At 51.6% G+C, this 60,948-nt stretch overlaps 23 protein-coding genes across 23 annotated transcripts; 13 read left to right on the forward strand and 10 right to left on the reverse strand.

The window, feature by feature from the left end:
- Window positions 1-1,792: 1,792 nt before the first annotated feature.
- CTRU02_202862 (ydg sra domain-containing protein) lies at window positions 1,793-2,932 on the forward strand (the record flags this gene model as incomplete). The annotated part of the gene is made up of 1 exon (XM_036731192.1): window positions 1,793-2,932. The coding sequence occupies one exon, from the start codon at window positions 1,793-1,795 to the stop codon at window positions 2,930-2,932; it is 1,140 nt and encodes a 379-aa protein (XP_036577061.1).
- A 394-nt stretch (window positions 2,933-3,326) lies between these two features.
- Window positions 3,327-4,697, reverse strand: CTRU02_202863 (uncharacterized protein; the record flags this gene model as incomplete). Its single annotated transcript, XM_036731193.1, has 2 exons — window positions 3,327-4,012; window positions 4,064-4,697. 2 exons carry the CDS (start codon window positions 4,695-4,697, stop codon window positions 3,327-3,329), a joined length of 1,320 nt encoding a protein of 439 aa, XP_036577062.1.
- Window positions 4,698-5,432: 735 nt separating this feature from the next.
- On the reverse strand, window positions 5,433-6,536 carry CTRU02_202864 (DUF636 domain protein; the record flags this gene model as incomplete). Its single annotated transcript, XM_036731194.1, has 1 exon — window positions 5,433-6,536. One exon carries the CDS (start codon window positions 6,534-6,536, stop codon window positions 5,433-5,435), a length of 1,104 nt encoding a protein of 367 aa, XP_036577063.1.
- Window positions 6,537-6,862: 326 nt separating this feature from the next.
- On the reverse strand, window positions 6,863-8,443 carry CTRU02_202865 (MFS multidrug transporter; the record flags this gene model as incomplete). Its single annotated transcript, XM_036731195.1, has 1 exon — window positions 6,863-8,443. The coding sequence occupies one exon, from the start codon at window positions 8,441-8,443 to the stop codon at window positions 6,863-6,865; it is 1,581 nt and encodes a 526-aa protein (XP_036577064.1).
- A 989-nt stretch (window positions 8,444-9,432) lies between these two features.
- CTRU02_202866 (vesicle transport V-SNARE protein) lies at window positions 9,433-10,231 on the forward strand (the record flags this gene model as incomplete). The annotated part of the gene is made up of 2 exons (XM_036731196.1): window positions 9,433-9,435; window positions 9,491-10,231. 2 exons carry the CDS (start codon window positions 9,433-9,435, stop codon window positions 10,229-10,231), a joined length of 744 nt encoding a protein of 247 aa, XP_036577065.1.
- Window positions 10,232-10,392: 161 nt separating this feature from the next.
- CTRU02_202867 (thiamine pyrophosphokinase) lies at window positions 10,393-11,297 on the reverse strand (the record flags this gene model as incomplete). Its single annotated transcript, XM_070204099.1, has 3 exons — window positions 10,393-10,971; window positions 11,015-11,094; window positions 11,150-11,297. 3 exons carry the CDS (start codon window positions 11,295-11,297, stop codon window positions 10,393-10,395), a joined length of 807 nt encoding a protein of 268 aa, XP_070062681.1.
- A 595-nt stretch (window positions 11,298-11,892) lies between these two features.
- Window positions 11,893-12,991, forward strand: CTRU02_202868 (mitochondrial intermembrane space import and assembly protein 40; the record flags this gene model as incomplete). Its single annotated transcript, XM_036731198.1, has 3 exons — window positions 11,893-12,097; window positions 12,166-12,580; window positions 12,634-12,991. 3 exons carry the CDS (start codon window positions 11,893-11,895, stop codon window positions 12,989-12,991), a joined length of 978 nt encoding a protein of 325 aa, XP_036577067.1.
- Window positions 12,992-14,060: 1,069 nt separating this feature from the next.
- Window positions 14,061-14,679, forward strand: CTRU02_202869 (uncharacterized protein; the record flags this gene model as incomplete). Its single annotated transcript, XM_070204100.1, has 3 exons — window positions 14,061-14,090; window positions 14,150-14,580; window positions 14,649-14,679. 3 exons carry the CDS (start codon window positions 14,061-14,063, stop codon window positions 14,677-14,679), a joined length of 492 nt encoding a protein of 163 aa, XP_070062682.1.
- A 1,070-nt stretch (window positions 14,680-15,749) lies between these two features.
- Window positions 15,750-16,478, forward strand: CTRU02_202871 (uncharacterized protein; the record flags this gene model as incomplete). The annotated part of the gene is made up of 1 exon (XM_070204101.1): window positions 15,750-16,478. The coding sequence occupies one exon, from the start codon at window positions 15,750-15,752 to the stop codon at window positions 16,476-16,478; it is 729 nt and encodes a 242-aa protein (XP_070062683.1).
- On the reverse strand, window positions 15,801-17,275 carry CTRU02_202870 (uncharacterized protein; the record flags this gene model as incomplete). Its single annotated transcript, XM_036731200.1, has 2 exons — window positions 15,801-16,742; window positions 16,901-17,275. 2 exons carry the CDS (start codon window positions 17,273-17,275, stop codon window positions 15,801-15,803), a joined length of 1,317 nt encoding a protein of 438 aa, XP_036577069.1.
- A 5,522-nt stretch (window positions 17,276-22,797) lies between these two features.
- Window positions 22,798-24,229, forward strand: CTRU02_202872 (aspartyl protease; the record flags this gene model as incomplete). Its single annotated transcript, XM_036731201.1, has 2 exons — window positions 22,798-23,983; window positions 24,051-24,229. The coding sequence occupies 2 exons, from the start codon at window positions 22,798-22,800 to the stop codon at window positions 24,227-24,229; spliced, it is 1,365 nt and encodes a 454-aa protein (XP_036577070.1).
- Window positions 24,230-24,659: 430 nt separating this feature from the next.
- On the reverse strand, window positions 24,660-26,201 carry CTRU02_202873 (aminotransferase family protein; the record flags this gene model as incomplete). The annotated part of the gene is made up of 2 exons (XM_036731202.1): window positions 24,660-25,954; window positions 26,048-26,201. 2 exons carry the CDS (start codon window positions 26,199-26,201, stop codon window positions 24,660-24,662), a joined length of 1,449 nt encoding a protein of 482 aa, XP_036577071.1.
- A 2,653-nt stretch (window positions 26,202-28,854) lies between these two features.
- Window positions 28,855-29,724, forward strand: CTRU02_202874 (uncharacterized protein; the record flags this gene model as incomplete). Its single annotated transcript, XM_036731203.1, has 3 exons — window positions 28,855-29,176; window positions 29,240-29,511; window positions 29,566-29,724. 3 exons carry the CDS (start codon window positions 28,855-28,857, stop codon window positions 29,722-29,724), a joined length of 753 nt encoding a protein of 250 aa, XP_036577072.1.
- Window positions 29,725-32,348: 2,624 nt separating this feature from the next.
- CTRU02_202875 (alpha beta hydrolase fold-3 domain-containing protein) lies at window positions 32,349-33,197 on the forward strand (the record flags this gene model as incomplete). The annotated part of the gene is made up of 1 exon (XM_036731204.1): window positions 32,349-33,197. One exon carries the CDS (start codon window positions 32,349-32,351, stop codon window positions 33,195-33,197), a length of 849 nt encoding a protein of 282 aa, XP_036577073.1.
- Window positions 33,198-34,834: 1,637 nt separating this feature from the next.
- Window positions 34,835-35,248, reverse strand: CTRU02_202876 (uncharacterized protein; the record flags this gene model as incomplete). The annotated part of the gene is made up of 1 exon (XM_036731205.1): window positions 34,835-35,248. The coding sequence occupies one exon, from the start codon at window positions 35,246-35,248 to the stop codon at window positions 34,835-34,837; it is 414 nt and encodes a 137-aa protein (XP_036577074.1).
- Window positions 35,249-37,837: 2,589 nt separating this feature from the next.
- Window positions 37,838-38,812, forward strand: CTRU02_202877 (uncharacterized protein; the record flags this gene model as incomplete). Its single annotated transcript, XM_036731206.1, has 1 exon — window positions 37,838-38,812. The coding sequence occupies one exon, from the start codon at window positions 37,838-37,840 to the stop codon at window positions 38,810-38,812; it is 975 nt and encodes a 324-aa protein (XP_036577075.1).
- A 1,657-nt stretch (window positions 38,813-40,469) lies between these two features.
- Window positions 40,470-42,870, forward strand: CTRU02_202878 (alkaline serine protease; the record flags this gene model as incomplete). Its single annotated transcript, XM_036731207.1, has 2 exons — window positions 40,470-42,627; window positions 42,716-42,870. 2 exons carry the CDS (start codon window positions 40,470-40,472, stop codon window positions 42,868-42,870), a joined length of 2,313 nt encoding a protein of 770 aa, XP_036577076.1.
- A 735-nt stretch (window positions 42,871-43,605) lies between these two features.
- Window positions 43,606-45,180, reverse strand: CTRU02_202879 (lignostilbene dioxygenase family protein; the record flags this gene model as incomplete). Its single annotated transcript, XM_036731208.1, has 1 exon — window positions 43,606-45,180. One exon carries the CDS (start codon window positions 45,178-45,180, stop codon window positions 43,606-43,608), a length of 1,575 nt encoding a protein of 524 aa, XP_036577077.1.
- Window positions 45,181-46,236: 1,056 nt separating this feature from the next.
- CTRU02_202880 (FAD linked oxidase domain protein) lies at window positions 46,237-47,986 on the forward strand (the record flags this gene model as incomplete). The annotated part of the gene is made up of 4 exons (XM_036731209.1): window positions 46,237-46,490; window positions 46,543-46,896; window positions 46,947-46,993; window positions 47,046-47,986. The coding sequence occupies 4 exons, from the start codon at window positions 46,237-46,239 to the stop codon at window positions 47,984-47,986; spliced, it is 1,596 nt and encodes a 531-aa protein (XP_036577078.1).
- A 1,281-nt stretch (window positions 47,987-49,267) lies between these two features.
- Window positions 49,268-51,505, forward strand: CTRU02_202881 (beta-glucosidase 1; the record flags this gene model as incomplete). Its single annotated transcript, XM_036731210.1, has 2 exons — window positions 49,268-51,047; window positions 51,096-51,505. 2 exons carry the CDS (start codon window positions 49,268-49,270, stop codon window positions 51,503-51,505), a joined length of 2,190 nt encoding a protein of 729 aa, XP_036577079.1.
- Window positions 51,506-53,360: 1,855 nt separating this feature from the next.
- Window positions 53,361-54,041, forward strand: CTRU02_202882 (uncharacterized protein; the record flags this gene model as incomplete). The annotated part of the gene is made up of 1 exon (XM_036731211.1): window positions 53,361-54,041. The coding sequence occupies one exon, from the start codon at window positions 53,361-53,363 to the stop codon at window positions 54,039-54,041; it is 681 nt and encodes a 226-aa protein (XP_036577080.1).
- A 771-nt stretch (window positions 54,042-54,812) lies between these two features.
- Window positions 54,813-56,596, reverse strand: CTRU02_202883 (uncharacterized protein; the record flags this gene model as incomplete). Its single annotated transcript, XM_036731212.2, has 2 exons — window positions 54,813-55,838; window positions 55,910-56,596. The coding sequence occupies 2 exons, from the start codon at window positions 56,594-56,596 to the stop codon at window positions 54,813-54,815; spliced, it is 1,713 nt and encodes a 570-aa protein (XP_036577081.2).
- Window positions 56,597-58,909: 2,313 nt separating this feature from the next.
- CTRU02_202884 (C2HC5 finger protein) lies at window positions 58,910-60,478 on the reverse strand (the record flags this gene model as incomplete). The annotated part of the gene is made up of 1 exon (XM_036731213.1): window positions 58,910-60,478. One exon carries the CDS (start codon window positions 60,476-60,478, stop codon window positions 58,910-58,912), a length of 1,569 nt encoding a protein of 522 aa, XP_036577082.1.
- Window positions 60,479-60,948: the final 470 nt, after the last annotated feature.

Consider the following 60,948-nt stretch of genomic DNA (forward strand, 5'->3'; position numbering starts at 1 on the left):
CAAGAGTGGGCTGTTCTCGGCGGTCAGGCTTCTTTTTCCAAGACTTTTAAGCCATGCTTCATTGGCGGCCCAGCCCGAGTGGCATATGCTAAGCCCGTGGGCTGGTGCGGCACAGCAATGATGGGGTGTGTCAGGTGACGTTATTGCGGGTGAAGCTCCCGTCTGCCGCATTGTCGGTCGGGTCGGGGGAGATGAGTTGAGCATCTGACTGGCTCGCCTATGCCAAATTTCTAGGCGCCTAGGTAAGGTCAACTGCACGGTTGACTTCAACATAATGAGTCTTGATGAGTCGATTACAAATGCGGTCATCACAGCAGATGCCTGCAGTCAATCGTGTTTCGGACGGGAGATTGTCTAGGTGTATGGCAACATTCTAAGCGCATGTTGAAGCTTTCCTTTTTTTTTTTTTTTTTTTTTTTTTTTTAAAAAACTCACAAACTGTTGTTCGAGCCGGTCATCTACTGAGTTACAATCGTTTCTTTGAATGTTTTTTGGCCTTTGAATTTCTATAGTTGACTGCGTTCCACCACTCACTACTCTGTTCTGACAGAATAGGAAATACCATGTCATCAAGTAAATGGCTTCTCACCCCTTTTCAGCTGCCACTCGTACACCATTAGCCAGCATCATCAACTCAGCTCAACTAAAATTTGTCAAAACTCATTGAAATGAAATGTAGAAAAACTTGATAACAGACTTTGTTCACTCAGAAATTACTGGTGATAAACTTTGCTAGTGCCTACTTGCTTTTACAAGTTGACAAAAAGTATAATTGACTAGATATTCGTCCTTGTCATGACACCATGACTCATAGTGTCCCACGATGATGTTATGTTCCTGCTCAACTCTAAGTAACTAACATGGTGAACAGCCCCCAAATAATGCCCTGCGTTGACTGCGCAACCGAAATGCCGAAGCATCCTATAACAGGGAAGCAAGCGTGCTGTGTCAGCAATTTTCCCGAGTCAAAACTTTTATCCTTGATTTTCAACTCTTTCTGCGAAAACAGATTGCAGTCCTTGTGGACTGGATGTTGCTGGACATAGTATTAGAGGAATCATGAGTGAAAGCTTAGTCAAACATAACTTGCAACATCTCGCAGTTAGTCGCACTTGCCATAAGAAAGTCATCATTCAGCCTCTCAATGATAATTTCCCTAATAAACAACAAATATTCTTAATCGCCTTCACCAAAGCTGAGACTCAGATCTCAGGCAATACTCGACCATCACCCATATCCAAGCACAAACCGGTCACTACTTACATAGGGCACGCAGGAAGCTAGGCTAGAATAGACTTCATGAATAATACAGTAAATTCCAGTAGCTAAACTGTCCTTTGCGCCTTCCTTTGATAATGTCAGACTATCCTTGAGGCTTTATGCTAGGCCGAGTTCTCCGGCCTCCGGACCCACACCTCCGTTCCGAGCCCGACGATTCACAACTTCACAGCCTCCGGCGCGCCGGGTCGACACAACTAGAGCCTTCTTAACCCTAATCAAGTCTCACAGATTAATCGTGTGTCTCGCCGACTAATCGTGTGCTTCACTGCCCCAAGCCCTCCCCCACTCCTTTTATTCTTCCTTTCTTCTTTTTCTCTTTTCCTTTTCTCCTTTTCTCAACAACCTCAAATCAGCGCCAAAACCGGCGCCAAAGTCACAGACAAAAACAACAAATGTGAGTTCCTTTCTTCAATTCCTATTCCCCTTGTTCGTCCTGTTTCTCGTATTCAATTGAATACCGAATAGTAGATTAACAAGCGAAGAGACGATAGACAACAGAAACAAAGACCAAATGGCAGCCCCAGCCCCTAAAGTCCCCGAAGGCGGCAGTCCCGGCTCCTATTTCAGCCTGACGAACTCCCGGGTAATCAGCTGGCTGGGAGCCCAGGCTTCCTTCCAGCAGAGGACCCTGGGAGACCCCTTCGTCTCCGCGAGGAGACAGATGCTGGAGAAGTACTTCGCCTACCTTGAAGAGTGCCGCGACCTCTACGGCAACAGTCTCCCCAAAGACCTCTACAACGGCAAGGAATCTCTCCTCAAAGGCCTTGTGCGCATCTTCGACGTCGAGTTCGTGGCAAAGCAACGCCTGTTCACCGACCAGGATAAGAACCGAGCTCAGATTCTCCACTACTGGGCCAGCACCGCGGAAGCCGCTCCCGAAATCCCTACGCCTGTCGGATTATCCATCGCGAACAGCAGAGCTACTTCCTCTCGCGGTTCTACTTCTACCACGAGCGGCGGAGGCCCGTCTGCTGGAGTCATCCGAAAGCCTCCTTCCGGCCACCCTATCTGGGGCGTAAACGGAATCATGCACGGAATCGCCACTACGGGTAAAAACAACACGATGTGCCTGAACCCCGACTACAAGGATAAGAAGCGCCGTGCGGACGTGTTTGGCCATAATGATATTGACGTCGGAAAATGGTTCCCTTGCCAGCTGTCTGCACTCTTCAACGGCGGCCATGGCTCCGCTCAAGGCGGCATCTACGGCTCCAAGGACAACGGCGCGTATTCCGTCATCGTCTCCGGCACGTACCGAGGTCTCGACAAGGATGAGGGCGATGTCATCTGGTACTCTGGCTCGAACGCGGCTGCAAACTACGATCCGGAGAACCTGCTTCCTGTCAACGACGCCACCAACGCGCTCATCACCAGCAGCAAGAAGGGAACGCTTGTTCGTGTTTTCCGAAAGGCAATCGACAGCAAGACGACCACCTCCGTCTGGGCTCCAACCGTTGGTATCCGCTACGACGGCCTTTACCACGTCGAGAAGTACTTCGAGGACATCAACGAGAACGGTGGTAAATACTTGAAGTTCAAGCTTGTCCGCGCTCTCGTCAACGGCAAGGAACAGACCTCTCTCGAGGAACTCAAGAGAGTACCCAGCCGGGCTCAGTGGAACAAGTACGAACGCATCAAGCGCTATTTCTGATCGGTTGGCACAACAGCAACACTTTTCTTTTCGCAGTGAGAGGACAGAGGACTACAAATGGGATTTCTTATTTTCTTCTGTTTGATGTTGGAGTATACGGTGGACGTTACAGATACCACTAGATGACTTTGGGCTTGGAACTTGGGGAGGGACACTTTTCGTGATCGATGGCGTATAGGAATACGGGTTGGGGGGAGTGGTTTTTCAGGTCGACAGGGTACGAACGATACTTGCTTACGAACGCCAAATAGTGGCATAGCTCTTTTATGGACATTCTCATCTCTGCATTCGTTTCTTGCTTCGAGCGTGATTGTGTATGCTGCCAAGAAGTGACATGAGTCAAGAAAACATGGCTAAATCCAACATAATGCTTATCTCCATCAAGACATCTTATTTACAGAGAACCGCCTTTATTGTAAAACCATAACCTTGTTTCGTCAATGCCCAAGGCCCCAACCATGAACATCCTCGCAAATACATCGACATCATCCGCAGCAGCCTCGCGCAAGACATCGGTGAAACAATGCTTGTTGGCTGTAAAGTGACGCTTCTCTCGCCATGCAATGGCAAAGTCAACCACGTTTTGTGAGTTCCAGAGATGAGCCGACATTGTCCAAGATTGACAAAAGATGTACCTCTCCCGACAACCTCCGGCTATCAATTGTCCCACGAGCGTCTGATAAAGGACGAGAAAGAAGCTGACGAAGAAGATGGTGCGGCGGGCGGATTCCTGAAAGATCCATTCCTGCCAGAAATCTTTCGTCGGGCATGGCTGCTGTTCTTCTGCTGGGCCTGTCTCGGGCTGGGTACGGTTCCATTTGACAAAGGGCAGTAGGGCGAGCACCGCGGGTTCGAAGGCGGAGAGTGTTTGTTGGGCAGAGGCTCTCGTGGTGATGTCTCCATCGAAAAGGCGGATGATTTGATAGAGAATGATGGCGTGGATGCGTGCTAGGATTTCTGTTCGACCCTTGGGAAGAGGCGAAGCAAGCAGCTCGTGAGCCCGAGCCTGAATCGTTCGTAGGACGATGGAGGAGTTGTGTGGGTTCTTGGCTATGTAGAGAGCGCAGCATGCTTGGGCATCTGGAGAACAGGTTAGCGAAGCATAACAAACATCACCCAGGGTAAACCAACCCTGCATGTCCCGTGGCATGTGAGCTCGATATAGGTACGGGTGGCACCATGGCGTCTGATTTTCCAACACCATCGACGATGGTGCTCCCTTCATTACATCGAGGGCGTACTGGACGCGACTAGCTATCACATCTTCGGACGAGTTCTCTGGAAGAGGACACTGTGATGACACCAGCATATGATCGGCTCTTGGAGTCAAGGTGGCAGGGACAGACAAAGCTCCGCCAAAGAAGGCGTCGGGGTTGATCAAGTTGTCAAAGTCCATATTCAATGCAATTTCATCCATGTCTTCCATCTCCAGTGGAAGAGGGTCAGGATCCTGTGACCATGGCACTAAAGCTGCGTCTGCACATACCCACTCCTCGGTCTCGTCGGTAGTAGCAGTCGGGGTCTCGGCTGGAACCACTGGCCCATCTTCCGGCAAAGGGGTCTCAGTATTCTTCCGAGGGCGCTGGGCAGCTAGTGTTTTCGACCTGGAAGCTGACTGGCTGGGATAGACGCAGTCGATATTCCGCCGCGAACACCGCAGGCATGCGGGATGACCGTGGTCACAGCGGCGCTTTGCCTTTGTGCAAGCGATACAGGTTTTCCGCCGTGGAGGCGGGTTGGCCCGCTCAAAGAAAGAGTTGGACATTGAGTAACAAGTGATCTGCGGTCCTTGACACCAAAGCTTATTGAATGCTCAAACGTTATTTGGGATTCCGTTTCGTGATACCCAAGTCCAATGACAGGAAATGTTTCTGGGGGGTCACTCAGCAGGTGTTCCAAGGGGTGACACTGCACTAAGCGAGGCGGAGGGCCGCCATAGATGCTGTCTTGGTGCTGTGCCGCTGGGCTTACTTAGTCATCTGGCGGGATTCCGCCACCATTTTCCACCAAAAGACATGTTCTCTTTTTGCTCTCGCGCAATCGACATCCGCATCGAAGCTTTGCATTTCATGTTTTCTGCGACTTCTGTAATCTGCCCGTTCTACTAAGTTGCAATCTTCCCCAACTTCAAAAGCGACGAGATAGTAGTGAGCGCCTTCAAACCGGAATGAAGTTGCTGGTGATGGATTTCTATAACAGTGGCACCTTGCGCTGGCGGCTTATCGTGATTCAGAGAGGTTCACCGGCCCGATGATCCTAATTCGGTTGAAGTCGTAACAACAGACGACAACGTAGTAGACATTGGGGAAGCTTTGGTACATCTTCAATCTGCTCATGTTGCTGGATGAGATGATGAATAGGCCAATGAAACAACTGCCATGAGACTGAGAAAAAGTCTCACTCATTCAATGCCAAGGACGAAAAAAAGACTTGAAGATGAACAGCTAAATTCACAACAACTTTTGATAACCTCGCCGCCAATAACACATATATCAAATACCTAGGGATAAAACTCCAAAATCTTCCCCTTATCACCATGCTTCTTCCCCCATTTCTCTGTGCCTTCAGTCAGCGCCTCAACCAACGCAGAATCATACTGCTTCCCGTTCTCCGCCCAGCCCACCTTAACAGTTCTCCACGTCAGCCAATTCTCCGCCAAAACACCCTCGGGTGCTCTTAACAGACCGACAGAGAGATTAAAAAGCCTGTCGCCGTTCACCAGAGCCCGCTCGGGACCGCTGTAGAAGGCCAGCGATGATGCGCCGCACGTCCCGCAGAAGGAGCGGAATACCTTCTCCGTCGATTGATACATTCTGGACGTGCCCAGCGTGAGGTCCTCCGGAATCTCAGGCGAGATGCATGACTGAGGCACAAAGGCCCAGCCGGTGATGTGAGCGCCTGTCTGCAACCGACAGTCTCCGCAGCTGTCTGCAGCAGCCATCCATTTAGTCGGTTCGGTGGGCGATATCCAGTCTTTGTACGACTCAACGCCGGGCGAGGGACGAGAGATGGTGAATGATATCCCGCCGCAGTGGCATTGGGCCCGGAGAACCTCCTTGCCGTCCTTGTCGAATTCTTGTTTTGGTGGTACGACGACATCCCCAGAGTCTGGCTTCGTCGGGTTCCACACCTTCAACTGCTTGCCTGCGATGCTCGGCAGCCAGTCGTATAGCCCACCTCCGGGGGCCGAGTCCGTGTTGACGTGCTGGTGAATATCCCAAATTGACGGTACATCGTCCTTATTGGCGTCAAAAATGGACGCTGAGATGACCCAGTCACTGTCATCGATCCCTTGGTCGCCAATATGGCAGCCGCAGGTGCTGCAAAAGTAGCGCGTGCTTTTGGCGGCGGCATGTCGGTAGGCGGTCAGGGTGGAGAGCGAGGATGGCGCGATGAAGGACGGGCCTACGCCGCTTGGGAGAGGTGCATGGAAGATGCAGAGAGTGCCGTGTGTGTAGCGGCAAATGCTGCAGTGGCAGAGGTGGACTTTGAGCGGAAGAGAGGAGGTCGGCACGGTGATGGTGAAGTGGACAGCTTTGCAGTAGCATTGAGCCGCGAGGGTTTTGCTCGCAGCTCCTGGCTGGAAATCTTGTTCCTTCACCATTGTATCTTGCTGAATTGAATTTGGCTTCAATGGTGGAGTAATGGAAGTTGAATTGGTGAAGGTCACTAGAAGATGAGGCCTGATGCGCTGGTCTTCACGCACCGTTTTTAACCCTGCGATCCTCTTGTCAACGGCAGGGCGTGAGGAGGTCAGAAGCATAGTAACAGGTGCAGATCCAATCACAAGCGAAGGATGAAATCAGGAATGGGTGGAGCAGATATGAAAATGGCACAAGACAAAATAGTCTTGAATTGGCCAAGTTTATTGGCAGAAACAACTGGGTATCATGATATGCGAACCGCTAATGCATCGGTAGTATGACAATATCAAGCCGCACTCTTTTTCTTCAGCTCCTTCTCTTTCGCCGCCTTGCGCCACTTGACGCCCCAATACATGACTGCCAACAACGAGGGGCTGCATACAATGTATAACAGGGCTAGCAGAGTAAAGGCCCATCCGACACCCATTCCATTGATCATTGGCAGAATGGCTGCTGTCGCAGCGGCGCCAAGAAGGCATCTAGTGAAGTTATTCGCAGCTGTCGCAGTACCGGCCCGCCCAGGATGAATATCGACGATTAGAGTGTTGGTCGTATTATTGAATCCAATCATTCCCACGCCAAATAGGAAGAGAAGCACGCAGGGCACGGCAACAGGAGGGCCGGCGTGAAGAACCCAACCCCAAACTAGCAGCAAAATCGAGCTGAGATACAGCAAAGGCAGGCCGATCTCGAGGCGAGCCTTTTCGATGGGAAAATCAGACAGGTCTTGTTGGCGGGATTTGTCATACGGAATACCTAGGCGCTTGCAGTGTCGACGGTAGTTCCAGTTGATTAGTGGTCCAACGACGAAACCAGCCACAACAGAGCCTCCGGCCAGTGGTAAATACATGAGACCGACTTTCAAACTGTCAAAGCCGTACAGCCTCTCGAACTGAGTCGGCATCGAGGCAGCTATAGCGTAAAACCCGGCAAAGACAACAGCGCTGAAGCCGAGAAGCAGGCCAAGTTCCTTCTCAAAAAGTAGGACGAGTGAGCCGAAAGGGTTGATTTTAAACTTGAGCGACGGCCTAGAAGTGATCGATGTTCCTCCAGTAGTTGATCTTCCCACCGGAGCACGTTCTCCCTTTCTCTTCTTGAAATAGTCCTTGAGTAACTGATAACCAGTTCGGTACAGTTTTGGTGGCCGAATGGAACCGTCGTCAACGATCTTCCGGCAAGTCTCTGGGAAGAAAAGCAACAGGGCAACGAAAAACACGCCGGACAGTATGGCGAGAAACCAGAAGATGGACCTCCAGCCGAGAAACTGGGTAAGAATACCGCCGAGAACTGGTCCTAGAGCTGGCGCGAGAACGATAGGAACCACCGTGATCCCAATGTACTGACCTCTCTCCGCAGAAGTGACGATGTCAGCCACAACAGCTGAAGCGAGCGCGACAGTGCTGCTGGATCCAGCGGATTGCAAACACCGAACTATTAGCAATGACGCGTAGTTTTTCGATAATGCGAGACCAATATTAGCAGCGATGTAAACGACGAAGCAGATGACATAAGCTGGCCGTCTGCCGCTGTTATCCGCTAATGACCCTATGAACATGGGCACAATGGCCTGAAATATCATGTAGGTGGTCAAGGTCAAGTTCATGTCAGAGTCAGAGACATTGAAGTCCTGGGCCAGGGCTGTTAGGGCGGGTAGATAGATCTGAGCCGTGAAGGGCGAGAAAAATGCAGCCAAGCAAGAGCCCAGGACGATGGACCGTTTCTCCCATGTCGTATATATGGAATACTGAGGCGGCTGTTCGGGTTCTGATGGTGCCGCAGATTCGACGTCCTCCGAGGCTGATTTGGTAGAGCCAGGTGGAGGAGGTACTGACTTTTCTGAAGGCGCAATACTCGGAGGCCTGGTCATTGTGATTTGGTTTCTGACGTCTCAAATTGCACTAGGAAAGGTACATGAGGGACTGTGGTTGACAGCGAATTCCTGGCGTGTGGCTAGATCTAGATATAGAAGCGACCATGTCCGGGAACAGGAGATTAGGATTATGTCGTTGGGGCCTAAGCTTGTCGCTTAACAGCGACGGCGAGAAGGGAACCGATCATCGCCTCGCCTGGCCTGTTTTGTTGGTCGGGGGAGTAGTATCATTGCCGTAAAAACTGCATGTCGGTGCCGAGTCGGCGACTGCTATGGATTTGCCAGCCATAATGGGGACTTTGGTCTCCACGACGGTATCAAGTTGGCGACGAATTCGGTTCCACAGTCAAGGTCTCAAGGAATTCGGCTCCGAGTTGTTTTGCGCCTGGCTGAGATCAGTGATATCGGCTAAGATGGAGCTCTCCCGAAAGACTGGTAAAATGTAGGATGACCTTGGCTCATAATGCAGCTTGCGTGCGGTCCGTAATCGGCAAAATTCTTCCAAGACTATGCTAAGGATTAGTCTGGGTGTGCGGCTTAAACATCAAAGCAGCAGTCGTTGTAATCGTAGCAGGCCACAAACATCCATTATCATCAGCAGCGAAGAGTGTCGATCCGAAAAGTGAATTCAATTATATGTACGGATAGAAGAAGAGACAAACTTTGGACGGGGAATCCCTGGTCTTGGCTACACACAGGGGGCAAGGGGTACGTACACAGATATTAAGCAGTTTAAGGACTGTATCGGGGTGCTTATCGACCACTCACCGATTCAGGAAGGCGGTGACGTGTTTTCTTGGGAGAAGCCACATGTTGTAACTCCAGGAAAGCAAGAGAGCTCCAGCTTGTCCTAAGCTCTAGACCTCGGGACCCTGCATTTGTGTGAGGCGCATCTTGATTCTGCTCTTCACAACTTCAAGTTATATCTAAGCTTTCTTCTAAATCGAACCTTGTTAACTTGACCACCTTATACAACTTGAAACAGCATGGTCAGTTGCAACCCGAACAATCTCACAAAAGTTGGGCCCGGCTAACCAGTCGCAGAACGTCCAATACAACTCGGCCCTGCGCCAAAGCAAGGCCATCCGTAACGACCTCGAGAAGCTATCCACATCCGCTGCCCAACCCGCCGCTCTTACTCCCGCCGAGATTGGCAACGTGTCCGCTTCTCTTGCCTCCTTCTCCAAGACTGTCGACGAATACCACAACCTCGCCCGTCAGGAACTTGTCCCCAAGAAACAAGAAGAAGCCTTCGAGCGGGTGAAGCGTTTCCGCGATGATCTGGCCGATTTCCGATCGCAAGTCGACTCCCTCAAGAAGGCCCGCGAGGATGCCATCCACAACAACAACCGAGGCGATCTTCTCGGCCGCAGAGCCTATGTCACCTCAACCCCTGAGAACCCCTACGCCAACGTCAACAAGTCGTCGTCCTTCCATAGCCGAGGTGCATCCACGAGCCAGGCCAGTGGCGGTCTGAGTATGGGTGGCAACGATGTCACCAGAGAACAGCACGCCTTGCGGGAGCAGAATTTCTTCGCTAGCACCAACTCGGCCCTCGATGAGTACATTGCGCGAGGGCAGGCGGTGCTGGGTGACCTAGGAACACAGCGCGAAATGCTCAAGAACACACAGAAGCGACTTTACTCGGTCGGCAACACGCTAGGTATCTCGGGCGACACCATCCGCATGATTGAGCGCCGGGCAAAGGAGGACAAGTGGATTTTCTGGGCCGGTGTCATCATTTTCTTCCTCTTCTGCTGGTTGGTCATCCACTTCTTGCGGTGATTTGGTAGTAGTTGGAGTTTGCGGGAGGGTAACAAAAGTATCATGAAATTGGGGATATCAAGGCTATGGCGTTTAGGGATCGGCGGCTGCGACATGCACCTTGCATTTCTCTCGAGCATTTTGGGACGCACCATGTACAGCAAGCGACAGTTGAGTTTGGTTTATTCAATGCCTGCAAGAGCAATGGTGAAAAGCACAGTGTTTGTCGTCTCGACTTCGACCACCTTCGTCTCGGGCAGCACGTGGTTGCTCGTGCTGATGTGGCCGCCAAACTTGGTCTCCCAGTTCTCCACATCCCATTCGAGACCCTTGGTGGTAATGAAGCTGGTCCCTCCGACAGGGATGATACCCACGTACTTTGCAAATACGTCCTCTCCGCCCTCGCGGACCCGGACGTGGTGACGGCCGGGTAGAAGCAAGAATGTCAAGCTCTGGCCGGAGACAAGATACATCTTGCCCAGAGAATAGTCGGGCCCCGGCTGGAAAAGATACAGATGATGTACCTGGCTAAGACCCTGGTCGACACGGCCCCCAAGTCCGCCAAGAGCGACTATATCGATATTTGGGCCATCTCTTGACCGGATCCAGGAAACTGCCTTGGAGAAATCGGTTGAGTCCTGGTCAGTGAGGTGAATGATTTGGGTGGGCTTCTCCTGCTTCGCGAAGAACTCCCTGGAGGCGGTGCTTAATGAATCCAAGTCACCAATGATGGCGTCAAGGTTGGTCTGCGGGGTATTAGTCAAGTCAGTCGCCATGATCGGGGTTGAAACCAACAAAAGGAGCATTCTGCGTCTGGGACTGCGCTGCCTTGTTCAGTTCAAGAAGTCGATTTGCGCCGCCATCGGCTGCGACTCGCAAAAGAGCTGCACCAGGCGTCAGTAGCGTATCACGGTCGAAATCCCAAATGCCGCATCATACCATTAGTCCACAGCGAGTCAAATACTTGCGACTGCTTCACCGGCTGGTTGAGGACGAGGAGCGCAAAGTCTGCAGGGCCTTCACTCTGAGGCTGCCTGCCCCGGAGGAGTGATACAGGGCGCCACTCGTAACTCGGCACCGATGACATCTCGAGACTGTTCTTGTGGTCACGTCAGATAGAAAGACAGGCTGCGCATCTATTTACAAATAAATCACTCTCAAGAGAAAAAAATCAAGCCCAACTTGTTCCTGGGGAAACTTAACCAAACGACGACTTAGATGCGATACAGAACCCTTCTAAAGTAAAAGCGAATGAACACATCAGCTGTACCACCAGTGTCTATCGGGGTATCTTGTCCATGTTACGTAGTTGTAGTCAGCCAGAAATGGAACCAGTTGCATTTATTGGTGCAACGGGATTGGCGACCGGATAACGCGCCCGACCTGACCCGGCTTTTTCTCATTTTTTTTTTTTTTTCTCTTTTAATCTTTCTTCCTTTAATTGGGCCGTCCGATCGGCCGGAGCCAGATGGCGCCACGGTTGAAGGTTGCGCCGGGTAAAGCTCGGCAGAACCCCGAAGTCGAAGCTTCATTTTTCTTTCCTGATCGTAGATTACCAACCCAGTTCCGTCCACTACTCTCGAACTCCGCGCCCTCTGCGAATCTAATTACTAGACCCCCCTTCTTTCCCCTTTGTCTTCTTATCCGTCTTTTGTATTTCCTTTTCCTGGTTCAGCTACACAATGTATCGCAGCGCCGTTCGCTCGACACCTCGCGCCCTGAGCGCCGCTCGTCAGTCCGCAATTCGCGCAGCCCCTCGACGATTCGCCTCGACAACACCGGCCGACAAGCCCCGGTCATGGAAGGGCTCGGCACTGAGATGGGGTCTGGCTATTGGCGCAATCTACTGGTACAACACCAGTCCCGTCTTTGCTGAGGAGCCAATTGGTATGTACTATCGAAGGGGAATTACTTGGAGATGACCGAGAGAGGTTGCTAAATTGATTGAATAACAGCCCGGACAATTCCCGCGCCTTCCCAGTTCTCCGAATCTGACCTGACCACCGTCGATGCTATTGTCGAAGAGAAGCGCAAGCGAGCCATCGTCAAGGCTGAGGAGCCCAAGCCCAAGCCCGCCGCCGCCGCCGCCGCTCCCGCTGCTGCTACCACCGCCGACTCTGCAGAGGCCGCCGACAAGACCCAAGCGACCGAGGCCGAAGGCGCACCGGCCCCTGGCTCCCCCCAAGCTCTCCAGGAGGAGGCTGACCAGCAGGGCGCTTTCAACCCCGAGACTGGCGAGATCAACTGGGACTGCCCGTGTCTTGGCGGCATGGCGGACGGCCCTTGTGGCGAGGAGTTCAAGGCTGCCTTCAGCTGCTTCGTTTACTCCACGGAGGAGCCCAAGGGCATGGACTGCATCGAGAAGTTCCAGTGCGTTAAGCGGATGTGGCGTGATTGATGAGAAACATGCTAACTTGCAGCAGGGGAATGCAGGAGTGCTTCCGTAAGTATCCCGAGATCTACGGTGCCGAGCTGGCCGACGATGAGGCCCCCGAGGACGCTCAGCCTATTCTCGACGCCAACGCCGATGCTTCTGTGACGCCCCCTACCCACGCCGTCGAGGACAAGAAGGAGGACCAGAAGGAGACCACGGCCGACTCCCCCGACCAAGCTCCCAGAGCCGAGATCAAGAGCGACACGGAGGTGAAGAAGATCGAGTTGAAGCCCGAGGCCGAGAAGAAGAAGGAGGAGGCCAAGCAGGCGGCTTCTGCGAACGAGACTGTCGACCTCACCAAGCCCAACAACAAGGCAACGGATGCCACCGCGGCGAACGAGAACTAAACACCAAAAGAAAACGAAAATATCTCTACACCTCTACCATTATAGAATCAGTGTATGTGGGTGGGCGGCAGAAAGAAGGGGCGCAGACGCACTGCGAAGGGCGGCTAATGACAAGCATGACGGGAAAATTCGGGCATATTCTATGTACAATAATAGTGTACAAAGTGTACCAGTACCAAAACAAACCAAAACAATAGACATACACTTCTCTGAGGTTTTTTGTTTCTTGTTTTTGTATTTTATCCTTTATTCTACAAAAAACACGAGCGTGGAGATTTTGTTGTTTGCGTATTTCTTGGCGTATGCCTTCTAGCGTGGGAATAGCTTCAAATTGCCCAGCAACGGAGCAGTATGACTCCCACTCAAAGTCGATGAGCATGAATAACATCATCTATTACAACCAGCATTGGCACAGGGCCCCGTCCAAGGATTGTCCGCTGCATGACACCGTTCCTGGCCCTTCCCGGCTTCTTCCCCGGGCCTAGGCCGAACGCCCCCACATATTGTGGATATATGACGTTGTGATTGGTTAGGAGCGCAGGTGTCCCAAGCTCCCGAGCCGCATACGTCATTGGTCTCCAGGCTTCGTCGCGCCAACCAAGATCAAGGAAAGCTCGAAGGGGGGGGGAAGGGAAGGTGGTCAAACCACCTGATGACCTGCTAGTGACCACCTTCCCGCCGCGTGCGCCATCCTTTTCGTGCCTTTTTTTTTCTTTAGTTTGCTGGTTTTTCCTCCCCCTTCCGGTTTGTTCCTTCACATGACAGCCACCTCTTAAATAGGAGAGCTCCCGCATCCTTCCCACGTCATTCGTCGATCTGCACACCTTCACGTATTCTCTTCCACACACACACACATTCTTCTCTTCAAGCTTCTCACCTCCCTTTCTAAACCAAACTAATACCTCACATCACAAGTGAGTCTCTCCCTAACTTGATTGTCATTTTCCCGCCTTTGTATGATGCTAACAGTCATATAGTGTCCTACGCTGATATCGCATCCAAGGGCCCTAAGCAGTCTCCTGAGGAGGTATGTTTATAGATCGCGTGATCTCATTTCTTATCCCCAAACATGTTCCCCCTCAATTCTTTTCAATCGCAGGTGCCGACGCAATGACGTATGCGAATTAAAAAAAAATTAACTGACTTGAACCTCCGTAGGCTGCGGCGCCCCCTGTTCCTGAGGTCTCTGTTGATTCCACCGCTTCTACCTCATCCCTTGTCGATGTCGACATGCCGAGTGTCCACACCGTCCCCAACGACTTCCTCGAGCAGGACATCAAGACAGAGACTCAGGCCGACCGCATCGACCGCGAGGAGAAGGCACGCGCCGAGGCCGATCTCGCCAAGAAGAAGGCCGCCAGCAAGGCCCGCAAGGCCGACAGCTGGCTGAAGCGCCAATTCTCCAGTCTCAGTGACGGCAGCGCCGGCGCCCTCGCCATCTCCAACCTTGTTGGCGTGGTTGGCCTCAGCGCGTTCCTTGGCTACAAGGCCTGGGGTCTGTTCGACCGCGGCCGCCTGACGTGGCAGAACGTTGCTGTCGGCGTGAGCATCCTTGGTGCTGTTGGTCTTGGTGAAGGTGTTATTGGAAAGTAAGTTGCACAGTTCTCAGTCACTGATCGCTGATACCACTGAGCTTGGAGACTGACATTTCTCGCAGCTACCTCTACAAGACCAAGGGCAAGAAATGAATCAAGCAAATCTGAAGATGATTAATACTTGGATTTTGCGGGTGGCTTAGAGACTTTTTCTCTCATGGGCATGATTGCAGCGCGGATTCGGGCGCGGGGCGAAATTGCGTCTTAACGAACACAGCGTGGAAAGGATCTCCACTATATGTATGTACTTGGCGTTCAGGGCGAATACGGACATGATACTCCTCCATCCACTCAAGCTACACCGTCCCATAAATACACATGCTTGAATGACTTGCTTCTAGGCTCACCCACAGGTTTCCTTCTCTCCGTCTTAACGAGCACACTCACGAACAGATAGGCATTACAAGCCTTCGACCTTAACGTTTTGGTATCGACAATAAGTATTGGAATATACTAAAGGAGACATGCCTCCCACGGCCACGATATATCGCCCCCGCGCTTGCCTCTCATCCAGTGGTGGTAGGTGGTAGTAGTAAGTAATAGTAGTAGTAGAATCGTAGAATCGTACAGAAAACGGGGTCGACGAAAGAAAAGGGGGAGGGAGGGAAAAAGCGAAAAGCGAAAAGAAAAAAAAAAAAAAAGAAGAAGAAAAAAAGGAGGTAGGTGTCACGAAAAAAGCTCCAACATATTTCCCCAATCGCTATGCCGTTTGGTTGCTAACTCCTCCGATCCCCGTTTGAACCATGGCCTTTCCCCCGTTCAGACCGGAAACCTAGAACGCCCTCGCACATTTGCCCACTTTGCGCTTTATCCCAGCCTTCTTCTTTCAGTTCCCTCGAAAAGAGTTGTCCCTCTTCCATCTCCCTCTCTCTCTCTACCTCTCTCTCTCACACACACACAAACACAAAACCACCCCCCAGAAAAAGCTGCCTTTGCCAGCTTAGCCCATGCCTAAGCCTTTAGACCCCTCTGCCGTTGGAAACAAAAATAGCCCTTGTGCCGACTCCCACGCTGACCCAACGCTTACGATTTAGGGTTTCAATCGTCTTGAACATCGAAAAACGCCGTTTGCCACGAATCCTACACTTTGGGGAAGGAAGGGGGCAGACACACAACCCCCCCGAGTCGAGACTTGAAAATCGTGTACGCGCCTCGACCGTAATATGTCTGTCCCCTGCCTTTTGCTGCATCGCCATACCAACGTCGTACCCCTCCTACGCGTTGCGGCTGTTGTTGTGCAGCTCTCTGAGCCGCTTCACCCAATGGCTTCGCAGCTCTGGGCGCATCTTGCAAAAGATCATGGCCTTGTTGTCATCCGTGAGAGCCTTCTCGGCGATCTTGAGCTGCAGGTCCAGGTCTTCGTCGGAAAAGTCGCGGAAGAAGATGTCAATGGCCTGCTCGGGCCACTTTTGCGGGCCGCGGCCGCGGATAGCGTCGGCGATCTTGAGGAACCCGTCTTCCATCAGCTGTCTGCCTGCGTTGACCATCGAAGCGGTCGATGCGTCCGTGTTGGTCGAAGAAGACGATGCGGCGGCCGCCGCCGCCTGAGCGGGATTTGCATAGCCAGATATCCGGCGGCGCTTCTCTGTCGGCTGGGCTGTCGAGTGACCCATTTGCGCGGTTGGTGCCTTGGCGGCGTCGGAAGTCGGGGCATGTTGGGGGAACCTCTTTCGTCCTGTTGCTGTCTCCTCGGGCGGCGTGAGTGCGCTTGTGCCAGCGATATGCGTTCTGGGGGGGATGGCGGTGGATGTGGGTCTTTGCTGTGGTTGTTGTTGTTGTTGTTGCTGCTGCTGCTGCTGCTGTTGCGCCTGCTGCGCCTGTTGCTGTTGCGCCTGCTGCTGCTGGGGTATCATGGGCTGATGAACGGGTGCTACGGGGGTTTGGCTGACTGAGCCACGCGCCTGCTGCTGCTGGGGTTGCTGGGTCGCGCCGGCTTGGGAGGGCGGGCGATATGGTGGGTCGACTTGGAGGTCCAGGACGGCGGTGCCCGGCATATCCGGGTCCTCGGAACCCTGGATCACATCGGGACCTTTGCGCTTCGGCTTCATGATGCGTTTCGGAGCACCGCCAGATCCCACGACATCCGGGTACAGAATTTCCATGTACTGCTCATGCTCGAATGGCCGCCCTCGCAATGCGCGTGAAAGCGGTTCTTTCTATAGCAAAGGTCAGCGACGATGGTCTCGGGGAAAGATTAGAGAAAGAAGAAGAAAAAAAAAACAAGTAAAAAAAAAAAAAAGAGGGGGGCACCAGAACGACTGAGAGTGGGAGGGGATGGGCAAATGTGACGACGCGCGTGGACGGGTCAACGAACCTCAATATGCGCTTTCCAGGCCTCTTCCGAGGCTGTAACGGTGCGGGTGTTTGGATTATAGAGGAACTCTGGATCCTCGCGCAGGCCACGCCAAAGACGAAACTTTTTGCGCGCGTTATCCGACTTGTTTACGAGATGGCTCTTGGTGGGATATGCGCCGTGCTTTTCGCGCAAAGCAGTGGCGGCGCGGTCCCAGGCATCGGCCTTGAAAGAGTGGTTCTCTCGAAGGCCCAGCTGAACCGAATCGCAGAGGGATCGGAAGAAGGTGGCCTCGTAGGCCGGCGTCCAGCTGAAGCGCGGTGCGCGCTTGTCACGATCGGCGCCGGCGGCGCTGCCGGGTGGGCCATCGGCGCCGGTAAACTCATCGTCCGACATTTGAGAGGGTCTCGTGGTGTCGAGAAAGGGTCGATGAGAGGAGGAAGAAGAGTCGGCTGGAAGGGACGGGAAGGAGACCAAGGGTAGCAACCCTCGAGGGTTCGACAGAGCAGATCACGATGGCTGGTGTCGGTGGCTGGAGGTGTGTATAATGTGGATAGAATCGGTGTCTTGGACCCTAGACGTAAATGGCGATATGGCCGCGAGTGTGTATGTATGTGTGCCGGGTTCGGAGATGGGAACGGCGGGAGAACAAACGGGAGCAACGGGGACAAGCGCCCGTGATGTTTGACGGTGGGCAAAGACACCGACGACACGACGAGACGGTCAAGCTTGTAGGTATGTGGATGGACGGAGGGATGGGGTGTGTGTGGGTGTGGGTGGGCGTGAGTGGGCGTATGACCCGACGGAGGCTTTCGTCGAGGTTTGCGCGGGAAGCGAGCGTTGCGCGTGGGGAAGGGAAACAAATGATGGGCGGGAATAGTGGTGGTACTAACAGCCTTTTTGCGGGTGCGGCTCTGTTTTCGCTACAGTTCAGTGCAGTTAAGTGCTCCCTAGCAGGGCACCCAGTTAGTGGTGTTTTAGTGCGGTAAATCAGCGAGGCTGGAGGCTTGGGAGGGGGCAGCTGAACCAGACGCGGGGCAGCAGTTAGTAGTGATTGGAACGACTCGCGGGGGGGAACCGCGGGAAAAGTCAATACTATGGCACTCCGTACAGGGCAGGCAGTCCTTCAGTAATGCTGTTCGTCAGGCTTCGGTTAAGGTAACGCTGGGCCAGTGGAGCGGCTTCCGGCATTGGGGTCTATCTCTCTCCAATTGGGTTAGGCTCGCTAGATTCGGTCCAGAGCTGTCCACTCATGTGGCCAGACTCTCGCTCGGGTGTTGAGTGGTCCCCGAATCCTGACGTGATTTCCCATTGGGCCGGTGACTGTTCCATCCCCGCTTTCCGCGAGAACCGATTTTCAGCCGTGGGGCAGGGGCCCAATCACGTGGAGTTTTGGGGTCCGCAGCTCTCTTCCATTCCCTTTTGGGACTGTCATGTTTGTCATTTGGGCGTCGATCACGTTTTTTCGAGTGGAGACTCGGCTCACTTAGGTTGATGCCTCAGGACCTTCACCAGTCTCTTGCTGATGTGTCAGCACCCGGAGCCCGAGACGTCGTTGACTCGTCAATCACTGTTCCTGCTAGGATCGTCAACCAACAGATCATCCGTCGCGCTTGCCTTTCTACACTACCTGTAGCTGCCGGCTTGGCAGAAACTCCCCCAAAGGGTTCCGAGGGCTCCAGAACAGGTAGTCGTTCAACCAAGCACATTGCACATCACTTACCGAATACACCTTCAATTGTGGGTGGCTTTCTTCTATAGACCCTTATTTCACCTTTCCTGATTTCTTCCACCTGGCCTTCCACCTTACTTGTCGGCCCTCTCTTCTCTCCTTTCTCTCTTCTTTTTCCGCCCCTTTTCACTCCATTCTGAAAGCAACTATGCATGGCTGCAAGTGCAAACAAGATGTTCCGCAAATACGGCATTCGGATTCCGACAATTGGTTGACATCATTGGACGCTTCCTTCATTTGACGAGTCGCGGCAACACCCTCATCGCCAAGCTCAATTCACATGCTAGTAGCCTTGAACTCTTGACCTTGAATTATATGTGGTGTACTCATCGTTGGGGTTATGTAAGCCAAGTCTGACTCCCGAAAACGAACACCACAAACCCGATTGTGGCCGACTCCAGACATCGTCTTCTCGACACCTTCCAGAGACACCCAAATACTCTTGGGCACCTCAAACGACATCGAGCTACTTACCTGCCAAGCCGCCAAGATTAATGCAGAAACTGCATAAGTCTCTCTTGTCAACGTTAAATCGCGACGACAAATTCGGTCCTCGAGAGCCTCTTTGGCAGCCACACCATCGACCTTTCAACACCATCATCGCTAGTAACGACATCATTACCCATTTTCATTTGAACTCAAGTCCCCAATGAGACCGGCTGCCCCTTGGTCAACCTCTGCATTCAGCCTTTGGCGGTGGCTTTTAGAGTTGCTTTCTCTGACAATGACAACCTAACCTTCAGCTACCCCGAGGCACGCGGGCTGTTCAGATGATGGCGGCCGGTGAGCCTTGTCTTGACTCACGAGGCAACTAACATATGGTTGATCTCATCTTCTTTTTTGCTTACGGTAGATTCCGATTTACTCGCAACATGACGGCCAAACCTTAGTTTTCTGCCTTGCTCTGCAGCATCGTAATGCCATTTGGCGTAACGAGGCGCGATGCATGATTTTGCCCACAGGTCAATCGCATCCCATATGCGCCGTTTTTGTTAACCGAAGAACAGAGACGGTATACAATATCGTATCCTCCCAGTTCCGATCAGAGAAGAATGAACCGTATCAGGTGGTCCTTATCGCCTTCTCGAACGTATTGCCAAAGTGTTTGTAGTAGCATCAAACCTTTCGAGGCGAAGTGCATCAACGTCAAGCGCCGCCACAGACACGACATGAAAAACAACAACAACGATATAGTGGTGTGGTGACTTGATCCAACCCATTCGCCAAGGAAAACAGAATTTGTAAATCACCCTACAACACTGCCATGTTTCTGACGCCTTAGCCAACGCAATTTAAGGGCATATTCGTTGCTGCTGAGTCGTCATGTTCTGAATATGTCTATGATTGGTCTTCATCTTGTCAGCTTGCTGTGCTTCTCCTGGAATGCAGACACTAATCAGCAAAAAAGCAGAGCGTGCCACTCGGGCCCATTATGCCGCTCGAAACTAAAAGCCAGCTCAAATGGGCGAACTGACCAGGATGCCGCCGCACAGCGCTGTCTCAGATTTTTAGGTGGACCGTTTCAGGGCCTGTTCTGACGAGGTGTTCCCCCACCATCGCTAGCTCGCTTTCAACAACATCCTTCACCAGTCGATTTGAAGAAGCCCAGATAATTCCGACCAAAAATCAATCGATTGGGCCTTGGAGTGTCGTGCCGTTCCCGACAACGACGAATGTAGCCCCCTTCCAGACGTTCCAAACGAATAATGGACGCGCCGTGTATCCGCGCATGCGTCAGCAGGCGCCTGTAAGTTGCCGAGTCACCTATCCTTTCATCTCGTTTCTCCACAAACCCCTTTGCCCTAGTGTTTTCTTTTCGAGAGACGGTGGTCGCAAGAAGATGGAGACACTAGTTGACGACCGCGGGTTGACAGAAGTCACGGTGCTCGGCGAGTGCTCGATAACATTGCCACCTGTCTGCCAGACGCGAAAACGACCCGTACCTGTCCATGAGAAATGACCGAGTTCCCGCAAACAATGGCAGTTTTAGCTTCACATTCAGCAGTGGTGCTCGTTTCCTTTTCGTCCGATTCTTGCACCTAATTATGTTCGGTATTCCTCTTCCGCAACACCCAAAGCTTAGCATGCTAAGCGTATGGGGGGCGTGGATAGATCGCCCTTGGCAGATGGATCTTACCCTCCCTCCCCCCTTCTTCGAGTGGCCACCATGAATCTTGCCTAGCGGCGGGAGAGCAATCATGGGGATCGCTGAAACGCCAAGCGGAAACAACTACGAGTACTGAGTAGTAGAGGGCTCCTAATGACGAGATCCATTCGGGATAGCCCCCTGGAAGGGAATATTCCGTCCAGCCTTCATCCCTCGCCGCTCTCCCGCGCTCGACCCCCTTTCCCTACTGCAACCAGAAACTGACGTACCATGGGGGCCTCGAATGGCGTTCCTTTCTGTCACAGAAACCTGCCTCTTTGCCTTTCGTTTCCAACCGACTGGGGGTGGACAGACCTGAGTTGCATGGGCAAATGGAAACAAGCCATTCTCGAGCTGCGGATCGTCCTTCGACATGTGTCGCCAAGAATAGCACCAATACTGGGGTTTTCAGTTTGCCAGTTTCTCATCGGATATTGGCCCTCTTGAAGTATTTTCTTTGTCAGTGTTTTATCTGAAGAAGAGGCATCCGCCCCAACTCGACTTGAGCAGCTAGGAGCCGGCATCTGGCATCCCGCAGTTTAGGGCGTCAGCCTAATTAATTGGAATAAGGCCTGTGGAGACGGACGTGGGTCACCTCTACCTGCTACGTCGTCTAAATGCTTAGCCACGCTTACTTGAACCAAGGCTTCTAGATCAACGGAGTCTCGCTTCGGCTCATCAGGCCGTTCCGTGGAGAACACGAATGACTGACCATATGCAAGGGGTCTGCAGAGAGAGAGAGAAGAATGCAACGGCCCGGCTAGCAGATCCCGATTGCTTGATTTTCTTAGCCCCCCGAGGCTTGTATTTCAGTAACACGCTAATAATCGCCTACTCAAGCAATCAAGGCTTAGTTTGGTTCTAACAACGGCGTTGACACCGAGAGAAGGATGTTGACAGGCGCCTTTGGCTTTGTTTTACCGTCGATTTTGCCCTCCCGGCACCGTCTAATCCGCGGCGTTATTTTGATTTCTACACCGTGACTGAGGGCCCGGATCATTTCGCCAAGCAAACAATGCCAAAGCGGCCACGCTTCATTGATTCGAACTGAGCTAAATGAGAACCCCAAGCCATAACCTCTCACCGATCCCCTACGACCTCACAGACTTTACATTCGAAGCGTCAAAATTGCTTGGCGATGTCAGACTCTCAACGACCCCCAAATACGACTAAGAGAAAGCGAGCAGAACCAGAGCCAAAGCCAAGAGGCGAATGTCTGTTCTCCTGTCTTCTTGCTTCCCCCCTTCACACATGTGCCTCCCAACCCACAGCCCCTGCGCTAGTCTCTCGGCACAGATCTACCGGTATCCCTGTTCCGAATCACAACTTGGGTGACGACTGTGGGTAAGGTGTTCCCCTGCTTGCGACCGATCTACTCCCTCGCCGGGTTTACAGAATTCTAAACATGCTCCCAGCTCCACGCCGTTGCCGCAACTGGTGTCTTGGATCCTGACTGGCAAGAGGACCCTCGACCTCTGGATTCCAAGCACACACACTTTTCGCCTCGTCCCTCGCCTCCCGTCAACGAGACCCTCACCACAATCGACCGGCCCTACTCTATATCCGTCCACTCAAGGGCTCTCCCCACCTGACATGGACGCGCACGCCCTTGCTGAGCGGGACAATCTGTGACCAGGGCATCACAACTTGAGACTTGGCTCGCCTGAGCCTCCAAGCAGTGAGCATACGACCTCTTCGTCCCATTTTTTGCAACATGTATAATCCTCGCAATCCATGCCGGTCGCTGACCATCTCTTGGGTTGCCTACTTCGAACAATAAACTTGCCCTATTTCCCTTCTCTTTTTCTTCTGTCTTCCGTCCTGGTCACTCTTCTCTTCTTGGCCATTCCGCATCTTCGCTCTCGTCACCACTTCCATTCATTCGTGAATCTCTTAATTTCTTTGAGGGCTCCTGGTGATAGCCCTCGTTCCTTTTAGACAACCGCGTGCCACCTGGTGTGGCTTCTTTTCTCTCCCGTTTTCCGCTTTTCTTTTACACAAAAGTTGTCCTGGTGACGGACGATAGACAACAGAATCATCATGGAGCCATCTGTTATGCGGTCGCTGGTCCTCTTCTTCGGCTTCTTAGCCCTGGCCGACGCCTCCCCCGTTGAGAAGCGCGGCAACATTCAGAAGCGGTCATTCGTCGTTCCCCGAGTACCAAACGAGAACTTCGTCGGTCACGATGGACCGAGGCAACTGATCAAGGCCTACCGGAAGTTCAGCATGCCCATTCCCCAGGGTCTGCTTGACGCAATGGAGGCCCAGGCCGCCAAGAACCCCCAGCCCCCGGTTGCTGATAAGGCTGAGGGCTTCAAGTCTCTCGCCGCCGGCGCGAGCAACCAGACCGCTGCCCCTGGCCAGCCCGGAACCGGCTTGGTGACAGCTACCCCGATCCGCAACGACGTCGAATACGTTTCGCCCATCAAGATCGGTGGCCAGGAGGTCAACGTCGACTTCGACAGTGGCTCTTCCGACCTTTGGGTCTTTACGTCCATGCTGGACCCTGCCTCCCAGCAGGGCCACCAGCTGTACGACCCAACCAAGAGTCAGACCGCGGCGATGCTTCAGGGTAACTCCTTCAGCATTCGTTACGGTGATGGTTCTGGCGCACAGGGCGTTGTCGGCACTGACCGTGTCGACATCGGCGGCGCCGTTGTAGAGAAGCAGGCTATCGAGATGGCCACCGCAGTCTCCCAGCAGTTCGTCCAGGACACCGCAAACAACGGCCTTCTCGGTCTTGCCTTCTCCAAGCTCAACACCGTTAAGCCCCAAGCCCAAAAGACCTTTTTCGACAACGTCATGCCCAGTCTGGCTGAGCCTGTTTTCACTGCTGACCTCCGCAAGAAGTCCGTCGGCGCCTACGAGTTCGGCCGCATCGACAACACCAAGTTCACCGGACAGATGGCGTGGATCCCCGTCAACACTACCAGTGGCTTCTGGCAGTTCGGTTCCGAGAAGTTCGCCGTTGGAAACGGTCAGGTCCAGCAGGGCACCCCTGGTGCTCAGGCCATCGCCGATACTGGCACCACCCTCATCTTGGCCAACCCTCCCATGGTTCAGGCTTACTACGAGCAAGTTCAGGGTGCCAAGAACGACCAGACCGTCGGTGGTGTCACTTTCCCTTGCAACGCTCAGCTGCCCGATCTCATGATGGATATCGGTGGTGTCTACATGGCCCGTGTCAAGGGCAGCGATATTAACTTTGCCCAAGTCGATGCTCAGAGTAAGTTCCCGCAGCCCACGCACCTCACCTCTCGCATTCATCAGAACGCTAACCCCTGCCGTCTTAGCTTGCTTTGGTGGCCTGCAGGCAACTACTTCCAGGCTCCAGATCTACGGAGACATCATGTTCAAGTCGCAATTCGTTGCCTTCAACGGCGGCAACATGTCCATTGGCATGGCAGAGCATATTGTGAACAGTCAGCAGGGTGCCGCACCCGCTGGCGGCGCACCTGGCGCACCGGCGTAAGCATTGACACCGAGCGCGCGAACCAATCTTCATTTCTTTCAAGGCATAAAGATTCACTTGTGGTTTCTCCAGGGACACCAATAACAACGCCGGCTCAACGACGTCGATGAAGTCCGGAAGTGAGCGGAGTTCTGTGTCTGCCCTGGGTGGCTTAATAGTCGGCCTTCAAGCCGTGTTAATCGCAGTGGTCATAAGCGTCTGAGACGGTGGCCGAATTCTTTTTATTCTAAAATGGGGAAACACAAACGTGGAGAATCTTCATTTTTTTCAGCTTAGATGTTCTGAGCTTATCTAGCCGGCATAGTAAATGAATGGCATTCTGATAAAACAAACAGCAAGTCTACATGATATTGTCCCGCTCTACCAAGATGACCGTTTCGCGCTCTTCCAGACGAACCAGGCCCTCCCTTTTGTTGAAATAACAGCCAGTCTACTTGGCCTCCTTGGCAACGCGTGCTAGTTCTTCTGCCTTGGCCTTGTACTCATGCTTCCCGACCCGCTGACAGATCTCCTTCATAGTATGTGCAATCCACTCGAAATCCTCCTGCTCGAGGTAAATCTGGGCGCTCAACCTAGTGTACCAGCGACCATTATGGCAGAAGACGGCAACGAAGGTCTGGTACTCCTGCACGAGGGTTTCTAGGATCCACTGACCGATGGGGACCGCTTCCTTCTGTGGCACCGTGATCGTGCCGTCGGGTCCGGTTGACGGGGTCTCGGCATCCTCACTCGCGACCATCGGCAGCGCCACGTTGACCATTCCGCATTTTGTCATCGTCTCGGCCTTGTTGTCCATGATGAACGTCCCCAAGATGTCAGCCGCCTTTTTGCCGCCCTCCTTGGCGAGCGTCCAGATGTACTCGATAATCTTGTCCTCGCCGCCGATGCTCTTCCGCCATTCAATCGCATCCTTGACGCAGAGGTACGGACTGTTGTCCAAAGTGCCGACGAAGCCGAAATTCATGACAAAAGCCGAGTCTTTCGACACGGGCAACGGGTTAAACCGCGGGCCGCCGGACCGCGGCACGTAACCGTGGGATGTGGGCACCGTGGACACCATGTGATGCTGGTTCCGTTCGGGGACGTAAAAGACGGCGCAGGAGCGCGGGACGTGCAGCCACTTGTGGCAGTTTGACACGAAGTAGTCCGGGTCGAGGGCCGAGAGGTCCAAGGGCAACATGCCGACGCCCTGGGCGCCGTCGACGAGACTCGTCACGCCCAGTTCGCGGCATGCGGCGACCATGGCCTCGAAGGGGAAGCGCACGCCGGGAAGACTGGAGACGGTGTCGAAGAGGCAGATGCGCGGGCGTTTGCCTTCCTTGTTGGATGTGGCGACGGACTCGCGGAAGAGGGCGACGATTTCCTCATCTTCGAGCGGGTACGTCAGGGTGATTGCGCGGGTGGATACGAGGCCCGGGTGGGTGTCGACGATGTAGTCGATTGTCTTGCCGCAGCTTCCGTAGACGGTGGTGAAGTAGAGGACCTCGTCGAGGCCGTCCGAGTTCCAGGTGAGGTTGCGGAGGACGGTGTTGATGCCCGTGGTGGCGTTGGGGACGAGGACTATGGTTGAGAGGGGAGCGTGGAGGAGGTCCGCGAGGGCTTGACGCGACTCCCGGAGGTGGTCGTGGTAGGTGTACCTGATGAACTGGTCCGGGCGGGCCTCGGCCTTGTCCTGATATGAACGGAGGGCATGTTGGATGGGACGGGGGTAGGTGCCGAATGATCCTGGAGGAGTTAGTTGTCATCGTTGGAGAGAGAGAGAGAGAGAGAGAGAGAGAGAGTGAGTGAGAGAGTGTGTGTGTGAGAGAGAGATCTCACCCTGGTTGAGGTTGTGATAAGCCGGGTCGATGAGGAACTCTTTTAGAAACGGCTTGCCAAAGGTTGTGGAGGCAGCCTGAGTTGTGCTGGTATTTTCGATCAAGTCACCCATGATGTTTTGTTGGTTGTTGCAATTGAGGGTGTGAGGGACCATGAATTGTATGTGGGAGGTTTCTGAATGCCAATGAGGGGTGTTTAAGCTCTAGGTTACAACCGACCAGAGTTGTATTCAGTGATGATGCACTTGGGACTGATTGACTTTGGTCTGGTGAAACTCAACCGCATATAAATACAATATTTCTCCTGCTTGTGACTCTTATTCTAATATTGCCAATTGAGTCACAGTTCAGCTTTCAGCTCTGTTCGTGTTTCTGAGGGGTCAAGGTCTATAATCCATGATGCGCTCCACTTGCCCATCCTAACTGGGACTATCGCATCTCAAACACCGACCTCCGGCCCTCGGCTGTAGTAGTCATGTCGCCTGAAGGGCGCGGCAGGGTTTTTTTCCTCTAGCTGTTTATGGTACAGAGCGACTTGGCTTCACGGGCCGGCCGAAGATAACCGCCTGAACTTACAGAGTCGTTTGGATAACAGGGACAGGAAGATTTCAAAGTGCACAACTAGCCATACAACCATCAAAATGTGGGTGTAAGTCTGTTCTGATTGCGATTTGCGGGCGTTAGGCTGTTGGGGAATGTCGCAACCGGTGGGGTTTCGGCAGGATGGTGGTACACTAGCCACAATATCCTCAAAATTTCCAACGAAGCATGTGGCGGACATAGCTCAGTTGGGAGAGCGTCAGACTGAAGTTAACTTCAATCACTTAATCTGAAGGTCGTGTGTTCAATCCACACTGGCCGCATCTTCATTATCTTTTGCCTTTGAATGAATTTGTTTTTTTGCCCATGAATCTTACTTGTCTGTATAAAATTTCTCTTCCATTGTTCTCGTTTTACTACTTGTGTGCTGTGCATATTCCTTGTATATCTGAAATCTCATCAAAGTAGGAATAGACTCATTTTCAGAAAACAAGAAATAACAGCGGAAGAGGGTGGATGCAATCATTATTGCTCATTAGTTTCATGGAATTGAAGATTCATTGTTCTTAAAGTGCATGCATAGATGGCTTTCAGATTAGTTTTTGGTGTTTTACTATGTGCAAGCCACTGTGAAGATCTGATTGAAAAGTTTTGTTCCTTCAATTCAACATCAAGGAAGTAACTCAAACTTTCTCAAGCTTCGCTGCAACAATATTGAAGCTTGAATCAACGCATCTCATTGCAAGCTATTAGTGTCACTCTCTTGGCCTGGCAACACTGAGATTGTTCCATTAGCCAATGCACAGGAGGACTGAGATCATGGATATTGAGCAAAAGCCTTGGGGCCATACCGGCGTCAAATATAAGCTCTTCAAAAGGTCATGATTGACTGACTGTTATTTGCCTCGGAGCCAGCGTTATGTGGTGAACAAGAGGCTTTTTGGATGCAGAATGAGATGAATACTCTATGGGAACTAACAACTGCTGATCGGCTTGACTGCTGCACGTAATGTGAGGCGGCCGTTCGTGATTTTTCTCAACTACGCCTCCGGCAAGTGGATGCCGTTTACTTGCGCCTCAGTGAGTGCATGCCATGGATGCAGCTGAGGTAAGTTATCAAGAAGTAAAACTTTAAACATAAGCTAGAACACAAGTTAATCGCTCTAAGCATCATACACTGGAACCCTGAGAGCGAGGTCGAACAGATAAATATCTTCCGTTTTGTCAAGCTTACGACTATTTCTGAGTAACATGAGGGAATAACTGCTGGAGTCTGAAGAGTTACTGGCTAAATGAAGTCATGTGACGATAGTGTCAACGTTCACCGAACACACCGAGTGAGGTGTGTTTATGTAAGTAACATGAAACGCACACCGTAGGCGTATAATTACGAGCTTTCTCACGCACATACCCTCTTTCTAAATCAAGTCACTCTTTTACACCTTTTCTAGCCTGATTGCTATGTGCCTAGTTCGTCACAAGTCACAAATTGAGAATCACTTGGTCAAAAGCTGCACTAAGTCGGGGGAAGGGGAATTGCTTGAATGGGAAATGCAACATACCATCGACATGGGGAGCCTGACTCGTTGGCATACGAAGGAATTCCTTGGTCGGTCAAAATAGAGTTTGCTTTAGAGTTAATCAAGCAGGATACGCTACCTCTCGGTGATTATTTCATATCATAGAGGAAAGGTGCTTTGATTTTGATGACCTTATTTTCATTCTACTTATCTCTCTCATAAGCCGTCTACAGTTTCGCCATCCAAACTTGACTGGTATCCTCCTACATGTTGAAGCCGCTGGAAGTTCGTTCCTCAGTAGTTCAAGCCTACACTTCTGTCTTGTCGGTATACTTTAGCTGACGGATTCTAAATTTCTTGTGTTCCGTATCCAGTCAATATATTCCGACGAAAAAGACCTAAGATCAAGGTGCTGATGAGGAACCAGAGGGAATGGAAGTTGGAATACAAAATCACGTTCTTCCTCCTGGCCAAAGCTTTTAGCTCAAGTCACCCATGAGGAGCGGGAAGACATCCAAATGCGGAAGGTGAAGGCGCCGGACTTGGAACAAGTCCGTTTCCGTTGAATGAGGCCGTGCTTGTGCGTGCTCGTCTCGATGTGGGAGGCTTTATCTACCTATTTAGTATAGTAAACCCGTCATTCCTTTCCCCTCCAACCAACTCAACCACAAATGTGATGACGAAATAATCCCTACCACACGCTGAGCGTTTCTATTTCCTTTTTCTTCTTCTTCTTTGCCGAACTAGAATGGTTCGTTCAACTAGTGGCTGCACAAACTGCAAGCGCCGCAAGCGAAAATGTGACGAAGTACGTCCGGAATGTGGGCTTTGCAGACGCCGCGGTATCAAATGCGACGGCTACGTGGCCACCGTTAGATGGGCAAACGGTGTTGCCTCGAGAGGCCAGTTTAGCGGTGCCACCATCCCAGACAAGGCAGCCTTGGAGAAACACACAAACCGCTCTAATGGGCTGGCCAACATCGAACCGCCATCACCAGATAACGATAACACAACAGAGGCTCCACCGCCTCCTGGTACATCGAACCAAGAGTGGCAGGAGTATAGAAAATGTAAGAACTAATGTTTGACCCTCCTAGCTTGATAATACCTGGAATTGGCTAAGTCATATTTAGTCTTGACCTCAGGGCTATGCCGTTTGTACAGTACCGAGGTCCAGTCATGGATGCAACCCTTCTTCGAGGAAGTAGCCATGGAAAGCCGGGCGTTGGTCCTCGTTGGCGGGGCCCTTCAACGATTTCTTGAAGACAACCACGGCTACCCGTTGGCCCAATCACTAGAGGCCATCGGTCTCGCCCTGCAGACTTTCCGTACTGAGCTTGAAAGTCGGCATAATGCTATTCAGGTTGGGACCATCTGTGCAGGCATATTGATTTGTACCATTCATGTAAGTAAGCATCTCGTCTGCCGCTCTCGTCTCTTTTTTGCTGCACATTTACAGCCTGTAATGCAGACTAACAGATATGATACACTAGTCCCTTCAGGCAAGCCCTTGCACAACACAGATTCAGCTTCTCGCCAGTCTTTGCAATATTCCAACATCAATTCCTACTCTCAGTCCCTCCCCGGAACATCATCTGCCGACACGGCGCGTGCTTGAGTTCTTAGGTGTCATAGACATGCCCTCCTTTGTATTGGGAAGACAGTCTCCTTCGATTCACATCTGGAAGCACCTCAGAGCGGCTCAAGATGGCTGGGCCGGGGGCAGAGTTCGGGAAATAGATGCCTTGACAGGTGTCCCAATGTCTCTTCTGGACATATTTGCTGATATTCCTCACTGTAGTAGAGAAACTCTCGAATGGCGTTTTTGGACCTGGCCCGGTGAGATAGGCAAGTTCATACAGTGCCAGTTCTGGGATTGTTGGCGCTTGTGTGGGATTCTAGAAGTCCGTAGACGAATACCGGGCGCAGGGGGGAAAGCAAAACCATCTACCCCCGACTCCCAAAGGTCACTGGCTGTCACTGTCCCCGAGACTGATATTGTCTTCTGTCGATTAATGGCGGCGATTGATGCTGTCTTCAGAGCCTGTCGGTTAGTTAAGTACCAGAATCTTCTTCTTAGCAATGGACTTGTGTATCCGTTTATCACGGCAAGCCTGGAGGTCCAAATATTGAAGTCCCATCCAGGCTGGAAAAAATCGCTAGACCGGATACGTTTACTCATCAAAGAGAGGTCCGCATACAAGTTGCGCGAAGTAGCATTCGGGCTTTTGGACGAGGCATGGCTTGCAGAGCCAAACACGTTTGACATTGACGAGGTAGCTCAACGGAAAGGGGTAGAAATTGTGATTATGTAGCGGTACCTGGTTAAATAGCGACAGTAAAAACATGTCTTCTTTGAAAAAGTGGGCAAGAAAAAAGAAAAAAAATAGAAAATGAATCGAAGGCTCAATCTCCTCAAAAATATAAGCAAAAATGGTAGTCCGGGAGCCTGTGCTGGATGATTTTGTAGGCAAAGACATATGTGGTGGGGAATAATCCTGCAGTACGTAATTTATGGGTCATATCTAGTTTTGAAGAGACATTGCTGCAAAGATCGCTTCTAAAACACATAATCAGACGGCTTTTGGCCCAACTCCAGCTGTGTGGCCAGTACAACAATCTCATTAAGTCTATTCGGTGCACCAAGAGACCGGCATTGCCGGGCTAATTACGGCTTCAGAGGAATGTCGAAGAGTAAAAGTGGGAATTAGCAGAGTCAAAGGCAGTGCCATAAAGACTTGAGAATATTAAGTGGCAATGGAGTGGGAGCAATATTGTCTAATGCCGGTCATGCCGAGACGTGCCCTCCAGATGCTCCAGATGAAGGGTTGAAAGGAGTGTCGAGAGGGGAGATGTGTTCCCTACTTGGCGCCCAGCCTGATGAGCCCACCGCTTACACGACTAACTGGCGAAGCATTAAGGTACTGTAATGAATGACCTCCCCAACTAGAACGTTACTAACGCCCCCGTAGGAATCCTGCTGTACCAATCATATCTTCCCCACATGACATATTTGGTGTCTTAGCAACAGCGTACCGATTACGATATTAAAACCGTAGTCATAGTTCGGTTCAATAAAGTGGATTGAGCTGCCCTGTTGGGGACACAGAAGCGCCTTCACCTAAGTCGTTTTTTTTTTATTTCCGGCATAAACCATTTCAGATTGCTCAGGCTTTTCTTTCCCCCGTGAACCCTTGGCAAGAAATTGCCAAGTCTACTTTTTTCCGTCCCAAGATGCCTTTTCAGATCAAGCTGGGTACTTGCCCAAATCCATGAAACTGTCATGCTATTTAACCTGATAAATGATGTTTCTGGTATGAGGACGTATGATTGGACATTATTAAATTCACATGGTTAGAAGGCTGGTTATGCCCTCCCCCCCCCCCCCCCCCCCACCACCACCTGTCATCATATAACGCCTTAACAGTTAGCTGTCCGGGCCGAACCAACATGTTACCGGGCAATAGGTGTAATTTCACTTCTAGTTGAGGCACAGATCCAGGCTGACTAGCCAGCTACAGCTGAACTGGAGGCACGAAAAGGATAGCACCGCCGAAGGATGTGCTACTTTTTTGAACGGACTCGCACGGACTTCAAATCGTACCTAAAGCTTGTTGTCGCCTCGTTAAGCCTCGAGAAGAATTCTTCGCAGGGGTCGAAGAATGATGCCAGTCAAACGTACAAATAGATGAGGGGAACCGCTGCGAAGAGGCGTATTGAAGACCCTGGTCCCTCGTGTATCCGATAGAGATTGCCGCCTGTGAAACGACGCGGGCAGTTAAAGGCCCCGAGAGTCCAATTAGAAGTAGCCTGTGGGGCTTCCCATCCATATACAACGTCCGGCTTAAAGTCAATTCTGTGTCTGTAAAGACAGTCGATTGTATAAAGCCAACACCTTGTTTTAACTCTGGGTTTGTATCTACTATCCCCGGTAAAAACACATTGACAATGGGCGAATATGCGAAAATTGAAGTGGTGAGGCAGCTTGGCGAGACACAGTAAGTCATCATAAATCCAAAAGTTACTTTCAGTGCCTTTGTTAAGCGTCTTGCAGTCAAGAACTGGAACAGGTACAATCCAATCTCGAATATGAAACCAAAAACTAACTACGAAAAGCATTTAAAAAATGCCCCTCCGGATCCGCTCGCAACGCTTCCGTTCTCTAAGATAGCCAATCTGTTCCGAACGAACCCCGTACAGGTTCCTGCTTCGACAGAGCATGAATATAGCCTGAGCGTTTCCATGAGGGACGGCCACCCGAATGAAGTGCGGGTCTATAAACCACAGTCAGAAGGAAGCATCCCTCTCGTTGTTTTGATCCACGGGGGTGGTTTTTGCCTTGGTCATTACACGCACATCAGCACATACTCCCGGGCCGTGGTGTCCCTCACCGGCGCAACCGTGGTAGCTATATCTTACCGACTCGCCCCGGAATTCAAGTTTCCTACTGCACCACACGATGTATGGGATACTATCAATTGGCTTGTTGAGCCCGAGATGGCCCAGAAGCTGGGTGTAAATCCTCACGCCGGCCTCTACATTGGCAGCATCTCAGCTGGCGCAAACCTAGCCGCTGTTACTGCTCAGCGGTGGGTAGCGCAAAACAAGTCACCTCAGATGTCTGGAGTATGGCTGCAGATACCGTGGTTGCTGGAAAAGCCGATTGTTCCCGAGCGATATCAATATTCTTGGTTTTCTAGGGAGCAGAACGCTCAAGCACTCATCATCAATGAACACGCAATGGAGTTTGTGAAGGAGGCTTACAAACCTGATTTACTGTCCCCGGACTTTTCGCCCTTTAATGCCACCAATCCACACCGAGGCATGCCCCCAGTATACCTTCAGATTTGCGGACAGGACCCTCTTCGGGATGACGGATTAATATACGAAAGAGCCTTACGTGATCATGGCGTCTCAACTAGGCTAGACGTGTACCCTGGCGTTCCGCATGGGTTTGCAGACGTTTACCATCAACTAGAAGTCTCTAAGAAGTGCCGCGTAGATGCCCTGCGAGGAGTTGGTTGGTTGTTTGGAAACGAGCCATCAGACGACGAGTGTCATGCCGCATTGCTTGGGGTTCAGGCCTCATGACACAGAATAGCATATCAAGTTCACTTCTTCCTTAATACTCTGTCTGTGTTACGGGCTATGCCCGGTTGATAGCTGTGCCATTATTCCCACTTAAGTGCAGCCAAGCAACAAGTGGACGACTTGTTGTTGCGTATCCTTTTGGGCGTTTAGCTCATCGGGGTATCACCTCTATTATTAATATGCACCGGAGGCTGGTGTGCGGCTGCCACTGCAACCGTGTAGGCGGGGTCTGACCCTTCACAGTCTGTTTGGTTTCAAAATGAACTGGTCATTTATGGAAATAGCAGAATGTGTTTTCTATTGGTGACAGATTTTCGAACACAAGATTTCTCATTTGTAAGACCTCAATCACGTACTAAAAGGTGTGATTGTCTCTTACAATTTTCGAGGCAGACATCATTTGTGCGGTGGCAAATGAATCACGACAGGCTTCAGTGCTCTGAAGCTGGGCAGACCGAGTGTGCGATAAGGAGTTTAGCGTCCGAAATTAAAATATAGTGGAAGATAAACATCAAATGGAATTGGCGTAGATCTAAGCATTGGTGACGAAGTCGTGGTTCACATTATATTTTCGCCTCAGTTGAAGGTTGCATAATGCGAAAGTTTCATCCATGGTCAAATATATAAATCAGATTCTTTCCTGTATTCTCTGCGAGCTATATCCTCTATGTGATACTGCGTTTGAATACGATTCTTACTATGTATCTACTGCTACGGACCCGCATCTCTATTTCTATCTTCGGATATAGCCTGTAACACTACTGGAACTAAACCACTAAATCTCTTCTGTCTTGCATGCCAGCAGTTGGACGACTATCGTCCTTCTCGACTTTATGAATGCTTTTTGCGTTCTAGAGTTCATCCCAAACCGTACATATTCTTAAAGAGTTTCTAGAGATATTCTAGCCAATGGATTATGCTGCGTAGTTGATGTATGAGTGGATTAAATGAGTAAACATTATCGCTACGCAGAAGTAGCGCTTTGGTAGCCAGACTTGGCAAACCACATAGCCTCAGGTGAAGACACGCTAGTGGAGTGATATTACAGAAAATCTTGACTAACCGGCACCTCCAGAGTTGATTTCCGGTGGTGCGTTTGATGGACAGCCTCTTGGTAATTATTCCTGCCGTCAAGGTGAACATCATCTGCAATTGACGGTGACAATGTTTGCGGTGTTGGAATCATCATTGCTGCTAACCATCAAAACTACGAGCAAGGTGTTCCGCCTGCGGCAGCCTTTGTGGCTGGACTTGTTCAGTAAGAAGACTGACACATAATATGTGAGTAATGAAAGCACAACAATAATCGGTAAGACACATGCTACTGCGATTATCTAAGCGAAACCTATATGTACATCATACTTCCATTCTTTCTACAAATGCTCTATAAACTTTGGGGGCAGCTCGGTATCCACTTCATTCAAATGAATCTACCAATGGGCTAATATTTCCTTATTTCCTGTTCAACAAAACTCAATTTGCGCCTGTCGTTCATCCAATTTCAGACGAACATGTCATGTGTTTAACTAAAACTCTTCACTTCGTAAGCCACGAGTCAAGACGGCAGAAAATCGAAAGGGCTACCTTCTGCGGCAGATGGTGCGTCTAGACCAACTATACAAGTCGTGATCTGCTGCCTAAGCTTCGAAGACCTCAAATCCGTCCACGTTCCTGTACTTTAGCCTTGAAGTGCACTGGCTATCGGGATTGAGCCAGAAACACGTCTTGGCGCTTCCAGACTTGGGACAGATAACTAAGCGGTTTCCCGTAGTAATGTTTTGAAGTCTTAGGGTTCCAGATGACGTGCCAGTAGACGGGGGGGAATAGAATAGAGAGAAAGTATTGGATGAGATGGATTGTACTTTGTAAGCAGGACTGTACAACACCTTGCCACTGTCAAAATAGGCTTTTGGACCTGGCCTCGCGTTGGATACCACACAGTCAACAGCTGCTGCGACTTGGGCGCCGACGGCGATGGTGACGAGGGATGAGAATTTCATGATGGATAGACAGTTGGACTTTGACCCAAGAATTGGACTCGAAAAGAGCATAAGAAAAGTCCATCGATTTTCTTTCTCTGCGTATTTATACCTCTTTAGTCAAGGCATTTCTGTGAAATGAAAAACTTCCCAATCTTTAATGGTATTTAATTAGGTTTAATGATCTGTCTAAACTCTTAGCTCTTCTTTCTTTTTACAGTATAGCGGTTTTGAGGCATTGCTAAACAAATTTATAGTTTGTTTCACTTCACGGCGAGTATTTCCCAAGTTTTTCTGGTTGTGGTAAAATGGTTGACTCGTGGGCCCTGCCTACGGAGTATCCGGCGTACAAGCCACAATCGCAGCAATCTTTTAAACATTGACTAGTTGAAAGTAAAAACCATCTCCAATCACGCTGCCGCATCGTATCCGCAGCTCATTGACTACTTAAGGTTATTTGGAGGGCGCAGGGAAGTAGTAAGTACTGCCAAGGGAAGGAAATGGATAAATTTGCGACTAAAACTTCGCCAACGCTGGCCACAGCCTATGACAACGCAGAGCGCAAATCTAGGCTATAGAGAGTCGCATGCTACTCGTAGCATTAGACTCTGAGTCCCAGGTAAACTTACATATAAGGACAAACCGTCCGGGGTTTGACAGCTCAAAAGCAAGATCTGCTTCACTCAGGACTTCCCTGAACACTGGCGGGTTGCAGGCTCCGCAGCGTTACACGCCCCACCCGCGCGGACCCTTCCCAGCCACGAGACGTGAGGGAGGGCAATGCGGTGGTAGCGCGGGTTGCGTCTCACGGCTATTTCATCAAGTGCGAATCGGCAACAGGTACAAACGCACCCGTCCATCTTGGATCCATATTTTCCTAAACACTGGCTTGCGTGATACTCCTTATTCGGGGAGAAGTCACATTACTCGAGTCTGTTTAGCTTGTGTACTGAATGTAATGTACATGTATCCTACTGGCACTCAAAGAGATCAACGAAGGAATATAGCACCGCACGTAGATGTTACTGTAAATGATGGCTGAATATCCAGCTACAAAAACGTAGTTGTTACGGCTAGCCTAGTGATGGTTTATGGCACTCCCATCTCCGGCTGAGTCCGTGGCTGCTCACGAACACAAACACACCAAATAAAACTGGAACATAAAGCACCTGACACTTGAGTGGTCTGAGTAGGAAGCGAAATACTGATGTCCAGAAACAAAGGGGATAATGCCTTTCGACAACTACCAGTATTCGCAGACCTAAACAAAAGAAACGAACGAAAAGGCTCAAGAATGAATCATTCAATTGGAAACCTACTAAAGCGATCGCCAAGATGCAATATTAATGCTGGTGCTTACTATATTCTGCTGCCAGTTGTGTGCCTCTTTTGCCTGCTTCATGCTGCCAAATTAGTGTGCCACATCAACTCCTCCTCCCGCTTTTGACTAAGACTTAGATGCGCAAGTTGATAGTTCACTGCAAGTTGAAGCAACCACTATCTTATCAATGTAACTATTCACACTTCATTGAACCCGCTCTTCAAAACGGTTAATTTTAACCGATTAGAAACCGATTAGAAGTTGCATCGAAGACCCATTTACAGAACACTTACGCTCTGCACCTCTGCCTTGGCAACTTATTCTAAGGGCATGCCCCATCAACTGGGTGTTGCCGCTGTTATCGCTGGAGCTTTTCTTTTGCGCTAGAGCTACTTGCCCTGCCTGTTGCGATGTTAAATAGAAAAGACTTATGGTCACCTCAACTCACCAAGGATTAGGCAACAGACGTTAGCCCACTTTAGTTGCCCGAGCTGTGTACAAGCTTCTAAATCAGGTAGGTTTGCACGCGTAGGCATCTCAGCCAAGCCCAAAGGCCTGCTTAACCAACCCCTCCCTCAACAGCGGCGTGTTCTCTTCTCCACCTTTCTGTTAAAAGGAGGCTTGTGATTGTTCCAAACCCTGGTCATTGCGCTTACGCAGTGCAGGTAAATCCTTTTCATTCTACGTGGTACGGCTAAGAGGAAGGATGAATGCCCCTGTCGACACATCCGGGAGGAATCTGTAAGCCAGTAACGTCGAAAACTGAAAGATTGTCTTGTCAAGATCAACCTAGCAAACTATTTTAATCAAGGGCACTAGGAATAATTGGGGGCTAATTTCTTAATAGAGAGCGGATGAGCTTAAACCGCTACTAAGTTGACATGACATTCACACAGAAAGCGGGCGTCGCATTCTGGGCTTTAGATATCCCATCGCGACTGTGACATGCCCCAATTTTAGCCAAGGGCGGGGTAAAGCCAATCAAGGCTTAAATGCCCAGGTACTATTCCGTATTGAAGCATGTTCAAAAATTCATAGCATGTATATTTCCCTAAAGTTTATAGGTACTTCAGTCGTACTAGCAAGGCTATTGATGCAGAGCGCTCCGACATAGAAATAAGAGAAACATACGAGGAATCGGTACTACCTAGGCACCAGCTAAAAACTTGGAGTAAGGGGCTATGCAAATTTGATTTCAAGCCTTGGCGAAGACAGTATATTAATAAATAGCTCCCAGCCGCCCAAGCAGCTAGAAGCAGATGTGATGTGTACCACAACTCACCCAAGATTCCATTCTTCAATAAACGAAAGGTTTCAATTATCTGCTTTATATCGAAATCATGAAACCACTCCGTCTCTTCGTCAGCGCGCTGCTCGCCATATTCGCCAGCGCCCAGACGCAAGCCCCCCCACCTGGGTGGCCCGTCTTCTGGTATAAGGGCATTATCACCAACAAGGACACCTCCATCTACAACCCAACGAATGAGTTTATATTCCCTAGCGTTTTTCACGCCGGGCGCTGGTTGAAAAACGCCCGGGCTGAGTGGTACATCTACTATGCGCCCCATGACGACCCCGGCGGTATCTCGCTCCGATACTCCAACAGCCTTGAGGGACCCTGGACCGAATACCCTAATAACCCGGTTATTTCGCGATCATGGGGTTCAAACTATAACGTCCCACATGTATCCAGTCCGGACGCTATCTGGAACCTGGAAGCGAACAATGGAGCTGGTCGTATGATTATGTATTTCCACGGTAGCAATTCAGTTACCCGCTGGGCATACTCAGACGATGGCATCAAGTTCGGGTATGGCGGCATCGCAGTCACTAACGCGATGGGTGGTCCAGCTGTTACGGAGACGAGCTATGCACGCGTTTTTAGGCACCCAAACCCGGACTCAGGATACAACTACGGAATGTTCTATATGGGTAACGAGCGTGATAACATCCGCCGCATTCGACTTGCAGAGTCGGTGGATGGTAAGACCTGGACTGTGAGTCCTGGCTATGTTGTCGCACCTGGCCCTGAGGAGGGTAAAAATGTCTCGGGTGGCGAGCTATGGAACTGGCGGGGGCAAAACTACATTATTTACCATGCCTCTAGCGGTAAGATATATGCTCGTACGATCGATCGTACGCTACGACGAGTTGGTGAAAAGCCCATTGTATTGTTTAGCGGAAGAGGCGATAGTAGCGGAGACCGTGTCGCATCGCCAGTTGTCGTTACGCGTAATGGCTTGACATACCTATTTTACGAGAAAGGCGGCCGTCTCGGCGGAACGATTGCTTGGGCAAAGATGGCTGCGCAATAGAGTATTTATCCTATAAAGAAAAGTCTGGGGAAATAAAATAAGGGCGAAAATCACTTTGCTCTCATAATGTTACTGGATAAATAGTACGCGAGAATAGGGTTTGCTGGTTAATGGAAAACCACCTATCTTCGTTAAGGTGGTGAATCATGGCGGTAATGCGGACAAAATCGTCAACTCGACTACCAAGCCTTCCGAGCCGTGAGCTAGAGAATGTTTGTCCTCTTAGCCTGAGTCAATAGGACCAAAAATAACAAAAAAGCTGTGTAATAGCCTGCACTCTTTTTTCCTTAATTCTAAGTGAAAACAAAGCACGAGCTGCCACCTGTTCCTGCTAATGTATCGACTTGGTGAGGTTCTTGGTGAGCTCTCCAGCCGAGCTGACCAGCCTGTTGTGGATCGCTTATAGCCCTTTCACTTAGTATGAGGTATGAGGAATATGAGCTGAATAACAAGACAATATAGCGACTCGACTATTGGCCGAATAGTCTTTGAGAGTTGGTCGAAGATTCGGTGCCGTATCTTTCCAATTTCCGCAGCGAATAGTGGCGACTTTGCCCAGAACCCCTACGTTATCGATGCTCTTTGCCAAATGAGCACATTTCGAGAGCTAGGCTAAATAAAATAAATCCCAACTCATTATTTTCATATGTTGTTTGAATATCATTCAACTTGGTGAGCCTTTCTTTCTGTAAAATTCCCTCAAATTGTTATAGGTGTAAATGTTGCAATTGGGGGTAAAGCATCGGGTTTGGTAGGATACACTCTTTTTGGTCACACAAAAACACGAGGACCTTCTAAATATCAGTGTCTTGATAGTAATGTCTGAACGAAAGAGCATCCTGGCGTGACGGAGTTCATGTGTCATGGCTTAATCCAGTGTATGGGGTCTGTTTGGTACACTTCCAACATTGTCTTTACATGACGTAACGCATAGTTTTTTGCATCGTAAATAGTAAGAGCGGATGGTAATTCACCTCAAACCTGTTATATGCCTTTTCATATGTTATCATATCGCTTCGAGCTGTTCTTCTTCTCCTGATTTTCCTATGTCATGTGTGGTAGCAAGCTAGTTTATTCTCTGAAACCATGACAATTGATACTCATTGCAGGCATTGCCAACTGTTCGCGTTAGACAAAAGATCATCCTTATTATATTGCCCCAAGCCTTAACACGAACTTCGTCCTGTCAAGTTTAATATGATTTACTCTGTCTAAAATTAGCATGTTAGATAGAGACGCAGCCTTGGCACGTTAATAGAAAACGGGGAGGCTTAATGTCTGAGGTAGATGGGGTAACATGTGTCATCCAGTAATAATCCATAAGTTCATCGCATAATACCTCCAGTACGCCAGTCTGAAAGTTAGACTTCCAGAATGTGGGGTTTTAGGAGCAGCTGAGGTGCCACCGGACCGGACGGCAAATCACAAAATAGCTCGCGAACGATATAGTGAAGGTGTGGTGGGCCATGACTCGAACATAGACAGGAGCATGGTATCACCATCTAGCAGCTTGTTGCTAGTTTTTAGATATCAAACCAACATGCATCCCGCCTTTTCAACATGGCTTCGGTACCTTATTTTTTTCATTCTTTTCGAACCGGCACTTATTTTCTAGGTTCACATTTTTTGGTGTTCCTATCCTTCGTTATTGCCAAAAATGAAATTCACTCACTTTGTCACTCTTGTGTTCACGCTTGTTTCGGTATGCTTCGCCCAACAGTCCCAACGCAGAAGCGCCTCAAGCATTCCAGTTTCTAGCTGGGGCAATTCCACATTCTCTCGACCTCCATTAGTAAAACCAAGTTCGGCCCGTTCATCGTTTCATTCGCGTGCCTTAGCAACACCTTCAGCGTCTTCAGCTCCGGTAACCCCAGCGCCGGTGTCTACAACAACCGCTTCGAGGACATCGTCCGCACCCCCAACTACAGTCACAGTAAGCAATGGTGAGAACATCGTTGTTGCCGCCGGGGTCGTTGTCGTTGGTGGAGCACTAGGAGGTTCTTTCACACTCAACGGCGTCACGACCGTCGTCCCGGCTGGGGCTAGCATTGTGGCAGGTTCCGGGCAGCAGAACCCAAGTGATCCTGAAAACCCGGATGAAAAGGCATCCCGCAATCCAGACCAGAAAACAACGCAACCAGAGCCTTCTCAAGCACCAAGCTCGAGCGCACAGGTCTCAGGGACGGAGACAACCAGCAATCCAGTTGCGACCCCAAGCGGCACGGCTGCTGAGTACATCATCTTCGCCAAAAAGGGCACCAACAAGGCAGATGCAGACGGTTTTGGTAACACTCTCAAGAGTCTTTTGGGAGAAACTAAGATTAGTTTAATTCTGAACACAGACGGGGTCCCTTTCATGTGGCGCACGGATCTCACTCCCAGCCAGCTCGATAAGGTCAAGGCGGATCGTGTTGTTGCTGGTGTGGTGCCGAACAAGAAGGAGACGTTTAAGGACCCCACTCCGGACCCTGCCGATACGGATCCGGAAGCTGACCCGGCGTACGGCTCGCATGCGTCCGGGTCGGCTACGGTACAGAAGAGGGCAGATGCCACACAGGTACCGACCTCGAAAAACAAATTGTTCGATCTTCGCACGCTTTCAACCCCACCAAAGACAGATGGTATTCTACCTAACTTTATGTATGAAGATCCCGCAGGCGAGGGCATTACCATCTACCACATCGACCTCGGGCCATTTGCACTGGACCATGACGAGTTCTCGTCTGACTCCGGTGCAACTCGCCGAACCATTGATGTGAATGAAGAAGATGTCGCCGACCCTGACCACGGGACGTGTGCAGCCTCGAAAGCCGTGGGCAAGACAACCGGGACGGCGAAGCGCTCCAATCTCGTTGCCGTACGGATAGATGAGGATGGTTGGGGCGTTATCGCAGGGCTTCAGGCGGCCGCTAACGACATTTACCAGAAGAAACTGCAAGGAAAGGCTGTTGTGTCAATATCGGTCACAGCAGAGGCCGACGAAAAGATTATAGTTGACTACGTGCGTGAGGTTGTTGGGGTGCTCGTTGGCATGGATGTGCCTGTGATCTGCCCAGCTGGCAACAACGGAACTCCGGAGAAGCCTGTTGAAGTAAACACACTACCGGGTACCTTGGCCAAAGAATTTCCCGTGATTGTGGTAGGCTCGGCCAGCAGACGACTCGAAAAGTCATGGTTCAGCCAGCAGGGAGATCTTCTAACCACCTGGGCGGTTGGTGAGAACATTAGGTGCGCAAACTTCAACAACCCATCTGGCTTGAAGTTCGACACTGGTACATCATTTGCTGGGCCACAGGTCGCCGGTATTGCGGCTTACTTCCTGTCACACCCCGATTTTAACACTGGCTTACGCCAGAAGAAGGTTGCTGCAGACATGCGCGACCTGATCGGCGCAACATCGTTCCCGCGCATCACGGAGCCTGGCTACCCTCCCATAGCATGGAACCTGTGGGGTTCACAGCAGGCTTGCTCTGCCAATACAGCAGCAACACGAAGGATGTCAAGGAGAAGTGCCGCCGAGAGGCGCGCCCTTCCTGCATGCTCGTTTGCCCCGTCATCTGCGCCAGCAACGGCTCGTCCTACGTCGGGCCCTTCAGCAGTCCCATCTGCACCAGTAAAACCCTCAGGCTCGGCATCTAAGGGTCCCACCACGACAACTACCTCGATAACGGAGACTGTCTCTGCAGGTCCGCAAAAGTGTGGCGTCTGTGGCGCGCAGGCTGCAAACGACTTTGCCGGGAAACTGGGCGGACAGGTTGGCTGCTCAGGGGCTGACTACGCGCGCCAGTCTTGCGAGAATGACCCAGACTGTAAATGTGAGTTTCGCAATATTACCTTGAGAATGTTTACTTCTGTTCAGCACTCAATAACGAGGGATTTACCCTTGCTAACTATGTAACACAGCCTGGGCGTTCGGCATGGAAGACCGACAGACGTACAGCATCGAAGTCTGCCTGCTTTTTTCGGAATCAGCTACGCAAGTTGTTAGCCAAGCACCACCTGATCCGGAAGGCAAATGCCCTTTCAAGTATCATGACAAAGGATGTCCAACGCAGTAGTCACATTTCCTCATTGAACAATCTTGGAGCTACCATTGTTAGTATCGTTATTGTTGGTCGTTAGCGTTGAACGTCTTTGGATAAGATTAGTATTATGAGGCTCAAGGCCGGATTTTTGCAGCTTGGCAAGGATGTGGTAGTTCCTCAACGATGAATATGCCGCGCGCCACATAGTCTCTCGAGATACATCTCACCCCGTATTAGACTGATCTGCCAACCTGAGTACCATTAACTCAAAGGAAACTTCTGCTTAGAAGGGCGAATTCCAGAAACTGAAGATTACCAAGGGACTTCTCAAGAGGAGTAGTGGGCCGCAAATTCACTTCATTGTCTATAAATCAGAATGTCTCTGTATCATAGTGACTCTATGGAGTATTGGAACTGTCGCAAGACTGATTGGTTTTGAACAAGTTAGTGTGAGCGAATGCGATTGCTGGCTATCTGGCATATGGTAATGAACCCCAGAGAAGATGCTGGAATTAGTGTTAATTACTCAACTATATGTGTTGTTTAGCAGTCTAACACGTACCAGGCGCCTTTTTCCAGTCAGTGTACTCTCACCATTTTAAGCAAGTAATACAGTCCGAAGAACGTTGGTTCAAATTATTTTCATACTTTCCATGGAATCCAAGGCAACTAATGTAGCACTTTGAGCGTCCGAAGCAGCTTTGGTTCGCCTCAACTACCAAACACTACGAAAACAAGCCAAGCCTACTGGCGTTGACGCACACTTCGTCAAAAATTCCTAACTAAGCTCTTCATCTCCAACCCGCCTTCCACCCAGTTCCCGTGAACCTGCCCTTTAGTCATGAACGGTAGCTGGACTGCGGCAACCGGGTTATCGAAATTGGCGGTGTCCAGGACGACCAGCTCACTTCGGTCGATGTCGACGCGCTGTACCATTCCCAGAACCCAACCATCACCTTCCGGCGCACCCAGCGACCGCGGTATAAAGATGGGCTCCTCAACTGTGCAGTTCGGCCCTGGGTCATAAAGGACATCTTTCCCCTTGCGGTTTCCTTTTTTATCGACAAGAATGTAACCGTTCAGCCCGAGGGGTACTAGAGGCGGTACATGAGAAGATTTACCTGGCACCACAACAGGCAAAAATATGTGGTTGTAAGGGTGTGTTAGAAACCGCTCGTCAATGCGTGCCATCTCGCCAGGCATGTTGACGATGATTTTAGGCTCATCAATCTTTGCCCCGCTGGGTTTGGTAAGATCCAAGGTCCAACGGACATAGTCAGCCTCCATGTTGCCGAAGGGAATTTCACTAGGCGTTGGGTCAAACATGGGAAAGGGATGGTACATCATTCGCGATGATTCCAGGGAAATTTCAACGTCGCCACTATCGTTCTCTACCCACTCTTCCCAGGCGCCAGCAGTGTGTAGGAGCATGGCGTGCTCCCAGTGGTACACGCGGTATTCACCAGGTGACCAGCCTTTGGGCAAGCGACTAGAATTTCGTCGTGGCACAACTATAAAAGTCGCCGGTCGATCTTTGTTGTATCTCCAGTGATGACCGCCAGCTTTCATCTGAGCTTCTTCAGCATCATACGGCCATAGAACCAAAATGATAAAGTTGGGGGTAATGGCGGAGTCATGAATGAAGGCTAGCCACGGAGACTTGATCCACTGCTCATCGTGAACTTGCCCTTCCTTGTCCAGGGCATAGATGACTATGTCATCGGTGCACAGGCCTTTGGCTTCGTATCCAAACACCACCAACTCGTTGCTGTATGGGTCGACTTTTGGATGTGCAGAGAAGGTTAAACCTGGTGATTTGAAAGGATCATAACCGATTGTTTCAAGAGTGTCTACGTCAATCTCGTAGGGCAAGGCAGATTCCTTCAAGGCCATCAATTTGCCCGCCCAGTAGACCAAATTTGTGTTGGCGGTAGAATCGATGGCTGCTCGAACGCATGGGTGGTGAGAAAAGGGGTTGCGGTAAAGGCCGAACAGGCGTTTCTTGGCTTGTCGCTCGAGACGTAACCGCTCCGTGTCAACATACCGCATTTTCATGTCAACACGGCCATCCTGAATTCGGAAGGCGCAAACGTTGCCGTCACCCTCAATCGGCGGGTTCTCCGCTGGTGGTTCGTAGAAAGGATCTACAAGGATACGGTAAAAAGTGCCTTGGAGTTGCTTGGGGATCTCCCCGACGACGGTAAGGTCTGCGGCCTCTGTCTCGAAGCGGCCCTTGGATTTTTGGTCTACTGACGGAAAGGTAGGCAATGGATTTTCTTCAAGACTGGCCGACACCTTGGCACCATATGATTCTCCAACTGGCTGTGGTCGAAGTAAATCCATCTTGGTGATATTCGTCAGGCTGGCTTTTAGCTAAACAGGGATGAGAATTAAACCACTCGCTCGTAGTAAGCACAGCAGTTATGAGGAAGTAATGTGTTTACAATGGAGAATATTGTGATTTAGACACCAGGTAAACACACTGGGATGAAAGCCACCATTTATCTTTGGCGGATCAAGATACCAACGCATTGTAGCCTCAATGTCCGATGTCGTAAGCGGCATACACTCACTCATTCGGCAAAAGTACTTAATGGTTGGATCGCACCTCCACATCTTCGAAACGGTGATCATGGGCGAAATGGCTTTGTGATGTCGATGAAGCGCCGGAGAAAGCCTATTTCGATCTTCCGCCCCAACCCAATTCTCGAAGATTTCGGTAACAGCTGAGTTGCTGAATCGGTAAAAAAACTTCCTAAAACGGCATGAAATAGGACTATCGTTATTCGACATCGTCTAAAGCTGGAACAGCATGTACTTGGCTGTAAAACTTCAGACGAACAATTCAGAGCGTTACTCGGATTATAAGGACGTCGGACCGCTGTTGAATTGCGAGACGGCCGCTTAGATAATAAGAAAACGAGTTCGGGATACGGTGATTCGGTAGATACCTTTTACAGCAATGCGGTAGCCCGAGACTGTTGATTCCCGAGGCATGGGTTTGGACAGTAAGAGCATGTAGCGCCCAATCACATACTTCGATGGCTTCAGGTACTACCTAGAGGTACTAGTATCTAATTTCCTGGCAGTTTCTATGTCGTCATATTATTTTGGTCAATGCAGTTCTTTTGACCAACATTATGGATCATAGTATCTCCCGCTCACCTACGTAATGTCCAATTGAAGAGCGTGAACTCAAGACGAGACGATGTCTTAGTCTTCAGTGCCATGTTAGACAGATAGACCTATAAAGGTAGTCCTTCTCAAGCCTGCACATTATGTGTTTGGTCAGCTAACATTCTCGTCATTAAACTCTTACCTCCTTTTCAAATCAAAACCCCTGGACTTGGCCTATAACCTTGAAGATCTCCTTCCCTGACAATCTCGAACTCCAAAACCATGGATATCTCAGAGTTTCTCCGCCTTGCAACCGCCATCGTGGGAGAAGACAATGTTTCAAAGGATCCATCGCACGGTGCCCCCGAAGGCCTCCATGGAGCTGACAACTACGGCGACCCCTTTCCCCTTAGCCAACCTCACCATGTCGCAGCCGCAGTGCGGCCCGTCACAGTCGATCAAATCCGTGAACTCGTACGCGCTGCGAACAAAACCCGAACACCACTCTGGACGGTGTCCCGAGGAAAGAATCTCGGGTATGTATCCTCTAGTCCGAAAGGTTCAGTACATTAACCACCGTCTGGTAAGGTACGGCGGCTCTGCGCCAGTCGTTTCCGGCACAGTTGTGCTCGATCTGCACAAAATGGACAACATAATCGAGATAAACGAAGAGTATGCATATGCGATAGTCGAGCCCGGCACCACGTTCATGGACCTCTATAACGAAATCAAGAGACGCAAGTTGAATCTCTGGATGTCTGTCCCGGCTCTGGGCTGGGGCTCCATTATTGGAAATACTCTGGAAAGAGGGATGGGATATACTCCAGAAGCAGTGCATTATAAACACCAGTGCGGCATGGAAGTCGTCCTCCCAAGCGGCGAGCTGCTACGGACCGGCATGGGTGCCATGACGAACAACAAGACTTGGCCATTATACTCTGGGTCAGTTGACACTCCAGGGCACCTTTGAATAACAGCTAACCCGATTCCAGTGGTTTGGGTCCAGGTCTAGATGGCCTCTTCTACCAATCCAACTACGGCAAGTCCAAAAGCCTCCACCTCGTCAACAACATCTAACCCCCATATCACAGGTATCGTCACCAAGATGGGCATTCACCTATCTCACGCTCCCGAGGCATACACCAGAATCGTAGTAGACTGCCAAGACGACCGGGATCTGGTACCTCTCACCGGTGCTCTAACAGAACTAATGCGCAGGCGTGTAATCACCAACCCCCCGCAGCTCTCCAACACCACGACCATCGTTACCGGCCTGATGTACACCATCAAAGACATCGCAGAAGCACTAGGGCCATACGCAACCCTAGAACACCACATCCCGGACACCGTCACAGCAGACATTGCCAAACGCTTCAACATCCCCGCCTGGCGCGCCGCCTTCGCGCTCTACGCACCGCGGGAGGCTCACGAAGGGCTGATAGCTGCCATCAGACGTCGCTTCTCGCGCGTAAAAGGCGCGGAAGTAACAACGGAGACTTTCACGGCGCCGCAAGGCGAGTACCTCCGCGGCGAGGACGTCACGCCAGATTTCCTCCCGCAGAACGGCGTCCCGAGCGTCGACGGCGTCAAAGTACTCGAAAACCACAACGGCGGCCGGGGCCTATGGCACAATTCCTACTCCCCCGTCATCCCGCCGTCCGGTCGCGAGCTGTACGAATGGTACGTCGGAGCGCGAAGTCTGACGGCCGATAATGATCTCAACTTCATTGCCGATTTCCACCTTTTTGATCGCTACGTCATCGGCATCAACCTCGTCCTGTTCCCGCCCTCGGTGAAGGAGCGATTGCATCCTCTGCAGATGGCGCTCATGGAGCATACTAGACGACTTGGGTATCTTGAGTATCGCGTTCATATAAGTTTCATGGAAGAGACTGCTGTTCATCAGGACTTCAACCACCGCGCGTTTGGACGGTTCACCTCGTTGCTGAAGGATGCAATCGATCCGAACGGCGTGTTATCGCCTGGAAAACAGGGGGTTTGGAACACCGGTAGGACCATTGCGAAATTGTAGTTACGAGTGTGGCGGTGTTATGATAGTTATGGTTATGTTATTTCAAACTTGGAAACGCAGACGGGTAAGGTTGCACAAACCCGTCGAAAAAGAAAAGCTAAATTGGCGTGTTAGACTTCAAACAGGAAATTTAGCAATGCAATGGTACAGTAAAAAGTCGCGCACACCAATGTAAGCCAAGTCGACACGCAAAGTTTATTAGAGGCCGCTTTTACAGTGTTTTGCCTGTAGATTTAATAATTGTTATCAAGGAATGCCAGATGGATTCTCAAACTTAGCAAAATAGGCTTTAGTTTATAGTCATGATTAAATTTCCTATTCTGGCATTTAGCAACCCTCTGACGGAACCGCGCGTCCGTTGCGAGGACATGTACCATAGAAGGTAGTTATTGCCGCCGTCCAGATCGGAGCAAACCAGACGGCATTCTCATGCGGGGGTGCGGCGGCCCGACACTAAAAAAAAAAAAAAAAAAAAAAAAAAAAAATCCAGGTTGACAACGTCATCCGACAGATCCAGGGGCACGCAATTCAACCGATGCGACGCGGATTGGGTGTTTTATTAAAGGGCCGAACTACGTTTTACCCACGACAAAAACAAATGACCGGCAAACGAGCACTCATTCGCGGAATATTGCCTGGAAGACCAAGGCGACGCTTCCCCTCAATCAAGCGTGCCGTTCGAGTCCCCATGTTCCCCATCTACCAAGAGATTTGGATGTAACCCAAGGGTCCAGACGCCACCGACAGAACCGAGCCGATCTCATACCCATTTCCGCTCCGGAAGGAGCTGCTGCCGCATGATATGGAGATGGCCTCTCAAGGCGGGGATAGACTTTTCAAACTAAACCAACAACAGCCGGTGATTGGAAGGTTGACCACGTACCAAGACACTGGATGCTACTACCGAGATGGCCGTCATTTGCCATGTACCGACGTGTCGCTTCGCGATAGAGGGCGCCAAGATCGACGCAACAAGAGGGTTTGACAGGTTGACATACTGCATATTGCACCAGAGGCAGTTCCCCGCCATGGATCATGAGATCATGAGGCAAGCTCACGCTGTCAGTGTCGGATAGACGGCTTACCTCCCCCTCCTCGGCAGCTTGGCTGGATGGTCAGCGGGGTTAGAGCAAATTGAGTGAGGCAGATCGCCAGAAAGGAGGGGTAGCTCTTCAAGGCGAAGGTCCTCAAGGTAGGGGCGCAAGTATAAGTATGTTGTTCTTGGGCCGGTTCCTAGGACCCTGAGATCTCCCAAGCCAAACACCGCGGAACCACCCCAAGATGCACATTCCAAAGCTGGCTGCACTAGCTGCGGCGGCGGCTCTCGCCAACGCGCAAGTGACCGGCCCTCGACGCTCCCCAGAGTGGGAAGCAGCCTACGCAAAAGCTGAAGCCGCTCTTGCGCGCCTCTCACAGAGCGAAAAGATCGGTATCGTCACCGGCGTGGGATGGGACAAGGGCCCCTGCGTTGGCAATACCAGTCCGGCTTCCTCCATCGGCTACCCACAGCTCTGTCTGCAGGACGGACCTCTGGGCGTACGCTTCGCCACCAGCGTCACGGCTTTCACGCCTGGCATCCACGCCGCGTCAACATGGGACATCGAGCTGATCCGACAGCGAGCGGCATACAAAGCTTCCGAGGCGAGGGGCATCGGCGTACACGTCATGCTCGGACCTGCGTCCGGTGCGCTGGGCAAGATTCCGGCAGCCGGACGGAACTGGGAGGGGTTCGGTCCCGACCCGTACCTCATGGGAATCGCGACGCAGGTCACCATCCAAGGAATGCAGTCTGCGGGCGTACAGGCGACAGCTAAGCACTTCATTGTCAACGAACAAGAGATCAATCGTGAGACGATGAGCAGCAACGTCGACGACAGGACGATGCACGAGTTATATCTCTGGCCGTTCGCCGATGCGGTTCGGGCCAACGTGGCATCGGTCATGTGCTCCTATAACAAGGTCAACGGAACGTGGGCATGTGAGAATGATGCAGTCATGAACAAGCTTCTCAAGCAAGAGCTTGGATTCCCCGGATACGTCATGACGGATTGGGCTGCCACGACGGGGACAGTGAGCGGCGCCAACAGCGGCCTGGACATGATGATGCCCGGCAGCGACTTCAACGGCGGCACGATCCTCTGGGGCCCCCAGCTGCAAAGAGCCATAGACAACGGCCAGGTCCCCCAATCGAGAGTGAACGACATGGTCCGTCGCATTCTTGCTGGATGGTACCTACTCGGCCAGGACAAGGGATACCCGGCCGTCAACTTTGGTGCCAACGTGCAGGCGAACCACAAGGAGAATGTACGTGCGGTCGCCAGAGACGGCACGGTACTGCTCAAGAATGACGGAAAGATCCTGCCCTTGAAGAAGCCGAAGAAGATTGCCGTCATCGGGTCGTCGTCGGTCAACAACCCGCAAGGCATCAACGCGTGTGTCGATCGTGGCTGCAACGTCGGCACTCTGGGCATGGGATGGGGTTCCGGAACGGTAAACTACCCGTACGTGGTGGCGCCGCTTGACGCGATCCGGGCGCGGGCCCAACAGGACGGCACACAAGTTACCGCCAGCAGCACGGATAACACTAGCCAGGGAGCATCGGCAGCCAACGGGGCGGACGTGGCGTTTGTCTTCATCACAGCCGACTCGGGAGAGGGATACATCACCGTCCAAGGCAACCAGGGCGACCGCAACAACCTGGATCCTTGGAATAACGGCAACGAGCTCGTGCGCGCCGTGGCGGCCGTCAACAAGAACGTCATCGTCGTCGTCCACAGCACGGGACCCATCATCCTCGAGACCATCCTCGCGCAGCCTGGCGTCAAGGCGGTTGTGTGGGCCGGTCTGCCGTCGCAGGAGAATGGCAACGCGCTCGTCGACGTCGTCTGGGGCGCCACCAACCCCAACGGAAAGCTCCCATACACTATCGGAAAGAGACCAGAAGACTACGGCACTGCCGTGACAAGAGGAAACGACAACTTTGCCGAGGGACTGTTTATCGACTATCGACACTTTGACCAGGCTAACATCCAGCCGCGGTACGAGTTCGGTTTCGGGCTGTGTAAGTCTTGTGACATCTCCACTTGAAAGAAGGTGACTAACGAAACAGCGTACACCAACTATACCTACTCGAACATCCGCGTCACCTCGACGGCATCATCTGGGCCGGCGGTGGGCCAGGTGGTTCCTGGCGGACGGGAGGACCTTTTCCAAGAAGTAGCCACAGTGACGGCAGTAGTGACCAACAGCGGAGGCGTCGCGGGTGCCGAGATCGCACAGCTATATATCACGCTCCCGCCCGGAGCGCCAGCGGCACCGCCGAAGCAGTTGCGTGGCTTCCAGAAGCTTAAGCTCGCGGCGGGTCAATCGGGCACGGCGACGTTCAACCTTCGGCGCAAGGATCTCAGCTACTGGGACGTCCGCAGCCAGAACTGGATCGTGCCGGCTGGGACGTTCAAGGTCAGGGTCGGCGCTTCGAGCAGAGACATTCGGCTGGAGCAGAACTTGGTAGTGTCGTAGAGAGAGGACATAGTGGTGGAAGTAAATATGGGCAGAAGAGATTGTGATGTTGCAATATTCCGTATTAAATGAATGAAACGAGGCATGATGAGGATTTTCTCGCCTGACGATTTTGTCTGTGATCAGCAATTCATCGTCCCCCACATCGGAGTGAATGACAAGGTTGTGGCTTGGCTGGTGGTAATGTTGCTGGAAGCGAGCAGTATTTGCGGCGTAGTAGTAGTCAGGGCGAGGCCGTGATATCGGAGGTGGAGCTCGTCATCGGGTATGTGGGCGATGTTCCGAAGTGCCGGGAGCAACCATGTACCTTGTCACCTACGCTCCCAGTAAGGCTTTCTTTCAGCTTTCATCTCCCTTATTCAAAAACCTAAAAACAATGATGGCATGTTTTCTAGAAGAAAGCGGGGAGCTCATTTGAGGCCAGACTAGCTTCATGCTTGTCATGACTTGTGATGCCGGTCTGCATATTGTAGCCGTGGAAAAGGTGTGCCGTCTTGGCGGTGGCGGTGGAGAAAGAAGTGTGTTGGCCAACGAGGAACGGACCGTTGTGGTATTAAGAGTTGAGATGGTGTTTCCAACCAGGATGTTGTTGTACTGGCTGTGGCTTTGGAAGCTAAAGAGCGGAGCAGAGTGTCTGATTTGAGGCCCGCGAAGCTGAGATGAATATTAAAACGCTTTGGTAACTCGTCAAAAGAAAGCCTGGGGCAATGCAATAACCTAGAATTTGCGAGAGGGGGGAAAAGATTATTTTCTAAGCCGCATTGATAATGTTTGTTTGATGGTGGTGATGTTTTGATGTTGGTTCTGGTGTTGTTTTGTTGGGGGAGAGAAAGAGCAATTGCGATGATGACATAATGTAAGGCCATCCTTCACCGAAAAGACAGGAGCGACGTGACACGCAATGCGTTGTACCTTCGGTGGACTTTACCGGGCTCGCCGATACCCACTAATGCCGAAGAGCCGACAGGGTCACGTGGGTGGGGCTTAGCGCACCGCCTCCCCCGAGCCCGTCCCAAGCCTCAACATGCCGAAGCCCCCCGTTGAATCTCGCATCTCCCCCACCAAAGAAGGCTTACTATTCGTCCGCAGCCCCCCACCATGTTCTTCTTTTCTCTCCTACTCGGTATCTGTTTTTTGCCTTGCATAGAATTCGGTATACCTTATCGTAAACGGAAACTCGGGTCATCTGCACGTACCCAGATGTTTGCCGTCTGGGCACACTTAGAAAGCTTGTAACGATGACGTGCAGAGTAAAAAAAAAGAGGACAAGCCAACAAACAGCTGAAACAGCAGGAGAAAGCCCTCGTGACTCCTCGGACCCGACGACTTGGGATCATGACTGTTTGTCTCGGTCTGTTTAGCGCTGACAAAACTACGGAAGTCTTCTGCAACGACAAACATCGATGCTGCGAGTACCATGTACGCGTTAGTGAGTTTAAGCGTGTGCGTCCGATGACAAACTGTGGGGGAGAGATGGGTTGTGTCCGCCCCTCCCAGTGAAGGGATGGACGTTGGTCGCAAGGTACACATACCTTGTTTCCCAAAGGGCTAGTAGTTTGTGTACGCAAGCCCGCCGAGCCTCCGTCCGGGATCCATCTTGTTCGAACCTTTTCGAGAGCCACCCGTGTCAGCCTGGGTTCGGCTTTGAAATGAAATACTTAAAAAGATGATCGACCGCACCCGTTCTTGTTTCTTCTTCCCCCCTCACATATCCCAAACCAACAAGATACCCCCAGCTCGATACACTTACACGAGCAAACAACTTACACCAACAACACACTACCCCCTACACACACACACACATACAAACCAACACATACCTATACGACTCCAAACCCAGCAACAGACAATACACATGTCAGCTCAAGACTACTACGGCGGCTCCCGCCAAAACACCCACACCCCAAAGAGGTCCTCCCAGTATCTGTCGACGCCACTGGTCGACCAGGCAGGCTACTACCCTGAACTCGACCGCCCTCGCTCTTCCTCGTCCAACCGCGCCAGCCGCTCCCCCTACGGAAATGGCTACAGCCACACCCGGAGCCGGAGCACGGGACCCCCCGGCTCCGACGCCAAACTAGGAACCGGACAGGAGGGCGAACGAGGCTTTCTCTCCACCGTCGGCGGAGGTGCCGCCGGCGGCTACGCGGGAAAGAAGTTCCTCGGCGGAAAACTAGGCGCCGTCGCCGGCGCACTGGGCGGTGCCGTCGTGGCTAACAAGCTCGAGCACCGTCTCTCGGGAAGCCATCACGGCAGCAGCAGCCACCATTCCCACCACGGCCATCATCATCATCACCACGGCCCACCCCCTCCGCCCCCGCCACCCCACCACTTTGGTCACCACCACGGACCCCCGCCTCCTCCTTACGGTCACCACCATCACGGTGGTCCCCCGCATCACGGTAGCCACCACAGCTCCGGCGGTTTCGGCGGACTCGTCGGTTCTTTAATGGGACGCGGCAAGCACCACGGCGGCCACCACGGACACCATGAGCACCACGGCCATCACGGCCACCACGGCGGCCCAGGCTGGTAAAACGCCACGTCACAACTTGCTTTTTTTTGTATAACGACTGGAGTTTAAGGGGGTTATGGGGCTTCTTTATGAATTTGTACAAGTAATGAAGGATTTTGGGATTTGGAATTCGGGATTTCGACTTATATATACCTGCACGTTATGGGGAGTTCAAATTATTGACTGTATCATCATGATTAAATATGTATTTCTAGCTCTCACGAGCTTAGTTAGACCGCAGCTCTTATGATGCGTCTCGCAGACGTTTGTTTTTAGAAGATATAAAAAATATCAGCTTGTGGATATCTCGAATCTCACATTCAGCTCGCTCAAGATCTTCCTCATCGTCCTGTGATATGGCTCTCGTGATCCGGGCCATACGATGTGATTGAATCCTAAGATAAAACCAAGTCCCTCTCCCCCACATGGTGTCGCCGCCTGAGACGGCATAACACGCAAACATGCCATGCTCCCCATAGTTCCGGTCCTTGAACCAGGACTTTGCAAAAAAAAAAAAAAAAAAAAAAAAAAAGATGTAGTAAGAAAATTGCCTTGGCAACATAACAGCCAGCCTCCCCTAACCATGAACTGCGCCCCATATGCAGGTATGTACTGTATGTATCCAAAACAAACAAAAAGAAGTCGTCATCATCATCCGCTATCCGTAGACTGGCGCCAGAGCGAGACGCGCTTTTCGGGACAACCAGGGAGCGGTTCCATGCAAATAAAGTAGAGTAAAATAACAAGGCAATGGTCGCTTGCAGGCCGACAAAACCGGACCAAGGATAAAAACTAAACACCCACAGTGCCTTCTGGTCTGTTCCTCGCTGGAATTTGGATTTCTCCGTCGTCATCATCCGAGCTGTCGCCGGCCTGGGCAGCCTGGTCAATCATGCGTTCAATGTCGGCGTCCGCTAGACGTGGCCGTGGCCTTGAGGAGCTGCCCAATGCCGCGGGAAGCGAAAACTGCGGACGCAGGGTGCTGCCGGCCGAGAAGCTGGCACTGCCGTTGATCCGCCGTCTCATCGGGCCCCGAGATTGCGGCGAGTCCAAGTCCATATCCATATCGCTGACGGCTGTCATGCCGCTGGGGCTCTTTTCAAATCCCACTCGCTTCTGCTGTGTCGGCCGTTGCGAAGGCAAACTCTTGCGGGGCTGAGAGCCTGGCAAGGCGTGGCGGTTGGACAGGCTGGAGGCGACCGACTGGGAGTAATTGTGCTTCATGTTGGCCGAGTTTCCAGGGCTGCTCATGAAGATGAGGGACTCGATGGCGTCCTGCTCTCTCATGTTCTGGTGAGGGGAGAAGAGGATAGGATCGACGAGCGATGCCCTGCCTAACCTCTGATTCGGCGTTGAATTCAAGTTCTGCTGTCCCGGCGTATGTGGTGATGCGCTGTGCGAATGTGAAAGAAGGGTTGGCGTGTAGCGTGGATTTGAATTGCGGCGAGGGTTGTGAGGAGCCAGTGGTCGAGAGGGTTGAATAGGAGCTGGAGGCGCGAGAGTAGGAACATTCTGAGGAGGAGCGGGTGGTGAGGCCGACGTATGGTTGGATCTTTGTCCCTCTTTCCAGAAGGACTCGTATGTTGCAGGACTGGGTCCTGAGCTGGCTGTGGTGGCGGCGCTGGCGGGCGCATACCGGGCCATGTTCGCCCGAGGACTGGCCGAGGACTCTTGGTGGCCGTGTAATGTGGAATGGCTGGAGGTGGGAGAGGCGGCTTGAGAGGCCATGGACTCGACCTCATCTATAGAATGGGACAGCCAGCCGTGGTTCACCTTGAGCATTGCATAAGATAGACGCGTCTTGAGGTCGCTCGACCACTGTTCAGAGTTAGTAAAATGGCGCGCGCTGGATTGGGTTGCATGTGACATGGATATATATAACAACTTACATCGCCGATACTACTGGCTGTCGTCGAGGCCATGCTCACGGTGCTCGTGTTCCGGGAATGACCTATACGCACCGGAGAGGTGTTCTCCTTGACCATGCCGTCCGCCATGCGCTTTCGCGATGTTGCCGCGGCATCACCCTCATCCAGCTTGTCCTGGGCAGCGGCGATGTGCGATAGCTGCATTAATTGCGACTCTTGGCTGGAACTGTGACCGTTGGTATTTGCTCCGAGCATATCGCCTTGGCTTGCCGGCGGCGTAAAGACGGTTTCGGACTCGGCGGACAAGTTGGAATCTTGTGAGTGCACAGAGGGGATTGGCCGAGGTGCGGATGGATGGTCTTGTGAGGGCGCGGGCTCTGCAATTGGTGTTCTTGTCATCGGTCGGGCGTCTAATGAGCGGGAGATGTGGCTAGGCTGCGAAACGGCGTGGGAAGGCTGATGTCGGTCGTGATATTGGTGTTGGAGGTTGTGATTGCGGTTGTGGTCGTGGTGGTTCGCAGTCGCGTCGACCGAGGTCGTGGGGGTAGCGATCTGCGGCGGCCGGGTCGGGTCTGGCAGGATATGACGAGCGACTTTATCGGACAACAACCTCGAGTCCTGTAGACTCGCAGCCGGGTGCATCTTGAAATGGTCTCGGTCGGGATCGTGAGGGTGGCCCAGGCGAGGAGGGATCGGGGCAGAGTCCATGGCGGGCAGATTGGACATGCGCCGGATTGAGGATGCAATAACAGTCGGCGGGCGCGACTAGGAGGGGGGAGAGCGCGTTTGGCGGCGTAGGGGAACGCCGATAATGGGAGATGGGAACGGCAACGAGGCCGGAAGAGAAGGGCGGAGGTGACGAAGAGGAGGAGGAGGAGAAGGAAGAGGAGATTCAGCGGGATTCCGGGTGTGCGATGTGTGGAAGAGTCGGTGGGTTGTGGTTGCATACGCGGACACGACACTAACTAAGGCCATGGGGAGGAAGTCGGTCACACTGCCTTGTGGTGGTGGTGGTAGTAGTGGTAGTGGTGCACTGCTACTGCCTATTACCCGCTGTCGCTTTACGTGATTATCGCGGATAGGACGAGCTAGTCAGTCATTCTGTTAGTGGACGGGGTGGGAGGATGGCGCGGGGGGTGTAGTGTAGCTTAGTGGCTTCGGGCAGTACATTGCTCGGTTGAGGCAGGGGAAGGATATGGTGGTTTACGCGGTCTGCGTCGCGTTCTTTTTATTTTTATTTTTTATTTTTATTGATTTCCGTCGGTCGTGTAGTGCTAAAGTCTACCTAGGTACCTCCACTAAGTCTAATATGTCTCACCTGGGGGGCCTGTCACTTTGTGCTGTCTTGCAGCGGGGTCTCCACTGTAACAATGCCCACTGATCCGCCCACCCTTGTGGTAAGTAGTGACCCCTAAAACCCGCAGCATTCTAACGTTCTTGGGTTCGCTAAAGAAAATAAAAAACAAAAAAGGAGCGAAGTTGAAAGAGCTAGAATAAAAAATAATGATAATAACAAAAGGAAAAGGAGAAAGATACGAGAAGGAGGGGCGCCCCAGCCACGTTGATGTCTCCGCCGGGAAGCATCCTCGGGCGGCAATTTATCTACAACGAGCGATATACACTCACTGCTGAGCAGAAATCTAGAATTCACAATGAATAAGGATCCCATGTGATGCGGCGTGGCTCGGGGCGGGCTGATGTCAGAGCAGAAAAGGCGACATGACAGAATCCGGTTTCTGAATCAATGCAGCCAAAGAAAAGAAATCCCATAAAGGAAAGGGACAAAAAGAAAGAGAGACGAAGGAAAAAGAAAAAAATAAAAGACAGAGACACACACAAAGGATAGGCCGTGGCTGCCCGTGTTCTTGCTCGGCAGCCCTGTGACACGCCCTGTTTCCCGCTCGGCCTGACTCAGCAGGTCAAAGACACGAAGTCACGTGATACTTCTCAAAGTACGTATCGTTGTACCTCGGTACCCTCTCTCTCAGCCATCCATCCCGCCAGCTCCCTTTTAGCACACGACCACCACTGTCTCTCACCGCACACTCCTACTGCGGCTGCCGGCCACTTCATAACGGCCATGTTTGCTTTTCCTCCTCTCAACTTGCTCTTCCTGGTGGTGTCTTCCCGTATGATTGGACAACCTCTTCACCACCCCTGATGAGTTCGAATGGGCCCTGCATTCACCGCCCCGGACCGAAGTTGTCGTCGGCCGTCATCGCTGCCCAACCACTGTATATAGACTAGGTCTCTACGAGACGGATGTACGGGTACCAAGGCGGAGCCAAGTCTTGATTACGCCACTTCGAATGTCTAGTGGCGGGTATTATTGCTCCGTCCGTACGGCATCCATTCTCATGACCTCGCCAGCTTCCGTTTGTCGAGACCCGAGTGATTGCAAGCCTGTGTCTCGCCATATTTACCATGTGCAAGGCCGAGACAAACCAAATCTACTGACGTTAATCTCGAATCGTATCATTGACGAGGTTCACTTCAGTAACCGGCACTACATGGTTCAATAGCAGCATTATGAGATATCTGTATTGCTTCCAGTCCAAGTGTAGAATCAGACACCACATCGGCACCATCAATATCGATACTTACCATCGACAACAACTATAAACCACAGACACTGTTCTTGCCCGAACAAAAACGTCGGATGATAAGTGACCTTGCACACTGCCTTTTGTTGGCTGGCTCCCAAAACCTACGCCTCTTATGACTTTGAAACTGCCGTTGCCATCACACCCGCATGAGGTTTCTTCACCTCCATGTTGACTCATGTCTCATCTATTGCCGTCGCCTTTTAATTCCTCGAGCCATGTACACATGCAGTCGTCCGCCACGCTGTCTGAACAATGCCTTGTTCTGGCCCTGATTCATGATGCTCAGACATGCCACCTCACAAGCTTGGGGAACTTGTCTCATCTATTGGGCATTCCAGCCCACACTTTACTCCCCTTCCATTTACACCCTGCCACGCCATCTCAATCCTCGCGTACGACCCCCGGCTCCCAGTCCTCAACCACAGGCCGGCTCATCGGCTGTCGTGGCATGTCCACGGGCACCGCCGTCCAAAATTACCGCCTCATTATCTTTAAAGTCATCCTGTACCCTTCTCCACTGCGTTTTCTTATCCTTGCGGCCCTCGAGCTGGCTACCCTTACCCTTGGGTTCGTACACAGGTTTGATCAGGCCTCCCAGTAACGGGTTGTGGCTGAACGCACCACCGCCGCCGCCGCCGCCGCCGCCGCCTCCCTGCTGCCCAGATACGTAGTTCTCGTCTACATCCTCATGAACGATGATATCCTCCTCGTCCGGCGTCGTGGGCCGCTCCACAGCCGCCATCTTCCTGACTACCTTCCCGCCAACAACATCGATGCTGACCACCTGCCGCCGCTTTTCATACTCTGGCCGGGCGTTCCACTCGATTTCACGTAGTATCTTTTGCTGCCTCTTGAGCTCTCGAGCTCTATCTTCTGGCGTCGACCACATGTTGCCTCCTGCGCCAGCCATGGCCCCACTGACATCAAAGTCTGCCGCCTCGTCCCTGACCGTCGTTCTTCGTGCGTTTTGCGCCTGAAAGTTCAACAGCTTGTCGCGATGCTCCCGTGCCTTGGCCTCCGCCTCTGTCATCTTGTTCTGGCTGAAGGGCGCCGGCTTCTTGCTGACTTCGGGTCGCTTGTGGGCCTCGCGGTCCGCCGCCATGCGCTCTCGTCCTCTCTCCGCCTTGAGTTCTCTGATCATACCCTGTACGTCATCCGAAGACAGCAGAGGCGCTCCGCAAAAAGTGCAGGGACCGAGTCCTTCCTTGACGCAAATGACCTTGCCGCATGACAGACAGTTCGGTGCAGCTGTCTGGAGAGGATGACGAGTGGCCACGCAGTTGCATCTCCTGGCCTTCGGGTCATCGCCTAATGATGGATTCGTCGTCAGCTCCAGAGTGCGAATTGCCGCGTCGAGATCCGTCAGGGCTGTAGACGCTCCCGCCATTGGGGTGCCGCCAGCGATTGAGACCTTTGTTGTCGTCGGTTTCGCTGAGGGCTTCGGCGTGGACGACCGGGAAACGGGATTTGACTTTGTCTTGGACTTGACATCGGATATCAGGTAGCCGCCGGCAGTCCTTTGCTGTTGTGGCGGTGGAGTTGCGCTCTTTGGCGCTTGCGCCTTGGAGCTTGCTGACGAGCTGCTCTCCGCAGGTTGACCAGACTTCTTGCCGCCGTAATATTCATCCTCCAGCTCTTTCTTGCTGTAGCTAGTCCCAGAGAGGGGCGGGAAAGCCTCAACCCTTCTTGCGACGGGTGTGTGTATGTTCGCCTGCTTCTTCTTCTTCTGTCCGCGCGATGATTTCGGGACTGGCTCCGGCGGGCCGGTATCGCTTGATGAAGGCGCGGGAGGAGCGGGCTTCTTCGTATCTTGTCTTCGGGAATTGAAGGAGGAAATAAACTCGACTGCCTGCGGTGAGTCACCCAACAGGTCGTTGAAATGCGCTGCCGCTTCGGCTTTCGATAGTGTGGATGCATAGTCGAGCATCTGCTTGAGCTCGTCCTCTGGCAGAGGTAACAGCCGTGAGAGCTGTGCTATAGACATGTCGTCGGTCGCTTTCTATGTCAACGGGGGTGGTTGTAGAACAATGGTGATGAGAGAACCTGTCACGGCGAGTGGTGATGAAATGTACAGAAGAATGTGGCGGGGCTTATGTCTGGTTGATGTTGCTAGAGCTAGCGCCACAGCTCCCCCGCGGCTGCCAAAATTATAGTGGAGATTACCAATGGCTAGCAATGTCTGTGCTCCGCTGCCGCCGCAGCTGTCGCCGAAGAGTCACCGGCGAAACAAACTTCGTACTCCATGTTGAAGCCCGAGTTTTCAGTGTCTCGGTGGCATGATAATCTATGTTCGAGTTGTACAATATCACCCAGCCAATTGCGTCTGCTTTCAAAATCTTGACCAGATGAAAAACAAAAGACGAAAAAATAGAAAGTTGTTTATGGTAAATTCCAGGCATTGGTTATATCCACGATGCAAGTGAAGCCCCCATCTGAACTCGGTGTATTATGACA

This window comes from Colletotrichum truncatum (assembly GCF_014235925.2).
Source record: "Colletotrichum truncatum strain CMES1059 chromosome Unknown Contig_0001, whole genome shotgun sequence".
Classification (NCBI taxonomy): domain Eukaryota; kingdom Fungi; phylum Ascomycota; class Sordariomycetes; order Glomerellales; family Glomerellaceae; genus Colletotrichum; species Colletotrichum truncatum.